Source organism: Nicotiana tomentosiformis, chromosome 4, assembly GCF_000390325.3.
Source record: "Nicotiana tomentosiformis chromosome 4, ASM39032v3, whole genome shotgun sequence".
In the NCBI taxonomy this organism is placed as follows: domain Eukaryota; kingdom Viridiplantae; phylum Streptophyta; class Magnoliopsida; order Solanales; family Solanaceae; genus Nicotiana; species Nicotiana tomentosiformis.
In genome coordinates, this window is record NC_090815.1 from 100,181,204 (window position 1) to 100,239,352 (window position 58,149).

Genomic DNA, 58,149 nt, shown 5'->3' on the forward strand with positions numbered 1-58,149 from the left:
GTCTGGATTCCCAAAATTAACTTGTGAATTTTGGTGAAGGCTAAGGTGAAAGGAAATAATCACGATTGGTATCTAGACAGTGGATGCTCAATACATATGACTAAAGAAAAGAAAAACTTTCTCTCACTGGCAGCCTTCCAAGGAGGGAGTGTGTCATTTGGAAATGGGGAAAAAGGGTTAGATAATAGGTATTGGCAAGGTTGGCAAGTCACTCTCTCATGCGATAGAATATGTGTATTATGTGGTAGGTCTTAAACACAATCTTCTTAGCATCTCTCAAATGCGCGACAAAGGAAATGAGGTAAAATTCAATTCCAAAATTTGCACTGTCACTAAGCTTAATACTAATGAAATTGTGCTAAAGGGAAAGCGACATAGCAATGTCTACAAAATATCGATTATGTCACTTCTCCAGAGTGAGCACACATGCTTGAGTGTAGTGGAAGATGATTCACTGATATGGCATAGAAGACTGGGACATGCCAGTCTCTCTCAACTCAACAAGTTGGCAGCAAATGACTTGGTCCTTGGGCTACCTAAAGTTGAGTTCACCTCTGACAAGGTATGTAATGCATGTGTTAGAGAGAAGCATGTTATGTCATCCTTTAAATCTAAAAAGTTTGTAAGTACTTCTAAACCTTTCGAACTCATTCACATAGATCTATGTGGACCAATGGGAATAAGGAGTAGGGGAGGTAAGAGGTATGTGTTTGTGATTGTTGATGACTTCTCCAGGTATACCTGAACTTTATTTTTGGGATCCAAAGATGAAACCTTTGATGTTTTATGTGTATTTGTCAGGATGATTCAACAAAAGATAGGTTGTAATGTTGTATAAGAACTGACCATGGAACTGAATTTGAAAATTCAAAATTCCTTGAGTTCTGCGGCTCATATGGCATTGACCATAATTTCTCTGCACCTAGAACTCCACAACAAAATGGAGTTGTTGAAAGAAATAATATATCCTTAGAAGACATGGGGATGACCATGTTGATTGCCAGTGGACTGCCTAAGAATTTCTGGGCTGAGGCAATCAATACTGCTTGCTATCTGCTAAATAGATGCATGATCAGACCCATTCTTGAGAAAACTCCCTATGAGTTACTTGGAAGAAGAAAACCCAACATCACTTACCTGAGAGCCTTTGGGTGCAAATGTTTTGTGCATAATAATGGGAAAGAAGCTCTAGGTAAGTTTGATGATAGAAGTGACGATGGACTTTTCTTGGGTTACTCTCCACATAGTAAGGCCTATAAGGTTTTTAGTAAAAGAACTATGTGTGTGGAAGAAAACATTTATGTTATTTTCGCTGAATCTAACAATTTGACTGAGAAAGGTCTGCAGGATAAAGATTATGACATATGATTCACTGGTGATAGAGATACAAAGGAATCTGATGAAGACAAATCTGAAAACCACAAGGAAATTGACAGTGATCATGAGGAACAAGAAGAATAACAAACTACTCTAACTGATGACCAGACAAATGAAGCCACACCTACTGAACCTGCTCCTCTGGATCACTCCTTAGGAGAATCTTCTATGGGTATATAGATCAGACCATGGAAGCATCAAAGCTCACACCCTTCTGAGAATATCATCTTTGATCCAAATACAGGGGTGCAAACCATGTCTTCTCTAAGAAATCTATGTGCACTTACATCATTCCTCTAATATATTAAATCTAAGACCATCAAAGAAGCTCTAAAAGATCCAGACTGGATCATATCCATGGGAGATGAGCTAAATCAGTTCAAGAGAAGCAAGGACTGGCACCTGGTATAGAAACCTAAGAACAAAGCTGTCATAGGTACCTGATGGGTGTTTGAAACAAATTGGATGAACAAGGAAATATCACAAGGAATAAAGTCAGACTGGTGGTTCAGGGATACAATCAAGAGGATGGCATTGACTATGATGAGACATTTGCACCTGTAACTAGAATGGAGGCAGTGATAGCCTTTGCTGCCCATATGGAATTCACTTTATACCAGATGGATATAAAGAGTGCCTTTTTGAATTGGTACCTGAAGGAGGAAGTGTTTATCAAACAACCTCCTGGATTTGAAAAAGAAGAATTTTCTAACTATCTGTTCAAACTGGATAAAGCTCTTTATGGTCTGAAACATGCTCCTAGATCTTGGTATGAAAGGCTCTCAAAATTCCTCTTAGCCAACAACTTTGTAAGAGCAAAGGTGGACAACACTGTATTTTTGAGGAGAAAAGGGAAGAATATTCTGATTGTGCAAGTGTATGTGGATGATATTATCTTCGGGGCCACTAATGAAGCAATGTACAAGGAATTTGCTGAGATGATGGGAAATGAGTTCGAAATGAGCATGATGGGTGAATTGAACTTCTTTCTGGGGCTGCAAATTAAGCAAATACCTACTAGAACTATGATACACCAGCAGAAATATATCAAAGAGTTATTGAGGAAATTCAATATGGACTCATCTAAGTCTATTGATACTCTCATTGCCATTGCAACAAAGCTTGACCTTGATGAAGAAGGGAAAAGTGAGGAACATAAGCTATATAGAGGAATGATTGGGTCACTGTTGTACCTCACATCAAGCAGGCCTGACATAGTATTTAGTGTGGGATTATGTACAAGATTTCAGGAAAATCCCAAGGAATCTCACCTGAAGGTTGTCAAAAGAATACTAAGATATCTCAAGGGGATCCCTGACCTCTGTCTATGGTATCCCAGATGGTACAACTTTGATCTAGTTGGTTATGATGATGCTGACTATGCAAGTTTTCATATTGACAGGAAAAACACTTCAGGAATAGCTCATTTTCTAGGTTCTTGTCTGGTGTCTTGGGGAACCAAGAAGCAAAACTCAGTGTCCTTATCTACAACTGAGGCTGAATATGTGGCAGTAGCATCCTGCTGTGCTCAGTTACTATGGATAAGACAACAACTAAGGGACTATGGTATATTTGTTGATTGTGTTCCCATTTTCTGTGATAACACCAATGCCATAAACATTGCTAAAAATCCATATCAGCACAAGAGAACCAAGAACATTGACATTAGACATCACTTTCTCAGAGACAATGTTGAAAAAGGGGAATATCTCAATTAACTTCTGTAAAACTGAAGATCAAGTTGCTGATATTTTTACTAAAGCTGTGAGTAGGGATTACTTTGAATGGAATAGACTAGAACTAGGTCTAATGAACTCCTCCTACTAAGTTGACTTTCGGTGATTGGTTAGAAAAAGCATAATAAGATGTAGATAATTAAGTACAATGTGTTTGATTCAGCTTTTTGCTTGTATTAAGCTCTCACTTGCTTAGAAAATGTGGTTGCTAACTGTGTTGCATGATACTAATATGAAGTGCTGAAGCTTTATTGCAAAAACAAATAAGGAGTTGATTCTTTGACTCAAGTATGTGCCATATTGTCTTAAGTCACTAGGACTTTATATTCTAACATTACTGCTATACTTAGACTTTTAATTCCATTGGCATTACTTCTAATCGTCTTCTAGTCAAAGAGTAAGGGGAATCCTTGTGCAATTAGAGATCAATTACTTCTGAAAACCTTACAGTCAAAGTAATCGTTATTAGAGTCCCGTTAGAACTCATTTTCGATCACCTTCTCTCTTCCAGTGAAATTAGGAGTAACACCTTTAAATGGCTCTTATGATCAGCTTCTCTAACCTCACTGTTTATCTCAAACCCTAGGGCTGTGCATAATTTGATAAATACCGAACTACCGTACCGAAACCGAAAATTTTGTTATTTGGTATTTGATATTTTGGTATTCGGTTTAAGTTTTAAAAAATAATTGGTATTTAGGATGATATTTGGTATTTTAAAATAAAATACCGAAATACCGATACCGTACCGAAATATATATTATATTACATAACACACATATTATTAATTATAATATACATATAAAAAAATCTAAAATTTTACTTTTCTTTATTCTATAAGTTCACCAATTAAGTCTAAGCAATTAACAAGACATTTCTAATGATCAAATTTATTCTTTTATGTAGAGTTTTCTCTCTCTAGGTTGATATTTACGGGTTTTGGATAAATTTTTTATCAACAAACGTTTTTAGTTTTATATTTTTGAGTACTTTAATTAAGAATATTACAGTCTATGACTCTATGCACTAGTTAGTATTCAAACCGAATAAACCGAAGTTACCGAACGGAATAAACCGAAACTGAAACTGAAAGAAGAAAAAATAAACCTTACCAAATTTAATTAGGTACGGTATTGGTATAGCATTTTAAGAAACCGAATACCAAAAATACCGAACCGAAATATCTAAATACTGTGCCGTACCGACCGACGAACACCCCTATCAAACCCTAAGCAAGAATCGAAAGCAATTATCAAGAACTAACCATTTCTTTCTCTTCTTCAAGTCTCTCATCTGATCACTATGACTAAAGCCTGTCAAATACCCTCTAAAGATAAATCATCAACCAAGGCTGAAGCAAAACCCAAAATCTTAAAGCCCAAATCGAAGAAAAATGACAAGCCTTCAAGAGAATCCTCACCCACATCTGCCCTTTCTCCTTCAATATCCTCTACCGTACCTACCTCATCCTCCCATGTTCTTACTACTCATGTTCCTATCATTCCCATCTCCACTGTAACCCTCATTCAAAAGAAACTAACCATGCACCTGAGCTTCCTACAAAAAATACCTCTAAGACAACAAAGGTCAAAGCAACTTCAAGAAACTCTGTCAAGAAAGTACCTGAGGATGTTACGCAGGGTGACACTGGAGTCAAGGAATCTACGATTCAGGGGGAATCAAGTATATGCACTACTAATTGGGTATCACATCCTACTTCTAAGTTAGATGTTTTGGCTTCTGCTATAGATGTTGCACCCCTAGATACTCTTCTACCTGCTAGTGAGAAGTCACCAGTGGAAAAAAAGTCATGGGAGAAGAGCATACAGGGGATCTGGGAAATGAGGTAAATACAACGGTTGTTGGAGTATGTGGTTGAGGGGGAAGGACGTAAAGAACTAGTGCAAAAGGAGGCTTCTGATGGCTTTGATTTCAGTTGTACTGAGGATGAGGAAGATGATGAAGGTGAAAAGAAGAAAGATGTGACCAGACATGAGGAACATGATGCTCAAAATATAGCTAATAAAGAAGAAAAGAGTGAGAATCAGGGAGTATATGGAGATGATAAGGAGAGTGATACAGAAGATAATACAAGTGAACATGCTAATAATTCTGCAGAAGAAGAAAATCAGAGTAAAGAAGAGGAGGTTTCTGAATGTGAGGATCAAGAAAAGGTAAGTAAGAGTGAAGGAGGTGATGACGAGAGTGAGGAAGAATAGGGGAATGTGAGTGAGGAATCTGACAGTGCCATGACAATTGGAAACACTGTCATAGCCCCTTCAGAAGAAATTGGTGAAGAGACAAGGGCTCGAGAACCTGGTCTCTGTTAACTCCTTTCACTGGAGATGAAGAAGTTAGCAGTGATGAAGATGATATGCCACTATCTGAGGTAGGAAAGAAGACCAGAAAGACCACTATGAAAGCTATAAAGGCAGTAGTCTCAACAGGAAATGAGTGGTTCCTCCTGCTAGAACTCCCCTAACAAGGAGTAAAAGAAAGGTTGTTGATGCACAAATCATGAAGGAGTCCAAAAGTGCAAAGAAGCCAAAGAATAAGGTTTCAATTGTGGAACCTGTTGTTGAGGTGGATGGAGAAGATGAATCTGACTCAACCTTGCCAGCAAAGTCTGCTTTTGTCACGACCCAAACCGATGGGCCATGACAAGTGCCCGAGTCCTACCTGTCGAACACCCATAAGCATGCATCTAAGATATAAACATGAATTAAGGGTAGGTCATGAATAATATTTGTCATTAAAATGTTGAATAACGTGAATAACATACGTGAGGAAAACATGTCCAAAAGACACATATACATATACATGCGAAATACGGTAGGGCGAGCCGACAAGGTTGATATAGACAACTATATATTCAAAACTAGAAGTCGACAAGGCCACATACTATCCAACTATACATGACTATCTACAGATCTCTAATAGAGTGTACAACTGTATAAAGGACGGGGCTGGGCCCCGTCGTACCCATATGTACATACCATAAATAGCGTACCAAAACTAGTAACAGCTCTGGATCAAGTGGAGCACACCAACTCTCGCTGATCAAGGATCATAAAAAAGGGGGACCGTCAGCCTGTCTACCTGTACCTGCGGCATGAAACTCAAGCCTTGGGAAATGGGGGCATCAATACGAATAATGTACCGAGTATGTAAGACATGAAAATCAGTACATAAAAGACATAAAAGAAACATGGAGTAAAGGAATCCGCATGTAAGTCTAAATAGCTTTGTGAATCATGAAATATTTATGAAGTCATGCATGTGCGTATAAATGTCGTATCATGCGTAGGTATATGTGTACATAATATCATCAAGCCTCTGAGGTCATCCCATCATATCATCTCGGCCTCTGTGGGCGAAATCATTAACGTATACCAACTGATCAGGTGGTGATGCATATATAATGCCGTAACCTTTTCCCATATCCCATATACATATAATATACGCGTATATAACTCCATCTGGTCATGGGTGAATATACATATATAAATAAATGAAATGCATAAGAAGTAGGTTAATAAGATTTCTCGGAATGTCATAAGATCAATATGTCTTCGGATAAACTTGATCAATTACGTATTTTCTAAGACCCATGAACAGACGATATAATAATAGGACACATGGGGAATCAATAACATAGGCACCCCTAGTACTTCTATGAATAGAGTCATTTATGAAAGTTGCGCATTTTCTCGTTTCGTTGTATCATATGGATCATGCTAAAATGAAAGAAGGGATAACCTTAACATACCTGAGCCGATTCTCTTGACAATCCCTCTAACACACTTCAATCGCGACAAAACATGTAACAGCAAGATCGAAGTAGGGAAAAATCCGTATGATATTCTTGAGAAAGGTTATACCGGGCTCCCTTAGAATTGCAAATCATGTTGCTATTACATTATGTAATCTCGTATGAATTTTGTTGTAGCTTCATCCGTTACTTGTAGATATAAACATCTCTCTTTAATGAATTAGAGAGGTTCCTTATCATAGTGGTTGTGGGCCTCACTTGGTAAGGATTACTTTACCAACATCCCCTAAATGTGCCACCTAGCCACCTAAGCCAATGAGTCATTGTTTGGTTTTAACAACTAAACTCCTTGCTGCCACGTTGGGGGTGATGTTCCCACCAAATAATTATCCACCAATTTCCAATTGATTTGTTAATTTCCCACTCAAAGTAATAATTAACCCATTATCAACATAATTAGGTAATATCTTAATTTACTTAAAATACTAATCACTTTTAACATACTTTATACACCTTACTATCATGGTCATGTGGTACCTTGTATGATACTAGCCCATAAATACCGAGCATTATAGCTTGGACCGTATTTTATCCCAAATTGACAAACTTCAACGAATTTTCATTATTTGATTTGTTTACCCTCTAATCTTCACGGCACTCACTTATCACTTGTTACAAATAACATAAATACTTATAACCTCAAAAATAATCTCATTCCCGAGCTTACGTCGATTAACTTACGACGAAACTTTAACGTACGAAATGCGAGATGTAACAACCACACCAAAGAAAAAGGGAGCCAAAGTCACCAAACTTGTTACCTCTTATGCAAGGTCAAGTAGGGGCAAGACAAGAAATAATGTGCCAGCTGCAGTTGATCGACTCACAGAGTTCAGAAACAGCTAAATGAGAAGATTCTTGCGAACATTGATGAGAAGGGAATGACTCAACTAGTTGGGAAACTTGAGCTATAGGGGTGGAAGCACATGTTTGTCAAAGCTTTTGTCACGACTCAAAATTCCCACATTCGGGGTCGTGATGACGCCTAACATTTCACTTGCTAGGCAAGCCAACGTTAGAATAATTTAAACTATTTTTAACAATTTATTTTAATTAAATAATAAAGAAACCAACAACCAGAATAATATATGAATTTAAATGTGCAAACCTAAAATAATACGATATCTAAATACCATCTCAGAATTGGAGTCACAAGTGCACGAGCTTCTAGAATAATGTAAACAAGGGTCTGAATAAAATAAAGTTGTCTGAAAGAAAGCACACAGCTAAGATAAAGTAGAAGGGGACTTCAGAGCTGCGAACGCCGTGCATCTATACCTCAAGTCTCCTCTGATAGCTGAATCCGAGCAATTCTACAGTACGCCTCTAGGACCAACTCCGAAATCTGCACAAGAAGTACAGAGTATAGTATGAGTACAACCGACCCTATGTACTATGTAAATGCCGATCCTAACCTCGACGAAGTAGTGACGAGGCTAAGGCAAGTCGCTTACGTTAACCTGTACGCAATAATAATAATAACAACATGAAAAGAAGTAAGACCGGCAAATCATATCAATAATTGAAGTCAATTCAACAGTCATAATCCTTCAATAAATTTCCGTTGCGGCGTGCAACCCGCTCCAACAATATAAACTTAACATAAAATCTGTTGCGGCGTGCAACCCGATCCAACAATATAATCTTTCAATTAAATTCCGTTGCGGCGTGCAACCCGCTCCAACAATATAAAATTTCAATAAATTCGTTGCGGCATGCAACCAACTCCAACAATATAAACTTAAAATAAATCCGTTGTGGCATGCAACCTGCTCCAACAATATAATTTAACAATTCTTAAATGTAAAAATATTTCAATAAATATCACATTAAATAAGAAATTATTAGGCAACAAGGCATACAATGATTATAATTTATTTGGGAAATAAGTAATGACAAGTAGTAATTAATTGTAAAAATCAGGGAGAAAATAAGTAATTTAATATTTAATGTGCTAAATGTTAAGTAACAATTAAGACACATAATTCAAATAAACATGTAGAAATTATAGCATGAATTCAAGACATAATATTGGGCAAGGAATATGAGAGAAATAATTAATATAATAATTAATTCACGATTTAAAATAATTTATGATTATTAGATAAATATGCAAACAATCAATTTGACGACGTATAGGCACTCGTCACCTCGCCTATACGTCATTACACATGAAATTTACTTAACAAATAATTTAAGGGTTCTATTCCCTCAAGTCAAGGTTAACCACGACACTTACCTCGCTTCACAACCAAATTCAAGATTCCAATAAACCTTTGCCTAGCAAATTGGTGTCCGAAAACTTCAAATCTAGTCATAAACAATTCAATACACTCAACACGAATTGTTGGAATTAATTCCATATGAAATTACAGATTTTCCGAATTAAAATTCGAAATTCATCTAAAAAATCAACAATGGGACCCACGTCTCGAATCTCGGAAAAACTCACGAAATCCGAACACCCATTCCCAGACGAGTCCAACCATATAAAAATTATCGAATTCCGACATCAGATTGTCTTTCAAATCCTAAATTTTTATTTTTGAAAAGTTTTACAAAAATCTCAATTTCTTCCCTCTAAATCCGAAATAAATGATGAATATTGACATGGATTTATGAAATACAATCACTTGCGGATAGAGAACACTTACCCAAGTTAAATTCGTGAAAAACCCCTTTGGAATCGGCCAAATCCGAGACTCAAAACTCAAAAATGAGTAAAAATGGCAAACTTTCGATTTTAAGCATTCTGCCTAGGCAAGTCGCATGTGTGAAATGCGACTTTGTCTCATATTTCCAAGCAAACAAAAACTGCTATCAACCTTAAGTAAATCGATCATAACTTTCCGTACAAATGTCGAAATGATGAATGGTTTACCTTTCTGGAAACTAAAATCAAAGGTCTACAACTTTCATGTTTTGAAAATCTCCAGATTCCTTATAGAATGCGATAAGCTTCCAAAGTAAGCTCTGTGCATCAGAAATTTGCACACTACTGTAGCCGAAAACTGCAATACCAGCCTTAAGTAAATCGATCATAACTTTCTATACAAATGTCCAAATGATGAATGATTTACCTTTCTGGAAACTAGAACCAAAGGGCTACAACTTTTATGTTTTAAAAATAGCCAGATTCCTTGTAGATTACGAGATATAAGATTTCAAAGTAAGCTCTGTGCATCAAAAATTCGCACACTGCTGTAGCCAAAAAACCATCAGTTAAAAATGGCCTAAATATGGTCCGAAACCACTCCGAAACTCACCCGAGCCCCTTGGGACCTCGTACGAATATTCCAACAAATCCCGAAATATAATATGGACTTACTCGGATTTCAAATCATGTCAAACAACGTCGAAATTATAATTCACACATCGATTCAGACTTATGAGTTTCAAACTTTTCAATTTATAAAACTCGTGCCGAAACATGTTAAATGAATCCGGAATGGCTTCAAATTTGGCGTACAAGTCATAAATGACATAACAGAGCTATTTTAATTTCATAATTAAATTCCTTTATTAAAGTCAACTATCGGTCAAACTTTTCAAAAATCTTCTATTTTTCAACTTTCGCCAAAATGCGCTGAATTGTCCTACGGACATGCGCCTAAGTCCGAAAATACCATACAAAACTATTGGAATCATCAAAACTCCATTCCGGAGTCGTTTGCTCAAAAGTCAAATCTGCGGTCAAACTTTAGAAATTCAAGCTTTATAAAATCAAACCTTTAAATTTTTTTCAAAAACTAACAAAAAACGTGCCTACACACCTCATAATAACTTCAACTTTAGTACACAAGTCACAAATATTATTACGAAGCTGATCGAACTTTCAGAATCCAAATAGGGACCTGATATAAAACAAAACCTAATTATGGCCAAATTTAGGAATTCTTTAGATCTTTAAATTTTTAGTTTATGTCAAATAGCAATAATTCGAGCTAGGAACTTCTGAATTCGATTCCGGACATACACCCAAGTCCCAAATCACGATACGGACCTATCAGAACCATCAGAACACTAATCCGAGTCCGTTTGCTCAAAACGTTGATCGAAGTCAACTCAAATGAGTTTTGATGCTCAATTTCACATTTAAATCAATTTTTTTCACATAAAAACTTTTTGGAAAAATTTACGGACTGTGCACGCAAGTCGAGAAATGCTAAAATGTGCTATTCAAGGTCTCAGAACACAGAAATAAATATTAAATTTAAAGATGATCTTTTGGGTCATCACAACCTCCCTCCCCCCCCCCCCCCCCAAAGTATGTGTTCCTGTTATGGTGGAGTTCTACACAAATTTCACTTTTGATGGAAAGGTAGTTAAGAGTAAAGTGGGGGGCTTCGACATGGAGTTTGATGCTGAGGAACTGGGGCTGCTTCTGAATATCCCTTCTTTGGGATTTGACAATTATTTGAAGAAGAAGTGGTGAGCCATAGACAATGATGTTGACACTGGCATTGTGGTCACCGGATGTTCTCCCAAAAGTTTGAACTAGATGCTCCCCAGAAAGTGTACAAGACTGATATGATTCCCTTTCACAAGATACTGTTTCAGTTTGTCAACTTCTGCATTCTTCAGAGGTCTGAGAGAAGTTATGAAGCCACTCTGCTAGACATGGCTGTGATGGAACTGCTTCACACTGGTCGACCTATCAATCTTCCTAGCGTGATGATTCACCACATGGCAAGGGTTGTAGATACTTCCAAACCAAATCATGCTTTGCCATATGGTTTCATGTTGACTGAGTTATTTGACAAGCTCAACATTGCCTTGCATGAGCTTAAGTTTGGAAACCACAATGATGTTTTGGATGTTGTTACCCTCAAGCAGTGTGGCTATGAGGAGATCAAGGCTAGAGGATTCACATGATCTGCCATTCTTCCTAGGAGCAGTAGGGTTGCAGAACTCAGCAAGAGGTTAGAGTTGACTGTTGAAGAGAATGCCAAGCTTCGTGAAGACAATAATGAGCCGAGAAAGGAAACAAAGCAACTCAGGGAAGAGATCAGAAGATACGGGGAGGCCCATGCTCAACAGATTGCTACTCTTGTGAAAGCTTTGACCCCCTCTACTTCTCACCCTTGAACCAGTTCCTTCCCAGTGTCCTTAGTTCTTTTGCTATTCTCGTGATGCCTTATCTTTTTGTTCCTTTTGTATTAGTCTGAGTAGTTGGCAGTATGCTTAGTTCATTTTGTTCTACTGATAAAGACAAGGCTGTGGGCTTCTTTTGGCACTACTTAATGTCTCATATTGGTCTGCTTTACTGCTTTATACTCTATTGGATCATCAACCTAGTTTATTTGCCTTTTCTTATGCTTGTCTTGTCGTCTGTTTGGCCTTGAATCTTACATTATATGTGCTTAATGTCTAACATGTGTTCGTGTTCTTTCAATGATGCCAAAAGGGGGTTGGTGGGTTGTGAACTTACATGTATGTCAAAAGTACTTGTTGTGATCATCTGGTTCTTTGATGTGGTTGCCTGGTTCTGTGTACAAAGTTTGTCATCATCAAAAAGGGAGAATTTTTTGAATATTAAAGTTTTGATGATTAACAAAGTGTGACTACCTGCTCAAAGAACCAGGTCCTCAACTGTTGTGAAGAACCATCTCCTCAGGTTAAAGGATCAACTCCTCAGGTTAAAGGATCATCTCCTCATGGTTGATGCTTGTACGTATGAACAAGATATCAACTTTATCTCAAAGTTACCCAGGTCCGAGTTTGGTGGAAGATGGCTGCTGTAAGTGATATGGGTCGTTGCTCAAGAAGATACGGATAAGTCAGTCAGAGACAAAAGTCCCAAAGCTTGTGGAATCCTTGGAACAGTAGGAATCCTATCAAAGAGGAAGCTGATTATGAATAGAACTCCTAGAAGATCTCAAGTCGTGTTAAAATAGGATTGACTTTGGACTTCTGAATTATTCCTTTACACATCAACTAAAGTGTCATAAATTATTTTTTTGTGTTGAGTACTTGCTTTGTATTCTTCCGAGTTAGCCTAGTGAATGTGTTTTAGGTAATTAAGTTGTAATCAAACGTCATAAACAATTAGTGAGTTGGAGTGAATATTTTGCTTTACAAGTTAGAGTAGCTTGTGAATCAAATAGTAGTAGGAGTACCGGAGAGTATTGAATTACAGTCTTGTAATTGATACATTTTGGCTCATTGTTCTAGTGGAGTTGGAGTTGAAAATCCTACGTGGTAGGTCGTGATTTTTGCACCTTTTGAGCCAGGTGGTTTTCCACGTAAAAATCATTGTGTTCATTGTATTGCTTATTTACTTTACACTTAAGGAACACGGAAAAGAACCAAGTTTGTTAGTAATCCATATGGGCACTCAAGCTAACACTCTCAAACATCGTCCTTAATATCACCTTTTCCCTGAGATGGTTCTAGCTATTATGGAGATTTGTTTGGGAAACTTGGAACCTCAAATAACAAAATCTGAATATGAAAAAGACATTAGAGAGAACAGGTGAATAACGCTGCCATGATAATTTAATTTCACTTGATACGTTAACTTAATTCTAACTGACAAATTTAGATCTGGGAGATCACCCAAATACTGTAACAGGATATTCCTTATCTCCCACAAGAAGGAAATATTTCCCTTCATCAATAACTAATGAACCATATCTATTAGCCCTTGTAAAGTGCTCACAAGGTTTCACATCAAATGCAATATGAGTACTTTCCCTTGCTTCCAAATTTACACTCTTGAATCCTATCAAAGTCTTTCTTGGAATCTCATCCATTGTGCTGGAATGCCTCAGAAACAACAATAGGGGGTGCTTACCAGCCATTTCTCCCTGGTTTTTCACGGCAACTTTAACTGCGATCATCGCGTTGTTGCATACTTCTGATCCAACGTCTGAAACATCAATGCTCAGAGCAGAACCATTTTCAGTTGCCTTATTGACCTTCAGGTTCTTGAAATGCAGCTTATCTTGGTTGACAGAGACGAACGCGTAAGAATAATCAGTGTAGCTGAGACCGTAGCCAAATTCGAAAACTTTTGGCCCATTGTAGAATCTGTAAGTGCGCCCTGGATATCCCGTGGATGATAGAGGCCGCATCCTCATGTCTGTCATTGATATTTTGTTGAATTCCTTAGGGTACCAAGTGACTGGTAATTTACCCCCTGAAATGTAATTTAATCTTTCATGTTTAGCATGTATTTCAGCAATACATAACAATTAAAAGGAATATTGAAGTTGAACTTCACCTGGATTGTGTTCGCCAAAAAGTATCTCGGCCAATGCAGTAGCTCCACCCTCACCAGGGTAACCAACCCACAAAATGGCTCCTATATTTTGGTTTTCCTTTGCAAAGGACACATCCACTGGACCTCCACACATCAAAACCAGTATAACAGGTTTTGGGGCAGCTTGCACAATCGCTGTAATGAGACTCTCTTGCATACCAGGTAGTCCCAATTCCGTGCGATCAAGCTTCTCTCTTTCAAGAGTCTGGTCCAATCCCATTATTAGAACAACATAGTCTGCTTTTTTCGCTATGTCAACTGCTTCATCTATTGCAGCAGAAGTACAGTTGACGAAATTGCAGCCCGGATGGTACGTTGTGTTTTTAACATACTCCTGAAGTCCTTGGAGTAATGTAACATTCTTGCAAGGATAGCCTTCGTAGTTACCTAAAAGTACTTCGGAATCATTTGCTTTAGGACCTATTACAGCAAGGGATGTTGTTTTGATCTTTGAAAGTGGAAGGAGTTTGGCAGAATTCTTTAGAAGGACAATGCCATTTCTTGCTGCTTCGAGGGCTAGTGCCCGGTGCTCTTGACTACAAACCTCTACTGAAGAAATGTCTCCATATTCCAGTTTTTTTGGGTCACCATTGAACAGTCCTAGCCTCATTCTAATGGAGAAGAGATTGTGAAGAGCTCTGTCTATGTCAGATTCTTTTACTTTCTGCTTTTCTAAAGCTGATTTTGTGTATGACTTCAAGTAGGAACCACAATTCACATCCATGCCTGAAATTTCATTTACAAGAACAAAGTCCATTTAGTTTCTATCAATGAAGTTTGGGTAAATTCGAATAAAATTCCTTGTTTTCATGCTTTTTTCAACATATTGTCGCATTATGCACCATTTAATCTACATTCTCTTTTATGTATTATTTTGTCTTACAAGTAGAAATTGATTACATCCACTAGAACAAATTTCATCACTAACAAGAAGAGCCATGCGTGTTAGTTTTCATCTTTGCTACATTCAGATTAAACAACAGAAGGTATTGTATTAAATTCGTAAATCACAATCGTAGATGCTTTAGCATGTAAATGCAATGCCAGAACAATCTCAATATCGACTAATAGTACCAAAAAGCTTAAAGAGAGAAGATCTTTTGGAATAAAGGACTAGCAGATATACACCTAATTTATAAATAGGGGCAAGAAAGCTGGCCAATTATAGAAATGCACAGATCATCAGCAAAAAGATTATTCTGTTTCAGGACAGAATGGACCAAGTTATGGGCATGCCAATGGTCCTGTATTTTTCAACACATGCGCAGTAGAGAATGTTTTCTTATAGTAGTAAACTTTCTCTCACGGTGTGCATACTGTGTCACACTTTAACACTTGAGGACAAAGCATGCAAATACATCATTGATGTGAGGCTTCAATCTTCGATTTCACAAACAAGCAAAATAATTTTTTAATGTTCATTAGAAAATGTGGTCCGGGGGACTAAATTGTTGTTTTAACAGCAAGTAATAGAAGCAGAAAATAGACCAGTTACCAGCTCTGAGAGTAGCAGCTACTGCATCTTCTGGTTCTTTAGCATAGCCTTGATGAGTATGCATAATAGCAACTGCGTCACAATCTGATACAATGTACCTTTAAATAACATACAACCAGTACTCTTATAGATATGAGTTAGATTTGAATTAGGAATGAAATAACTCAAAATTCAACATTTTCTTCTCTTTGGTAAATATTACCCTTGGAAACCCCATTGTTCACGGGCAGTTGTGGTCAGAAGATCAAAGTTGGCACAATTTGGGATCCCATTAACAAGATTGTAAGCACACATTAGACTGCTTGCTTTCCCTTGTTCGACGCAACTCTTGAAGGGTGGTTCATATGAATCTGCCAAATCCTGCTTCATGACCTGAATAGCTCCATGCATTAGCGCAGAAATAAAAGCTTTAAGGGGAGAAAATGGATAATAACACAACCCGCAGATGCATGTGCTAATTAATTGTGTATTAACATCCATAAGAGAATGTCATTAACCAATTCCCTGTGCATCAATTTATACATGAAAATTAAAGGGGGGTAAAAAGGAAGAGCTTTTAGCTGACACTATGCTTGTAAACATTCTCGTTGAATTAGTTTGGGAACACCAGCTCATCTAAAAACTTAATTGCATTGTGTGAATTGTCTCATCTAAAGCTACTTTCAGTTCTTCTATGTCTGTAACATGTACTCTCACATGCAAGCCGTGTGACAAATTCAGGGTCAATATGTCAAACCATCAAACCATGCCAAAAATGGAAATTTCCTCCATAAACAAACTTGAACATTTGAAAGCTATCAACAACATAATCCTAACAGACTGAAGCAACAGAGTTAGTTAAGACTTACGTGAGCATCGAAGGTGTAACGACTGAAGTTATACCAATTATCCAAATCCTGAGCAATGAAGTGCTTACAACAAGCTGAAGCTTGAAGATGTCCATCCTGAAGTTTCCCACCTTCAAAACTATCACCTTGAAGTCCTCTTACATAAGCAACTCCATATTTTCCCACCATCATAGGATCTTCCCCTGGTGTTTCTTGCCCTCTTCCCCACCTTGGGTCCCTAAATATGTTTATATTTGGTGCCCATAATGTCATCCCCTTTAGCTGACCTGCATTGTATACCGCTCTTGCCTCTTTTCCAATTGCCTACACAAAGCAACAAGCTCAACAAACTAATGTTTTCCTTTTTTATCAAGCAAAGCATACTACTTCTGTCCCATAATTTTTAATTTGTCCAACTTTTTAAAACCAATACTTTCAAGTAAATATAATTTTAATGTATGTTATACAGTTGTAAGATCATTAAGTCATCTGTAATTATTCTTTTAGTGACGTTAATTATAGTGTAAAAATATTTTACAAACTCGAGTCTACATAAGTTAAACTCAATCTCGGGATTAGTTATACCGTGATTTTATCCCAACCAAAAGTGAATAAACTCATCTCAAATTTAGTTCCGGGATTAACTATACCTTATCACTTGTACCAAACGAGCAGAAAAGATGATAACTAACATGTTACAAGACTTACAACCGGTTAAAGCACTAGCAGTATCAAATTTAAGGAGTTCAAATTATATACAATGAAAGTGTAAAGTATTTTGTTACTAGCAGTGGAATTTAATCGGTTATTACAAATTGTTACTCTATTTTCTAGATTACCATATCGGGCAATTAACATAGTGGTTACTTTTTGTTGTAGGTCTGTACACTATCATGCAAGAACCTGAATTCTCTAACAAATTGAAGAAATCTTTCTTGGAGCTTTCAACAAACATATATAATGACAGCCCACAAATCAAGGCCATATACTAAAGTACCTGAGCAATACGATACCAGAGATTTTCATCAAAGGTAGAAGCGGTTAAAATGATCTGAGGGAACATAGTGGCAGCCTTAATAGTGCCATTGAAAAGCGTGCCTTTACCATGCCTAGAAACGCCGTGTAAACCCTCCGACCACCATTCATAGGCGGAGATACCGAGTCGAGGTATCTCCGGTGCCGCATTAACCAGCTGTAGTATTTTCTCGTCCAACGTAAGGCGTGATACGAGGTCATGTACCCTTTGGGGGATGGGTAAGGAGTTGTTACAGAAGGGAAATGAATTGGTAACTGAGTTTGACGAGTCACATGAAAATGGAGGCTGAGTTGACTCAGTGCTGATAAAGAGCATATAACTGAGGAAGAAGAAGATAAAGGTGACAACTTCATCAGTTATTGGGTGTCCCATTTAATTTGTATGTTTAATGGTGTTTCTTCTGTACAACACTCACTTATATATTTGTGTTAATAATAAATAAAGATACCACTTTTCTTAATTTAGCCAATCATGAATTTGATCCGTGATGCTTTTATTCTACTCCTTGTTCACAACAGACTTTAATGCGGTTCTATAATTAGAATATACAAGATTTGTTAGGCACATGTTTGCATTATCTGAATTTGGTACTGGGTGCGGGCCGGACGGATCTTTAACAACATTTCTGACCTAATATGGGGCATTTTAGAAAACAAATACATATTTATTTATATTTTTATTTGAATTCTATTTTTCTAATTTTTTGAGATGTAAAGTTGCTAATAATATTTTCTCTATAAATAATTTAATCTCTCCTAAAATATTGTTGATCTTAGGTAATAGAATCATATTCAAGAAGTTGATAACTTAATATAGAAATAATTTTTTGATGTTGTAATATACTAGTTGAAACACTTGAAACCTGAGAAAAAACAAAAAAAATACGCAATATAGTTTTATTCAATAGTACTCTTCACCTCTTGCATTTTATAAATTTTTTAAAAAAACTTTTCTTTTTACAGAAAAATATGATTTATCGAAAACTTAAGTTTTTTTTGCAGAAACCAAAAAAGAGAATATAAGAATGTAATACATGTTTTCTGATAAGAAAGATAAAAAATAAGACTTGGACGGAAGATACTCCTACTAAAAAAACGAACTCTAAAAGTTTATAACATATTTTTAGTTAGAAATGTAAAAAGAAGGAATAATATAGGTACCTCACTAATAATGTCAATTGTAAAATTTAAATAATAAAAAAATTTATACTCGTAATAAGGGTTTAGCGGGAGTGATTCTCTTTGTCCAATTTTTGCTCGAATAGTACATGAATACTAAACTAAGAGTTACCTTTACTTTTTATAAAATATTACACTTTTTTACTTTAAAATACTCAATATAATTAGACCCTAATTTAGATTGTGGTGAAATGAATATCCTACTTACATTAAGTAGATGTATCGGGTTCGAGTTCTTTGGATGAAAAAAATCCTGCTAAAATGTGTCCTCCCATTTACTAGGCCTTACGCGGTACGAATCTAGATTAATCAGGGTCTCAATACAAATACCAAGCAGATGTAGAAAACAAAAGGGGCCTAAAGCTTTTGCTTTAGTTGCTTGACCCTTTGGCCGCCCTTGGGCAGATGTAAACTATTATGAATACGGATTCAGCTGAACCCACAACTTTTCACGCAGAGCATAAATTTATATGTAAAAATTTACTGAACTTGCATTAAATAATAGACATGAACCCATAACTTTAAATTCATAATTGTTCAATACGAAATTTTTTAAAAGTTGAACTTATAAAATTTAAATCTTAAATTCGGTCTCAGGACGCGGGACCAAGAGAGCTTCACGATTATAACCGACTTCAAACTTGGATAAAGAAAAAGAGTTAAATTTAAAAAAGATGTATTAATCTAGTACTTTAGCTTTTAAAATTAGTCAACATCACTCTATTAATTAAAAAGTGTTTAAACAAAAGTATTAGTACCTATTTTGGTTTCAGGCCATCACAGTGTCCACCTATGCGGATTTCCTTTTTCTGTTAATGTAGACGAATGTTCCCTTCTTAAGCAATTTAATAATCCTAGTATAGGGGAAGTTCCTTTTATCTAAAGTTGCGACTAGTTTTACATCATATACAACAAACTGTTCTAATCTTTATCTTCAAGAGGAAAGTAAGTACATCACTCCTACATTTTACTTGTTCTATTTTTTTCTGGCTTCTCTTCCTCTTAGGAAACTTTGCTATTGTTGCGAATAAAGAATTTCTTAATTCATAGTAGCGACAACTACAGCTGCAATCCATAAGTGGAAAACATTATTTACATTTCTATGTTGTGAGTGGATGATAGGAACGGTGGCTTTTGAGTTTTGTCACATCACTAGGGACGTACTCTTGTGGTGGCAACAGAACAAATATGTCGATTTCTTTTTCACCTAACCAAACGTGATAGAGCATTTGGATCAAAATCAATGAAATTCAAAAATAGATTTCTGAGTATTGAATTTGGTTTTGGAAGAAATGATTTCTAAACTACATATGAGTGATATTAATAGCTTAGACCACTTAACATGTTTAATATTAGTACATCTATTTATGATTAAAAATTTGGGTAGAACAAAGGCGAGCAGTACAACATATTTTTATTTTGGAAAAAGTTCAGAATTACGAATATGATATCCCTTTTAGCCTTCCAAATATTTAAGAAAAAATTGAATGCTTAAATTATAAATATCAAAAACTTTTGTGGAAGGACGGGGGAAAGGAATTACACGTTTCCTTGACTTTGACACCATATCTAGCATAGAAAATACCGTGATGCCTTTGCCAACAACAACCTTTGAATTCGGTTCTAAAATTGTTACTCTTTTGCAAGTGAGCATACTGTGTAAATAAGGCAGACCAGATTTCACCCATCATCCTTGTCTCACCTGCAGAAATAGTAATAAATCATTTGTTCTCGTAAAAACTATGGGTCACCAAACTATACAGATAATTTGGTTCAGTTTTCTATCAATTCCCACAGTACACAACAATAAGTAAAGAATACAACGATATTTACATAAAAAACTCCCAACTCACGGGATTAAAAATCACAACCTACACTGGTAGGATTCAACTTCACTAACTGAGCAAACTTTAGATTACAATCTATTGCAATCTAGGAATTAAACTCTTAATCCTTCGCTTACTCACAATAACTATATTATAAGCTTCTTTGTAATAGCTCTATTACAAAGCTAACCGCTTGACTAACTCTAGTCAAAACAACCACAAAGATAATGGTTTAAAAGTTGTCCTACGAATGCTTATGAAAAGCTGCATAGGAACTACAATTTAATAACACAAGACAGAGGCACAACAATACTAAAGAACACATGATATAATCAATGGTGGGATCTGGTCCTTTGTTCTATTGCTGCTTTGTTCTTCAATGTCTCAGAGAGAATAAGAGCAGTTGCACATATGAGAGAATTCAATGTTTAGGTTTTGCAAGTGTGTTTAGAAATCCCTTGCCTCATGTTGATAATATATGAGTTAGGTCATCAAAGATGATGCAAGGGAGTGTCCGATACACATCACGCTTCAATAATGTTGCTGTACTATTGCGAGTACAGTGCAACATTTTTAACATTTGTAAAGTTGACTTATACCGTGACCGGAAGAAACTGAGCCCTATATGTTCCCTATCTTGTTCTCTCATGAAGTTTGACAAATTATCAAAACAAAAAACACATAACTTTTTAATTTTCTCCCTTTTGATGATGACAAACTTAGAATTGATATTCCCTCTCAGAACCAGATCTCCACATTGTTCCCCCTACGAATTTTCATATTCCCCTTGAGAACATGTTTCCTTACTTTTGATTTTCTTCCCCCTTTTGGCATCATAAAAAAGATTAGACAAGTAAATGCAAAAATGAAGTCCAACAAAGTTGACTCTTGCCACTTGTGTGCACACATTATAGCTAAAAACAGAACGCAAGAGTGAAGAATTGCATTAAATAGACAACGATGCTCATTAATTTAAGAAAAGAAAACAAAACAAGGTAGCAGTGCCATGATTACACACATATACAATCCAAAAACTAGAGTACCACAGTCAATAGGGGAGGACAACAAAAGACAAGGCAAGATGAAGAAGGAACTGTCTATGGAGTAGGATAGGGGACATTGGATGGGGAACGGAAGAACAAGGGAGCAAGCTCCTTGATGAGGTTGTCCATGCGAGTATTAACGATTGTTGATCAGTTGCTCCTTCAGGTTCTCCACTTGGTTCTCAACTCTGCATTTTCAGCTTCCAGGCGGGCAATCTCTTCACCCTAAGCATTGCTGGAACCAGGTTCCTTGCTGGCTTGATTAAGCTTAGACTCAAGAATAGCATTTTGGGCCTTTAGACGCTTGATTTCCTCATTTGCAGCAGTTTGAGCGTCGACGAGCTGAAAAATAGTTGAGCTACTGCCTATACCTCCCTTCTTGTCCACGCACTCACACTCCTCCAGGGTGATCATGGTGAACATTTGTTTGCGGGTTCCCACTGATGCTCCCCCCAAAGGGAACTCAAATCGTTCAAGGACTTTAGTAAGAAGGAACCCATATGGCAGTCCATGATTGCCATCCTTGAAATCTGCCACTTTCTTCATATGCTTAATCAGAATACCAGGCAAATTGATGGGAGTGCAAGAGTCTAGTGCTTCCAGAAGAACCAGGTCCACTATAGAGGCCATGGATCTCCTCTTATCCTTAGGTAGCAAGACCTTGTTCACCAATTCAAATAACCATTGGTATTCGCAGAAGTTCCTTATTGTGCACTCGTTCTCCCATTTGAACAACTTGAGGCTTGATGATTATCTTCTTAAACTCTGGGGAATAGGTTCCCTCTATAGTTGAGATCCCTTCAGTAGGCACCTCAAGAATCTCCCTAAGCAGAGCCTCATCCATCACAAACTCTTTCACATTGATCTTCAAGCAAATTGTGTCACCCTCCACTGTAAATAAATCAACATAAAAACTGCGAACCTCTTCCTCATACACTTATGGACTCTTGATGTCAAAAAGATGAGTCCACTTCTAGAAGTCACAGATTTCTACCAACTGCCTCATTCCAGAGCGATCAAGAATCTCATAATCGAACACTCTTCCCCATAAAACTTTCTACTTTTTCAAACTTGCTCTTCTTTCAAGCTTAGAGAGTTCTACTCTTGCCTCTTTGAGAAACCAGGTTCCTCACTGCTACTTGACCTCTTTCTGAGAGGCTTCTTCTTCTCTACAGTTTTCTCCTTCTTCAACAACTTCACCATCTTTTTCAGATAGAACCTTCTTTTGTTTCACAGAACCTGCTTTCTTTGATGTTTTCCTAACAAGAGGAGCAGGTTCCTATACCATCTCTTCATCCTTAACCTCTACCACATTTGCCGGAGGCATATTCTCCTAATCAATGAGTCTACCTTTCACAAGCCTTTCCTTTTCTTTTTTTCCTTATTCTCCCTCGACTCACTATCAAGTGTAGTATTCTTCTGGTGCCTAGTGGTGGGTCTTTTGGGAACAAAATCTATTGTGGCTTTCTCACCACTCCTAGAAGCTAGAAGCTGGGCTACATATAGGTCATCCTCACTACAATCAGATTCTCCTTCAGACACCGACTTTATCTCAGGGTACACAACCTCCAAAGGGGTTGTATCAAGGTGAGAAAAAAAGGCAGGGTCAGCACTGCCTAGGGGCTATCTTGTAGAATTGGGAGTTTCATCCTAAGTAGGAACAGAAAGCCCCCATTGGGCAGAGGGACCAGGTCCCTCTGTAGGCTCCCATGTAGTACTCAACAGTGCTTGGTCACTTTGAGGCACCTGGTCCCCATTCCTTGTTCTTCCCCTTGAGTCTCAGTACCCACATCACCAGTCAAAGAATCCCCAACTAGACCTTCCACAATAACAATTAAAGAATCCCCAACTAGACCTTCCACAATAACAATCAAAGAATTTCCATATATCTCACCCACATTACCCAACAATACAGTACCAGTAAAAGAGGATGGAGAATTACCTGATGTTGACGAAATATTCAAATCAAACCCCTGAGCATTTGGAATTTCAGAAATACTAGACACAAGCACATAATCCACCAAACTAGGAACCAACATTTCATCCATAAGTTCTTCCTCAACATGCTAACTAGACACTTCTACTCATTCATCTCCTTCCACTATTTCTTCTGTGGTTTGGAGAAAGCGATAAGTAGAGGTAGGCCCTTCTGATTTGACCTTCTCTGTAGTAGCAGATGGTGAGGGAGAAATAACAAACGTTTTAGGATTTTGGCTTTTTCGGGTGCAATGGGGACCCGAACCAGACGGTGTAGGGGAGGATACTGTAGATGGGAGTTGGTTGGAAATTTGGGCTTTGGTGGGTGAAGGCTGGGGCTCCAATCTAGACAGTTATGCCTCAGAAGACAGAGACACAACAGAGATTTCTTTAGTGGCTTTGGGAGACTTAGATTGTGGAGAAGTCATGTTTGATTTGGAGAGTAAGAAGACACACATAAGAGGGTTTGTGATAAGAGAGGAGTTTGATGTTGATAGTGAGGAGAGAGACTGACTTTTGGGGTATTTAGAGGAAAAGAGGGACCGATTACAATTAAGTGTGAGAAAAATGGATGGGTAGTCGGGTCAGTTTGTAACGGGTGCGTCGTTTGGGTTTAAGAGGTATAGGAAGAAGCGGAGGAAATTAATAATATGACACACTAGCAGTTCAAAATGCATATAAGTGTAAGAGGAACTACTAACCTAAGTCATAGGAACCAGGTTCCCTAACAAATTTTGAAAATATGAGTATCATCCTTTCAAATAATTGCAATGTCATTAGCCACTTGTTTGTCCTATAGTTGCCATACGTGTTTACCTGCAATGGTATATAATTGAGTTAGAAGTTGCGAGAAAATAATTTTTAGAAATTTACCTTACCATCCTTTCATACCCAATCATCGAGGAACCAGGTTCTCAGTTTAGCTTAATCAATCCTAACTCCAGACTATTTCATTCAAAATGCTCTCTGCTCAGTGCTTTGGTGAAGATATCTGCTACCTGGTCCTCTATTTTGCAAAACTTCATACAGATGAGTCATTTTTCCATTGTCCCTTAAGAAATAATGTCGCACATCAATGTGCTTTGCCCTCTTATGCTGAACCGAGTTCTTTTCTATGTTGAAAGCACTTGTTTTATGACACAACAATGACCCACAGTCTAAAAACACACCAAAATCATCCAGTTGTTTCTTGATCCATAGCAGTTGGGCATAACAGGAAGCAACTTCCACATATTCAGCTTCCACAATAGAGAGGGCCACAGAGTTTTGTTGCTTTGTTCCTCATGAGATCAAGCACGACCCCAAAAAATATGTCATTCTAGATATACTCATTCTATCCACCAGATATCCAACATAATCAGAATCAACACACCCAATTAAATCAAAATTATCTCCTGACGGATAATAGAGGACCAGGTCCTGCGTTCCCTTGAGATACCTCAAAATTCTCTTGGCAGCCTTCAAATGAGATTCTTTTGGACTTGACTGAAATCTAGCATATAACCCAATGCTAAACACAATGTCAGGTCTTCTGGCTGTCAGGTACAAAAATGATCCAATGATACCCATATACATAGTTTCATTGATAGGGAAAACAGGTTCATCCATGTCTAGGCGAGTGGCAGTAGCAATAGGAGTATAAATATTTTTTGAGCTTTTCATTTCAAATCTTTTCAGCAGCTCCTGGATGTACTTCTGCTAACTTATCATAGTTCCTTTAGAGATTTGCTTTACTTGTAACCTAAGGAAGAAGTTAAGTTCCCGATCATGCTCATCTCAAATTCACTTCCCATGAGCTTTGCAAACTCCTCACACAGAAAATCATTTGTTGCACCAAAAATGATGTCAGCAACATAGACTTGCACAATCAACAGGTTCCTCTCTCGTTTCTTCAGAAACGGAGTGTTGTCAATTTTTTCTCTAGTGAAGCCATTCTCCCGAAGGAACCTAGACAATCTTTCATACCATGCACGAGGGGCCTGCTTTAATCCATAAAGCTTTGTCAAGCTTGAATACATGTTCCGGATGTTCATGACATTCAAATCCAAGTGGTTGCTTGACAAAAACTTCCTCCTTCAAATATCCATTCAGAAATGCACTTTTAACATCCATTTGGAATAATTTGAATTCCATATGAGAAGGAAAAACAATAAGAATTCTGATGGTTTTCATTCTGGCAACGGGAGCAAAGGTTTCATCGTAGTCAATACCTTCTTCTTGATTATAACCTTGGACCACTAGCCTAGCTTTATTCCTTGTTGTATTGCCAAACTCATCGAGTTTGTTTCCGAATACCCACCTAGTTCCAATCATTATTCTATCTGAGAGCCGAGGAACCAGGTGCTAAACTTTGTTCCTCTCTAATTGATGGAGCTCTTCTTGCATAGCAGCAATCGAGTCAGCATCTTTCAATACTTCTTTGATATGTTTTGGCTCAATTTGAGACAAAATGCTAAGAAAGAAAACATGTTTCTTGCCTTGGATCTAATCTGAATACCAGAGTCTAAAGGAGTAATCACATTTTGAAGAGGATGTGAGCTCCTGTGCTTCCAGTTAGACACCTGGGTTTCAGGACGTGAGGGACCGAGTTCCTCCATGTGTTACCCATCATTGGCATCAATGAAGTATGGATTCCACTTCTTTGCTCTGCATTAGGAGTGCCTAATTCAACACAACAACTCTATTGTCAACTTCAGTTGCTGTGATGGATGGACTAGGTTCCTCTAAATCAACTGGAAGTTCTGCTGCCTCTTATTCACTAATCTCCTTAACTTGACTCATTAGATTTGTCTTCCCGTTTGCCATACCAATAACCTCTCCAGGGACCTTTGAGTAGTCTCTATCTTGATCATCTTTATCATGTGAATCTTTCCCACTTGAGTGGTGAGATTCATCATAGATCACATGTACACTTTCCTCTACACATTAAGTCCTTTTGTTGTAGATTTTGTATGCTTTGCTTTGAGAAGAGTAACCAAAAAAGATTCTTTCTTCACTTTTAGCAACGAATTTACCCAACGATTTCTTACCATTATTGAGAATGAAGCATTTGCATCCAAATGCTCTTAGGTAAGTCAGCTTTGGTTTTCTCCCATTAAGCAATTCATAAGGGGTCTTGTCAAGCAGGGACCTGATCATGCAGCTTTTAATCAAATAACAAGCAGTGTTCACTGCTTCAACCCAGAAGCTCTTTGGCACACCACTGTCAATTAGCATCGTCCTAGCCATATCTTCAAGTGTCCTATTTTTTCTCTCCACAACACCATTTTGTTGAGGTATTCTGGGGTAGAAAAATTGTAACTTATATCATTTTCAGCACATAATTCATCGGATTTGGTATTGTCAAACTCGGTGCCATGATCAGATCTAATACTCACAACATTATAGCCCATCTTCACTTGAATCTACTTCACAAATGCAGCAAAAACTAGGAAGGTTTCATCCTTGGTCCTGAGAAATAATGTCCATGTGAATCTGGAGTAGTCATCAACAATAACGAAGATGTACTTCTTTCTTCCTCAGCTAGGCATCCTCATAGGTCCACACAGATCCATATGAAGAAGATCCAGTGGACTTGAGGTGCTCACTTCCTTCGAGGTGCTCACTTCCTTCTTTGGTTTGAATAAGGACCTGACTTGCTTCCCTTTCACACATGCATCACACACTTTGTGATCTTTGAACTTTGACTTTGGCAGTCCACGGACTATGTCCTTCTTGATCAGCTTGTTTAACAGAGAAAAACTTGCATGCCCTAATCTTTTGTGCCATAGCTCAATATCATCATCAATGGAACTCAGGCATGTCAGATCACCACCATTCAGAGAGCCAAAGTCAGTAACATAAATATTTTTGAACCTTTTTGCAATCAGAACCACTTCACCAGTTATAAGATTGGTGACATTACAAGATTTTGACACAAACTCCACTTTGTTTCCCTTGTCACAGATTTGAGAGACACTCAACATGCTATATTTCAAGTCATTCACATAATATACATTTTCAATTGAGTGAGAGAGTTTTTTGCCAATCTTTCCAACTCCCAGAATGTATCATTTTTTGCCATTTCCAAAGGACACACTCCCACCTTGCAGGGCCTTGAGTGAAAGAAAATCATCCATTATTTCAGTCATGTGTTTAGAGCAACCACTATTCATGTACCATTTCTGACCGCTTCCCTTCACTACTACCTGCACAAGAGAATCAGAGATTAGACTTAGGAACCCAAACAAGTTTAGGTCCTTAGCAATAAGGGAATGGACGAATCAGACTTCTTTTTGTCCATGCAGGCATCACATATTTCTTTTTTAAAGAATCAAGTTCCTTAGCAGTGGATACTTTTTCAACAAAAAAATTATTTTCTGTTGGGACGAAAACTTTGCTTTACAGAAATCTTTGTAATGACCAGTTTTACCTAAGGGTGTTTACCGGACGGGCAGGACCGGGCTAGACATGGAAAAAAATAGCTCGTCTGGTTAGTGGGGCGGGCTGGTTAGTGGGCGGGGTTCCGAGCTGGTAGTGGGCTGGGATATTTCAGATTTTGGTGGGCCCGTCCGGGTTCGGGCTTATCGGGTCCGGACCGGATCGGGTTAATTTTTTTATTCTTTTTTAGTGTATTATGTTTTCTTGTTCAATGTAATTGCTATTTAAGTGTTTGCAAACTTTTAAATAAAAAAAATATTTTAAGGAATAAAATTAAACTTTTAAATTTGAATTTGAAAATTTGAAAATTGAAATTAAGTGGCTACATACAATTATTTAATAAGACCAATATGTAAGGATCAAAGTTCAAAGGCTTTCATTTTATATTTTCATTGCATAATAATACTTCAAATTAACTTGTCTTATAAACCAACACATATGCTTAAATAAGTCTAACAAATTCAAAATAACACAAATTATCTCAAATCAACATAAATACAAATTCCTGGAGGACGCTCAAGACAACTCTTGATATGCCTCCTTAAACCAGTTGTGCCCTCCCACTTTCGACGAATATTAAAGACTCAACCACAGTTCTTGCACTCTACTTTGCGAACTTCTTCATTTTCTTCTACCACCTCAAAGTGTTCCCAAACACGTGAACGCACGCTAGAAGCATGGGGCATGATTTAACTTCAACCTAACAAAAATGGTAACCACACTTCACTTGATAATTGTAATTTTATAGTGGCTACCGTAAATAACTGATAAAACTTGAAATATTAATTAATTGAAAACTTTAGAGCAATAAACAATTCAATAATCAAGAGAAAATTGATAGAGAATTAGAGTAGTAAAAGAGAGCAAGTGGTGAGAAACAATGAAGAAGAGGGGGGCTAATTATAGTTATTAAAAGACTAAGAATGTAATTTATCAATTATTAGGGGGTGGAGGGGCTATTTTAGTAAGGGGATAGGTCGAAATGGCTAAAAGTACAAAAAATAGATGTTGCCCAATAGGCTGGAAAACGGTTAAACCCTTGAACGGGTTAGGGGGCTAGCCGGGTTCCGGTTCACCGATAGCCAAAAAAGGCCCGACCCCGTCCGGCACAACCCCCAAACCTAGCCAACCCGTCCCACCCCTTACCGAACCGGGCTGACCCGAGCTAAACCGGATTGAACCAGGTCGAACCGGGTTATTAGTGGGCTGGCCCGACCCGATTAACACCTTTAGTTTTATCACAATGAGTGCAAGGCCAGTTATCATGCACAGTAACATACTTGATGTGTGGGTTATAAGGGGCTTTAGCCTTGTGGAACCTGATTCTTTGCATGTTCCCTCCATTACCTTTATACATGGAACTGATGTCAAGTTGTCTATTTTTTTCAAATTCAGCAACAAGACTCAATTTTACATTTTTGAGTTTATATTCAAGCTTAATGTCATGACCCGCCACATTATCTAACCACTTAGGAGCCATTTGACATATATTAATGCCACGTAGAAGCGTACATAGGAGGAATGCTAACATTTGTGAGAAGATTCTAGAGAAGTATGGATACTTCCTTAGGAAGACCCTAAATCCCTACGGATTTGCTAGGAAAGTCCTTGGAATCTTTTAGGTTTGTAGAGAGTTCTAGAGAAAACCCTTATCTTGTAAATATTAAGGACTTGTGTAACAATTAATATTTATATACTATCCCCTAGGAGACTAGTATATAATGGGGGGCCATTTATTTGTAATCCATCAAGAAAAACAATCATGTTCTCTCTAATACAAAAGTTTCTTTTGGCAATTCTCATGTGTTCTAACATTCTTTAGCGATCTTTAGTGTAGTAAGGCTGACTTGGCATTGCAAGATCGTGAGCAAGTTTCCAAGTGCCTCACATGTGCTTAGTTCAAGACTAAGGACGTGACAACGTGGTATCAGAGCAAAGGTTATGACTAAGAAATGTTAGAAAGAATATAAGAGATTGCTAGAAGGAAGCTTTGTAGGGAATCATGGCCGAAATTACCAAAGGCGTGGTACTTGCAAAAGGGATAAATATGAATGTCCCTAAGTGAAAGAACTATGGCAATGCACAGGACGCACACGAGGTGGATGAATTACTTTGGAAGATGGACAAGTACTTTGAGATAGTCAAGGAGGATGACGACGTTGTTAAGGTTCACAATGCCTCAATGTACTTGATCGAGGTTGTCGTGCTGGAGTGGCGTCGGAAGTGTGCCAACATGGAAAAAAGGGCTATGCTAGATTGAGACGTGGGAGCAGTTCAAGAAGGAGTTGAAGAAGCAACTCTACCCAATAAATGTGGTATATGAGGTTAGGCGGAAGCTAAGGAAGCTCCGCCAGACAGCCACAATTCGGGAGTATGTGCGCGAGTTCACTACCTTAATGCTGCAAATCACGTCATTGTCCGAGGAAGATTTCCTCATCTACTTCATGGATGGGTTGCAAAATTGGGCAAAGCAGGATTTAAGAAGACATCAAGTAGCCAAAATGGACAAGGCCATAGGGGTAGCCGAGTCGCTCATTGACTTCAAGATGCATCCTTCCAAGTCCAAAGAAGGCAACGCCGAGAGAGGTAAAGGAGATCATGATAAGGACAACGAGAAAGGCATAAGCGATGTATACAAGGGTAATGGCAAGGAGCCATCTCATAATGGACAGGGTCCAAGAGAACCGGCAAGGGGCCGAAAAATAGTAGCGAGTACGTGCCTAAGGGAGGGTGCTACTTCTATAAAGGATCACATCGGGCAAGTGAATGCCCAGATTTGAGGAGGCTTACAGCAATGATCGGTAACTTTGCTCAGGCACACAAGGGTGACACAGGTTGACAGGAGGGACCGACTGCATTGGGGGATTGGAATCTAAGCCGAAAGTAGGGGATTCCAAAGCCTATCTTGGCGCCAAGCAAATAGAGCATGGTGGTAGCAAGAAACGTTGGGCGGACATAGTTGAAGAGGATGGCAAGTTACAAAGTGATGGCACGCTATCAGACCTAGACGATGCACCAAGCAGAGGGGACAAGTTTGCTTGCAAGGCTGGGATCACGGAGGGCAGCCAAATAGGGAGTGGAAGCATGGACCCGATGCTTGAGAATCTAATAGACTTGGTTGAGTCATGGGGAGATTCAGGCTAAAAGGAAGGAGAGGCATCCAATAGGCAGAGGATAGAGGCTATCATTGCTAGCCATCCCAAAGTACAAACGGGGAAAGAAGAAAGGTGATTGGTACCTTGTGACATGGGAAGGCGAACCGCTCCATAGAGAATCATGGCTAATGGACAAAGATCTCCGGCGACACCAAGGTGAGGTGCACGCGTACGTGTCGATGCTTTATGCCGAGGGCGGCACAAAATTGGGTGGGGGGAGAGTGTCATGACCCGCTATATCATCCTGCCACGTAGGTGCCATTTAGCATATATTAATGCCACGTGGAAGCTTACATAGGAGGAATGCTAGCATTTGTGAGAAGATTCTAGAGAAGTATGGATACTTCCTTAGGAATACCCTAGATCCTTATGGATTTGCTATAAAAGTCCTTGGAATCTTCTAGGTTTGTAGAGAGTTCTAGAGAAAACCCTTATCTTGTAAATATTAAGGAATTATGTAACAATTAATATTTACATACTAGCCCCTAGGAGACTAGTATATAAAGGGGGCCATTTATTTGTAATTCATAAAAAAAAAACAATCAAGTTCTCTCTAATACAAAAGTTTCATTTGTCAATTCTCATATGTTCTAACATTCCTTAGCGATCTTTAGTGTAGTAAGGCTTACTTGGCATTGCAAGATGATGAGCGAGTTGTGCAAGATCGTGAGCAAGTTTCCAAATGCCGCACATGTGCTTAGTTCAAGACTAAGGACGTGACATTAAGGTGTACCTCACTTGCCACTTTCTTTCCTTTAGAGGAGTTCATGTAACTTTCCATTGAATTTTTTAAAAGGATATTTTCTTTCTTTGTTTCCTCCACTGTTTCCTTCCGATCTACAACTATAACCACCAAATCATCTCTCTCTTGTTCTAACTCTATGATTTCCTCAGTTAAAATATTTTTATCATTAATGAGGTTGTGATAAGTATCAATTAAAACATTAGCTAAAGATACTAGTTTCTTTTGAGAATAAGACTTCAAATTTCTTTGAACGTCCAGAAAGTTTATCTCATTGTCATCATTATCTTCATCCTCATCAGATTTTGCCATCAGTGCAAATATGGAATCATACTCTGCAGCTTCGCTTTCAATGGCCATCATGGAGGTGTCTCCTTGTTCATCATTACCTTCAAATTCACTAGAGGAATCTCCCCAGGCCGCCAGAGCTTGCTTCACAATATTATCAGCGACATCTCTTCTCTTGAACTTCCTGTCGGGGACCGGATTCCTCTTAATCGCCTTGTCCACGATGTGTTTGTAGTGTTCCTTCTTGTGGAGAGGACACTCTTTGATGAAATGTCATGGCTTTCCGTACTTGTGACAACAATCATACTTTTTGGTATTTCTGCTAGAATTGCCTTTCTTGGGGATTCCTCATTTCTAGGAACCATTTTCTAGAATCTCCAAGTAAGATGGGCCATGTCTGTGTCATCACCACTTGAGTCACTTTTGTCTGCCTTGAGAACCAGACTCTTCTCTTTTTTGGGTTCTCTTCTTTAAAGTTCCTTTTTTTTTTTCATCTCATAGGTTTTCAGATTTCTAATGAGTGCATCAATGGTCAACTTTTGCAGATCCTTGGCTTATGTGATAACATTACCTTTTCTCTCCCAAGAACCTGGTAATACAGTGAGTATTTTTCTGACCAGTTTGTTTCTTAGGATAACTTCTCTCAGGGAGTGGAGCTCATTGATGATGTAGGTAAAACAAGTATGCATATCCTGAATAGACTCATCCTCCTTCATCTTGAAGAGTTCATACTCAGTAGTAAGCGTGTCGATTTGTGACAGCTTGACTTGAGTGGTTCCCTAATGTGCAGTTTGGAGAGCCTCCCAGATCTCCTTGGCAGATTGACAGGCTGGGATGCGGTTGTACTCGTCTGGTCCAATACCACAAATGAGGATCGTCTTTGCCCTGAAGTTTTTCTCGATGGCCTTCCGATCAACATCATTATATTCCTTCCTTGTCTTTGGAAATGTAACTATTTCCTTGCCAATGGTCTTTATGGGGACAAAGGGTCCATCACAGATAACATCCCAAAGCTCTGAAACTTTTGCCATGATAAAATCATGCATTCTTGTCTTTCACTAACCATAGTATTGTCCATTGAATCTTAGTGGTCTTTAGGTTGATTGTCCTTCTTCGAAATTTGGTGGAGTAGCTATGTTGATCCTATCTAGGTGTTAACATTTTAGAAAGAACCCATTCTGATACCAATTGAGGAAAACTAAGGGTCCACCAAACTATATAGAGAACCTGGTTCTCTATCACTTTCCACAGTACACACCAGTAAGTAAGGAACACAATGATATTTACATGAAAAACTCCCAACTCACATGATTAAAAGTCACGACCTACACTGGTAGGATTTCAACTTCACTAACTGAGCAAACTTTAGATTACAACCTATTGCAATCTAGGAATTAAACTCTTAATCCCTCACCTACTCACAATAACTATATTGCAAGCCTTTTTATAATAACTCTATTACAAAGCTAACCACTTGACTAACTCTAGTCAAAACAACCACAAAGATAATAATTTAAAAGTTGTCCTATGGATGCATCTGAAAAGCTGTATAGGAATTATAATTTAATAACACAAGACAAAGGCACAACAATACTAATGGACACACAATATACTCAATGCCGGGATCTGGTCCTTTATTATGTTGTTGCTTTGTTCTTCAATGTCTCAGAGAATAAGGGCAGCTGCACACTTGAGAGAATTAAATATTTAGGTTTTGCAAGTGTGTTTAGAAATCCCTTACCTCCTGTTGATAGAATTTGAGTGAGGTCATCAAAGATGATGCAAGAGTGTCCGGTTCACACCACGCTTCAACAATGCTGATGTACTGTTGCGAGAACAGTGCAACAGCTTTAACATCTGTAGAGTTGACTTGTACTGTGACCGGAGGAATTGATCCATATATGTTCTCTCTGCTGTTCCCTTATCTTATTTCATTGAGAATTGAATCAGGCATTTGACTAGTTGCTCTGAACGCTGAAGAACCAATTGTATCAAGTTCCCTATCTGGTTCTCTCATGAAGTTTGACAAATCATCAAAACAAAAAACACATAACTTATCATGTTCCTATTCTAATTCTTTTTATTCCATCCACGCAATTTAATTTTGTTTTTAGTGAAATTTACTAGATTACTATAACTATAAATTGGATCATGACATTTACCCATATACAAATGAATAATGTCAGAAGTAGTGTGCTGATACAAAGTGTGAAAAAGAAAAAAAATAAGAAAAAGCTAGACCTATTCAATGATACTTCCTACCCTCAAGGAGTATGGTGCGATGCTCGGTATCTATTTCATCTTTAACCAAATATCTTGGTTCGAGCACTATAAATGAACTAGCGGATTTCAAATATCAAATGATGTAAAGAAAATCAATGTATCCACCCCCGCGTCCCAATTAAAGTTCGTTATCCCTTCTGAAGAGATCCATTTCCTTGAAGTTCAATAAAATTTACCTATTCTGTTTATAAATAGATTGAATAGTTTAATCTAAAATATTGGATTGGGATCATCTGAATGATAAGTTGACAAGATCACTATACCCCATTTTTATTTTTATTTTCTTTTTTCCTCTTGTCCCTCGTTAGTGTTTCTTCTATAAAACTAATAAAAGATTAAGTTATGTTTTTTTTTTTGTATACCAAAACATTACCAAGATGCTTACTCAGTCAAAGATTTCTCTGACTCCAAACAAATGAAATGAAAAGTCACATAGAAACTGTCTTATTAGGCCAACTATATCTTTATCCACCTTACTCAAATTATCTTTTAGGAAGATGGAATAGCAGCTAATCAAAGACAATAAAATTAAGAAATTAACATTTATTCTGCTTAAGAGACTAAGATCAACTGAAGCCAATATAAAATTTCCAGATAAAAATACAAGTAGGTGAGGTGGACTAAGAAAGGAGATGAACACTACAATTCCACATTAACTTGTTATTAGGACTCCTATATGTGTTCTAAAGGGTCATATGAACACAGTAACAGGATATTTCTTATCTTCCACAACAAGATAATATTTCCCTTCATCAATTACTGATATACCATGTTCATTAGCCCTAGTGAAGTGTTCACAAGGGTTCACCACAAATTTGATTTTGGTCTTTTCTCCTGCATCTAAATGTACACTCTTGAACCCAATCAACTGCTTTATTGGAACCTCATCTCTCACCTTGGAATTCCTAAGAAACAACAATACAGGATGCTTACCAGTTATTTTTCCCTTGTTTTTCACCAAAACCTTAACTGAAATCTTAGCCTTTTTGCAAGCCTCTGATCCAATATCTGAAACTGCTACATTAAGAAGTGAACCATGTTTTCCTGCCTTGTCTGTCTTTAGGTTATTGAAGTAGACCTTGTCATGATTGACAGAGTCAATCTTGTATGAATAACTTGTGTAACTAAGGCCATAGCCAAATTCATAAACTTTTGTCCCTTTGTAAAATCTGTACGTTCGCCCTGGATATCCTGTCGTTGAGTTAGGCCTCATGTTCATGTCTGTCATTGGTACTTTTGTGAAATCCTTGGGATACCAAGTCACTGGTAACCTGCCCCCTGCATATTATATGTGATCTTGCATATTTAACAAGTTTTCCAACAAAAAATTACTTATAGTAGTAGTAAAGAGAGTAAGTACTAAGATTGTTGATGCTCAAGTTGACCTGGATTATGTTCTCCAAAAATGATCTGTGTTAGTGCAGCTGCTCCAGCCTCTCCAGGATAACCAATCCACAAGATGCCTCCGATTTTCGGGTTGTTCTTGGCAAAAGAAATATCAATAGGACCTCCACCTACCAACACAAGTATAACAGGTTCAGCAGCAGCCTTGGCTACTGCTTTAATAAGAGTCTCTTGCTGGCCAGGCAGCCCGAGTTCTGTGCGATCCCAGCTCTCCCTCTCCATACGCTGGTCTAATCCCATTATTAAAACAACATACTGTGCCTTTTTAGCAACATCAACTGCTTCATGTGTTGCAGCAGAAGTACAGTTGACAAAGTTGCAGCCCGGATGGTTGTGTATGTTTTTCACTATGTGCTGAAATCCTTGGAGTAACGAAACATTCTTGCATGGAATGCCTGCATAGTTACCTAAAAGTAATTCAGCATCATTTGCTTTTGGACCTATTACAGCAAGTGATGTGGTTTTGATCTTAGAAAGTGGAAGGAGTTTGGGAGAGTTCTTCAAAAGGACAATGCCATTTCTTGCTGCTTCAAGGGCTAGATCCTGGTGCTTTTTACTACAAACCTCTGCTGTTGAAATGTCTCCATATTCCAATTTTCTTGGGTCACCATTGAATAGTCCTAACCTCATTCTAATAGAGAAGATATTGCGAAGAGCTCTGTCTATATCGGATTCTTGTAATTTCTTCTTCTCCAAAGCTAATCTTGCGTTGGTTCTCACGCAGGAACCACAGTTTACATCCATACCTGAATTTCAGTTGACAAAAAAAAAGTCAAACAGTTCTGATGAATTAAGTTGGCCTAGCCTGGAGAGAACTTATAAATCACACCTTTTCTCTACATATTGTGAAGACATATGTCATTTGATACAAGTTGTTGCTTGTCTATATATCAGTACAAGCTTTATCACCAGTAAATAGGTTTTATATAAGCACATAAAGAGTAACTAGTGGATATTATTACTTTTAGACTACAGGATGTTCAGATCAATGAACATTCCAATTGAAGTTGCTAATTAACAATAAGGAGTGAAATAAGTTCTAATTAGATATGGTATGCATTTCAAATGCATATTCCTCCAATTCCAGTAACAGACAAGACATTCATTCTTTTTAAAGCAAAATTAAAGCAGAGAAAGGATCAGTTACCAGCTTTGAGAGAAGATGCAACTGCATCTTCAACTGTGTATCCCTGGTGATCATGCATAACCTGAACTGCGTCGCAATCTGATACAATGGAACTTTTCAGGAATAGACAGCAGTTAGTCTTGTGGTGGTGGCATCTTAGATTACTCATGAATGTAGTAGAAACAAATATCCATTTGCTTATCTAACTTTTTACCCGTTGAAACCCCATTGTCCGCGGACAGTCTTAGTCAGGAGATGATAGTTAGCGCAGTTAGAGACCCCATTTAGACGACTATAAGCACACATTAGACTGGTGGCTTTTCCTTGTTCTACGCAAGTCTTGAATGGTGGTTGAAATGAATCTGCCATATCCTGTGCTGTAACCTGAATGACACATTGTTTTAGACAACAATATGAAACTTGTCATCTGTAATCGTTCAGCATACAAACAAAATTAGCCTGAGCAGGATTTTAGCATCTACATTCCAAAAACTAGGATATATGAAAGGTATGTACAACATAATCCTGAAACAGAAGAAACAATGAATATCAGGTACCTGAGCATCGAAGGTGAAACGATAGTGGCCATTCCAATGATCCAAATCCTGAGCTGTAAAGTGCTTGCAGCAAGCTGAGGCTTGAAGATGCCCATCTTTGAGCTTCCCACCTCGAAAACTATCGCCTTGAAGTCCTCTTACATATGCCACTCCGTATTTTCCTACCATCATCGGGTCTTCCCCAGCTGTTTCTTGACCTCTACCCCATCTTGGGTCCCTTAGAATGTTTATATTTGGTGCAAAGAAACTCATTCCCTTTAGTTCACCAGTATTGTATACTGCTCTTGCCTCTCTTGAAATTGCCTAGGTGTAATGTACAACACATCAGTAAGTACTAGGTGTTAATTACAGTAAGTTTTTTCCAACATTCTACTGCATATATATTTACCACATATATAACTCCTTAATATCACCCGCTACTTAAACTCATATTTATTATCTCTTTACAAAACTTGAGATCTATTTCCAATAATTACGAGGCAATAAAAGTATCAAACACCAGTAAATAATTTCATCAAGATAGTCATTCTGCAGAAACAATTTGTTTCCTAATCACCTATTCCTCGTTTCAATTTATATGACATCTCTTTTGTAACGTCATTATAGACAACATTCAACTAATAGTAAGATCCTATATTCATTTTCTCACTAGTCACTACATTCATAACTCTTCATTTAAATATTTAGGGGTCGTTTGGTTCAAAACCAGGATTATATAATCCTGAGATTATAACCAACATTATAATCTGGATAATCCATCCCACCTTTTATATGGTATAAGTTATACCAAGATTTTAATATAAAATTAGTGCTGATTTTAGCTACTACCTCTAACCAAATACGGATAAATTTAATGGCATAAATTTTATCCCAGGTGATCCCTTGAACCAAACGACCCCTTCGATGACATTTTCTCTATCTAACTTGTGTTGCGTTTTTTCTTTAAAGGGTGTGAATGGGAAATGGAAGAGGCACCTTTTGGATTGCACCTCTCTATATCACCCTTCCTTTGTCTATAAATTTAGAGGCTTGGCCTCATTTTTAAGAGATGAAAAATCTGAAATCATCTCCCCTCTTTTCTACATTGAATTATTTTCTAAATAAACATAAGTGTCAAGTGTGATTTGCTCCGTTTGTTGAGTTCGTTGAAGTTCTGTGATTTGAAGTGCCACTATCACAGAATAGTTATTCCGTTCTATCCTAGGAGGAATTAATCTGTATACCTTGGGCAACAGTGAGGGGATTAAATTCCTTAAGGACACACTGTGAATTCAGTGAGCTCGGATTTAATTTTGTTTTTCCTATGCATTTCTGTTTCTCTTTTACTTTATATGATTTTCTGATTTTAAACACAAAATACCAACAGTCTTAAGGAATTTAATATTTATTTTCTGTTGTTCGTCTTAACATCTTTTTATTGAGATAAAAAGAAGAAAAACTCAACGCTAACGTCATGGAAATGACAAAATCAGTGTTATAGCATTTCAATCTAGTGCCATGCAATTTTAGAGAAAAATATTTTAGTATTCAAAGATGGGAACACATCGAAAGAAACTGTTATTATTCTGTATTGCTGTAATAAACAATTAAACTTTCTAAAAAAAACAAAACAGAAAGTTAGTAATACTTGTTTAACGAAATAGATTCTGGAAAATAAAAAAAATAGTATAGGAATAAATCGAGCCCACTGAATACACAGTGTGTCCTTAAGGAAATTATTCCCCTCAAGTACCCGAGGTGCTGGAATATATCCTCCCAAGATAGAACGATTTAACTCACCAGTGTATTGGTACCAAAACTCTGATGAACTGCGAACCACTCAATGGTCGTAAAACACACTGGAAAAATATTGTGCAGAAGAAGAAGAAGAAGCTCAGAAAATTTTGTAAGTAAAGATTCTGGGATTCAAACTCTATTTATAGAGTTGCTGGCATTGTTTCTAAAAAAGTTTGCAACCTTTCAAAAACGACCATGGCTGTTGGAAAAGGGGTGTTTAAAATATTGCGGAAAAAATATATTTAAAATAATCCGGGAAAGAAAACGGGCTGACCGGATCGCGGGTCATGGGTTATTCCGGATTGAATTTTTCGTTAATTATTTAATTAATTAATTAAATAATTGAAAAGAATTTTGTCCAAAAAGATTAATCAATCAATCGATCTTTGACCGAATCCGAATCCGAAGCCGAATCCGAAGCCGAAGCCGAAGCCGAGCCGAGCGAGCGACGACGACGACGGCACGAGGCTTGCCTTTTTCTTAACTCTTTAAGAGTTAGAAGAAGATCAATTAGATATATACCTATCAAAAGCCTTTTCTTCCTCCGATATGGGACAATGTCCCTTTCCCAAGGGAAACTCAAATATTTTATTTTTCCTTCATTTCTCATTCACCTTCTTTAAGCTACACAAGCTTAAAATCCCAACAATCCCCCACATGAATGGGGAATGGCTATAAAATAAAGGAATGTACGGACGCGTGTGTGTTTTACATGCAAGAATTAATTGCATCTGGATAAGTAGGTTTCCCTTTGAACTTTCCGTAGTGAACTTATATCGGATATACTCGGTCAATCGGTAGATTTTATATCTTTGAACCGTCGAGCTTTGTTGTATACCTAGACAACATAAGTCACACAATCAATCCTTAACCATCTATGGTTCTCACGGTTGTGTTCGTTTCAGCCATGAACACCGCCTGGTTTCATGAGTGCTTAGAGAATGGGCCTTTATTTTCATTCCCCTTAAAGCGGCTTACACTTCACACTCACATAGGTGATTTCTAAACGTGTAATCCTATAGACACACTATCTGGTCATATCCTGCCAGACTTAGCAAATCATTAAAAAAACCTTTAAGCTTTGTTGACTCATCAAAAAGCCTTAATGCTTTACCTTGATTTCTGAACATTGTCTTCATCACGAGAATGGGTTGAGTTATTTGACAATGTTGAACCGTCATTCATAACTTTGTTTGATCTCTTTGAACCTAGCTCGTGGGATCTCCAGTCTGCTAGGTAGAGTTACCGTCATGATGACTTGTCCTAGACCTTAACCCCATTCCCTTTGATGATCTTTCAACTGCCTCTCTAGATAGGCCTTTTGTAAGTGGATCCGACACGTTATCTCTTGACTTTATGTAGTCAATTGTGATAACACCACTAGAGAGTAGTTGTCTAATGGTATTGTGTCTCCGTCGTATATGACGAGATTTTCCATTATACATAACGCTCCCTGCCCTGCCTATTGCCGCTTGACTATCACAATGTATACAAATAGGTGCCAAAGGTTTGGGCTAAAATGGAATATCTTCCAAGAAATTCCGGAGCCATTCAGCTTCTTCACCGTCCTTATCTAAAGCTATGAATTCAGATTCCATTGTAGAACGGGCGATGCACGTTTGTTTGGATGATTTCCAAGACATTGCTCCACCCCCAATTGTGAAAAAATATCCACTCATGGATTTAACTTCCGATGATCCATTGATCCAATTTGCATCACTATATCCCTCGATCACGGAGGGATATTTGTTATAATGCAAAGCGTAATTTTGGGAATGTTTGAGATACCCCCAAACTCGTTTCATTGCCATCCATGTATATGATTGGGATTACTTGTAAACCGACTCAGTTTACTAATAGCACATGCTATATCTGGTCGTGTACAATTCATGATATACATCAAACTTTCCAATACTCTTGCATAATCCAATTGTGAGTCACTTTCACCTTCATTCTTTTGAAGTGCATAACTCACGTCAATTAGATTCTTGGCAATTTTGAAATCCAAATATTTGAACTTGTCAAGTACCTTTTCAATGTAGTGAGACTGTGATAATGCTAGACCTTGTGGAGTCTTGTGAATTCTGATTCCTAAGATCACATCAGCAACTCCTAAGTCTTTCATATCAAATTTGCTAGCCAATATGCGCTTAGTAGCATTTATATCTGCCATGTTTTTGCTCATTATCAACATGTCATCAACATATAAACAAACAATGACTTCATGACCTGGAGTGCTTTTAATGTAAACACATTTGTCGCACTCGTTGCTTTTAAACTCACTTGCCAATATTGTTTGGTCAAATTTGGCATGCCATTGTTTGGGTGCTTGTTTAAGTCCATAAAGTGACTTAACAAGTTTTCACACTTTCTTTTCTTTACCAGTTACCACAAAACCCTCAGGTTGTTCCATGTAAATCTCTTTCTCTAATTCTCCATTTAAGAAAGTTGTTTTAACATCCATTTGATGGATTTCAAGACCATACACGGCCGCTAGTGCCACTAACACCCTAATAGATGTTATCCTCGTTACTGGCGAGTAAGTGTCAAAGTAATCAAGGCCTTCCTTTTGTCTATAACCTTTGACAACAAGTCTTGCCTTATATTTGTCAATAGTTCCATCAGCTTTCACTTTCCGTTTAAAGATCCATTTCGAACCTAAAGGCTTATTTCCTGGAGGAAGATCTACCAATTCCCATGTATGATTATCCAAAATTGATTGAATCTCACTATTAACTGCCTCTTTCCAAAATGCTGAATCAGAAGATGACATAGCTGCTTTAAAAGTTTGAGGCTCATTTTCAAGCAAGAATGTCACAAAATCTGGTACAAAGGAAGTAGATGTTCTTTGACGTTTGCTACGCCTTGGATCTTCTATACTTGGAGTATTTTCCTTTGATTCTTCCCGAGGTCGTTTAGGTCTTTCACTTAACGACTCACATTCAGTTTTATACGGATAGATGTTTTCAAAGAATTCAGCATTATCTGATTCCATTACCGTATTAACGTAAATTTCGGGATTATCGGATTTATGAACCAAAAACCGACATGCTTTACTGTTTGTAGCATATCCAATGAAAACGCAATCAATAGTTTTTGGTCCGATTTTAACCCTTTTAGGTAAAGGAACTTGTACCTTTGCTAGACACCCCCACACTTTGAAATATTTCAAGTTGGGTTTTCTTCCTTTTCATTTTTCATATGGAATAGATTGCGTTTTGCTGTGGGGTACTCTGTTGAGTATTCGGTTAGCTGTAAGGATAGCTTTGCCCCACAAACTCTGCGGTAATCCGGAACTTAAAGAATTCATCATTTCCTTTAATGTCCGATTTTTTGTTTCCGCAATTCCATTGGATTGAGGTGTGTAAGGTGCAGTAGTTTGATGGATAATTCCATATTCCGAACATATTTCTGCAAATGGAAATTCATATTCTCCACCCCTATCACTTCTAATCATTTTGATCTTTTTATTCAATTGATTCTCCACTTCATTCTTGTATTGCTTAAATGCTTCAATTGCTTCATCCTTACTATTAAGCAAATAAACATAACAATATCAAGTGCAGTCGTCAATAAAAGTAATAAAATACTTTTTCTCACCTCGAGATGGTGTCGACTTCATATCACAAATGTCAGTATGAATTAAGTTTAAAGGATTTGAATTCCTTTCAATAGACTTATAAGGATGTTTTACAAACTTAGACTCAACACATATTTGACATTTTGATTTATTACACTCGAATTTAGGCAACACTTCTAAATTAATTAACTTCCGCAAGGTTTTGTAATTGACATGTCCTAAACAAATATGCTATAAATTATTTGACTCCAATAAATAAGAAGAAGCTACAATTTTATTCATACTGTCAACAACCATTATATTTAGTTTGAAGAGGCCCTCTGTGAGGTAGCCCTTTCCAACATACATTTCATTCTTGCTTACAACAACTTTATCAGAAATAAATACACATTTGAATCTGTTCTTAACAAGCAAAGAAGTAGAAACTAAATTCTTCCTAATAGTAGGAACATGAAGAACGTTGTTGAGCGTTAACACCTTGCCGGAAGTCATATTCAGGAATATCTTCCCATAACCTTCAATCTTGGCTGTTGCAGTATTTCCCATGAAAAGCTCTTCTTCGGGACCAGCAGTAGAGTAAGTCGCAAATGCTTCCTTGACAGCACAAATATGTCGAGTGGCTCCAGAGTGAATCCACCACTCCTTCGGATTTCCAACTAGGTTGCATTCCGAAAGCATTGCACACAGATCATCAATGTCATAATTCTTCTCACTATGTTGGCCTGTCCCTTCTTCTTATATTTTTTCGTGAGACGACAATCAGGGGCTTTGTGACCGGTTTTTCCACAATTGTAGCAACTGCCCTTGAATTTCTTTTTGTTCTGCTCCTTAGTCTGTCCAGAAGACCTCTTTCTCTTCTTACTTTTTGGAGCAGTCTCCTCAACGATATTAGCTCCCATGATCGTTGAATTTCCACGAGACTTCTTCTCGGCTGTTTTATTGTCTTTCTCAATCTTGAGACGAATCACAAGATCTTCCAACTTCATTTCTTTGTGCTTGTGCTTAAGATAGTTCTTGAAATCTCTCCATGAAGGAGGCAATTTTTCAATCATTGCAGCCACTTGAAATGCTTCATTCACGACCATACCTTCAGCAATAAGGTCATGAAAAATAAGTTGAAGCTCCTGAACTTGGGTTCCAACAATTTTACTGTCTATCATTTTATAGTCTAGAAACTTGGCAACCACGAACTTCTTCAAGCATGCATCTTCAGTCTTGTACTTCTTCTCAAGTGCGTCCCATAATTATTTCGAAGTATTCATCGCACTATACACATTGTACAAGTCATCCTCTAAAGCGCTTAAGATATAGCCTTTGCAAAGAAAATCTGCCTGCTTCCACGCCTCAACAATCATGAATTTCTCGTTGTCCGGCATGTCCGCAGCAGGCACTGGAGGTTCTTCACTAGTGAATTTCTGCATACCAAGTGTGGTAAGCTAGAAGAACACCCTTTGCTGCCATCCTTTGAAGTTGGATTCGGAAAATTTTCCCGGTTTCTCTGCCGGTGGAACAGCAGTCCGGCTTGACGAGGCTATCGTCGTTGCCGTAATAGTCGTAGAAGAATTTTCGTTATCAATTACCATTTCTCACTGTAAACAACAGAAGAGTTCAATTAATGGAAAAATCAGAAGTTTTTATGTTCTTCAAATCGTTTTACGAATTTCAATACTCTGATGAAGTTTTTTATATCTTCAAATCAGAATAGTAAAATTCAGAAGGAGTAGAAAACCACACAGGTTTTAATCTCCACAAATAAAATACAGAATATAAAAAAGGAATAATTTCCTTAAGATTGTTATTATTCTGTATTGCTGTAATAAACAATTAAACTTTCTAAAAAAAATAAAACAGAAAGTTAGTAATACTTGTTTAACGAAATAGATTCTGGAAAATAAAAAAAAAATAGTATAGGAATAAATCGAGCCCACTGAATACACAGTATGTCCTTAAGAAAATTATTTCCCTCAAGTACCCGAGGTGCTGGAATATATCCTCCCAGGATACAACGATTTAACTCACTAGTGTATTGGTACCAAAACTCTGATGAACTGCGAACCACTCAATGGTCGTAAAACACACTGGAAAAATATTGTGCAGAAGAAAAAGAAGAAGAAGCTCAGAAAATTTCGTAAGTAAAGATTTTGGGATTCAAACTCTATTTATAGAGTTGCTGGCAAAAGGGGTGTTTAAAATATTGCGGAAAAAATATATTTAAAATAATCCGGAAAAGAAATTAATTATTTAATTAATTAATTAAATAATTGAAAGGAATTTTATCCAAAAAGATTAATCAATCAATCGTTGACCGAAGCCGAAGCCGAGCGAGCGACGACAGCGCGAGGCTTGCCTTTTTCTTAACTCTTTAAGAGCTAGAAAAAGAGCAATTATATATATACCCATCAAAAACCTTTTCTTCCTCCGATATGGGGCAATGTCCCTTTCTCAAGAAAAACTCAAATATTTCATTTTTCCTCCATTTCTCATTCACCTTCTTTAAGCTACGCAAGCTTAAAATGCCAACAGAAACAAGTTCAGATAAGTACAAAACCTTTGGTTCTTCAAATTTTGTGGAATGCCTTTGATATATTCGAATCTGAATTTCGTAAATTTTGTGTTTCTTGACTTGTTTCTTTCTAGCATTATAAATTAGTAATTGCTGGAGTATTTCATCACATTCGATTGTGAGGCAACATTATATGCTGATGTGATTTAAGGAATTATAATGGACTCGTATGGATCGGTAAGAAAGATTGAGATTTGTTCGTGATTTTCTCCTTTGAAATTCACGTTGGTTTGGCAATTAGGAAATTGATACATTTTTGCGAACAAGGCCAAATTTCCTTGGCCAAAGATGAAAGGAATAAAAGAGGCCATGAAAGGCAGTGAATCTGACTTCGATGTTTGACAGAATAGCAACGGCTATTTAAATATGAATCATTAACAGGAAGTCTTTTGGATCGAATAAGGATCGATGCGGCTGATGTGTGAAGGGATGTGATCAACCGTTGCACATGTTGCAAATGGCTTCGTGGTTTTTTCCGGCAGGAATTGTCCAGTGAATGTGTTCAGGACTATTTAATTCGGTGTCTATGGTTGATTCCAAATCGAACTATACAAACAAGTCACGATCCAAGAAGAAAGTGGTCATCAAAATCGGGTTCTACTTTCGTCGTTTTAATTTTCTATCCTATGGGATTTATGAAATTTAATTTCTATACATGTTGGGATAGATGCTCATTACATGAAGATCTCAAAGTATATTCTATTTGCATGCCATAAAATATATTAGTTGGTATATAATTTGGTAGCATGCATGATATTATGTGACATTATTTTCAAGATTGTAAGACATGAATTAGACTTATATTAATACTTGAAAATATTCTTGAGATCATGATAATATGTAAATATGTATATATATGTGTGTTTGATCAGAGAAAGAGATCAAACTGTTTAAAGTGTTATAATGGTTTAGTTGGAAAATCATTTGGAAAGAGAATTAAAATTCTCGTGATTTTTTTACACTATTTACGGAGACTAAAATTCTTGTGATTTTTTACTCCCGTTATGGAGGCTAAAATCTTCGTGATTTTCTACTCATGCTTCGAGATTAAAATCTGCGTGATTTTCTACTCGTTCGTTAAGACTAAAGTCTTTGTGACTTTCTATTTATTTGTTAGAGATTAAAGTCTAAGTGACTTTCTACTCGTCTTGGAGATTAAAATCTTTGTGATTTTTTATTCCAATTTATTATTTAGTTTGAAGATTAAAAATTTCATCGTTTATTAGATCCAGTATCAGATATTACTCGGTTAGAAGATTAAAAATTTCACCGTTTATTAATTCTGATTGTGTCAGATTGGTTTGAAGATTAAAAATTTCACCATTTATTCTGGCTTTGTCATGACACAAACAATAGTTCTTGTGGTTGGCTCAACAACGTAATAAGGGCGTCGAATATGAATCTCTTTTTGAAGAAATATGTTTGGAATATGAAATTATTTACCAAACGACCGCCCCTTAGCCACTGCAATCTAATGGAATTGTGGAAAGAAAGAATAGAATGTTAAAGGAGACAGTGAATGGCTAGTTGATAAAGTTCTGATTTACCCAAAACTTATGGGGGGAAGCTATGCTTACAACTAACTGAATACTCATTCGCGTTCCCCATAGCAAGACACAATCCATTCCATATGAAAAATGGAAAGGAAGAAAATCCAACTTGAAATATTTTCAAGTGCGTGTGTGGGGGGGGGGGGGAGGGTATTTGGGTAAAGTACAAGTTCTTAAACCCAAAAGGGTAAAGATTGGACCGAAAATTATTGATTGTATTTTCATAGGATATACAACAAATAGTAAGGCATATCATTTTCTGGTTTATAAATCAGAAAATCCCGATATTCATATTAATACGGTAATCGAATCAGATAATGCTGAATTCCTTGAGAATATTTATCCGTATAAAAAGGGATGTGAATCGTCTAGTGAAAAATCTAAGTGACCTCAGGAAGAATTAAAGGGAAGTACACCTAATGAGGTTAATCCAAGACGTAGTAAACGTCAAAGGACAATTACTTCCATTGGATCAGATTTTCTAACATTCTTGTTGGAAAATGAGCCTCAAACATTTAAAGAAGCAATGTCTTGCTCGAAAGTACAATATTGGAAAGAGGCAGTTAATAGTAAGATAGAATCCATATTAAGTAATCATAATTGGAAAATGGTTAATCTTCCTCCAGGAAATAAACCTTTGGGTTCTTAGTGGATTTTCAGAAGGAAAATGAAAGTTGACGGTACTATTGACAAATAGTAGGCAAGATTAGTTGCCAAATGGTTTAGACAATGAGAATGTCTTAACTATTTTGACATACGCTCGTCAGTTACGAATATTGCGCTGCAATATACAGTCTTGAAATCCATCAAATGGATGTGAAGAGACCCCTTTTAAATTGTTATTTGGAGGAAGAAATTCATATGGAACAACCAATGGTTTGTAGTTCTTGAAAAAAGAAAAGAAGGTGTACAAACGTGTTAAGTCTCTTTTTAGACTAAAACAAGCACCCAAATAATGACATATGAAATTTGATCACACAATGGTATCAAATGATTTTAAAGATTAATGAATAGAAGAAAAGGCACATGAATTGTTTGGAATGTGGGGGCATTTAGCTTATGCATGACATAAGCGAATATTAGATGTAATGTTTAAATGATATAATTTTTGAACCCCGCCAATCCTTAGTAGTTATTGATATGATAGTCGGTGAATTCATTACTTGTTCAGTCTTAGTGATGACTAGTGATGAAACTACAAATTCAAAAGTTGTTTACGTGCTTTTCCAGAAATGATTTGTTCTTTCTTGAACATTTATAATATTTAGCTCTTTTATGAAAGAGTGTCACCTGGAAGGCTGTGACTTTTCATGAAAAGTGCGTTTACATGTTTTGTATAAACATAACTGTTCATGAACAAATATATTAATATATTGGTCTATAATGAGGTGAACCAACCGATGAATATGACCAAAATCCATTCCAAGTTGGATTTGTTTCATGAATGAAGGTGCTATAATTTGCATATCATATAGACGTATGAATAAATAGCATACAAATGCTTGAAAATGGCGGAATGATTGCGAAATGAGTTATATATTAAAAGGTTGTGGCCACAACTGATGCCAATCATTCCAGTTGTTGTTATAATACACTATTACTATATTAAGTGTAGTCAATAATATGATATGCAATCGAAAGTCGAGGCGTATTAGTCTACGACAGAAGAAAGTTTGCATTGAACTTTCATGAAAATGAAACGAGTTTTGAAGTATTTGAAATATATTACAAATTATATTTTGCACTACAATAAGTATCCCGTGATAATAGAGGGGTATAGTGATGCAAATTAGATCACCGGTTCAACCGATTCTAAACAGTCGGTGGAGGAGCGATGTCTTGAAAATCGTCCAAACAAATATGCATTGACCGCTCTATAGTGGAGGCTGAGTTTATAGCTTTAGACAAGGCCGGTGAAGAAGTTGAATGGCTCCTAAATTTTCTTGAAGAAATTCTATCTTAGCCCAAAATATTGGCACATATATGCATACATTGCGATGGTCAAGCGACAATAGGAAGGGCTGGGAGCATTATGAATAACGAAAAATCTTGTCAAAAAACGACGAAGATATAAAACCGTTAGGCAACTACTCTCTAGGGAAATTATCATAATTGACTATGTGAAATCAAGCGATAATGTATCGGATCTATTTATAAAAGGCCTAACTAGAGAGGTAGTTGAAAGATCATCGAGGGGAATGAGACTATGGCCAAGGACAAGTCATTGTGGCGGTAACTCTACCTAGAAAACTGGAGATCCCAAGATCTAGGTTCAAGGAGCTCAAACAAAGTCATTAATGACGGTTCAACATTGTCAAAATAAAATTTTTTATGGTCCATTCTCGTGATGAGACAATGTTCAGTACCAAGGATAAAGAATTAAGGGTTTTTAATGGTTTCTAATTTTAATACGGGGTATATCAAATAGTGTATCTACGGGATAACACGTTTAGGAATCACCTATGTAAGTATGAAGTGTTAGCCGCTTCAAGGAGAGTTCTGTAAGGACAATTCTCTATGCACTTATGAAACCAGACAGTGTGCATGGCTGAAACGAACATAACAATGAGAACCAAAGACGGTTAAGGGTTGATTGTGTGACTTATGGTTGTCTAGGTATACACCAAAGTTCGACGGTTCAAAGATATCAAATCTACCGATTGACCGAGTATATCCGACATAAGTTTACTACGGAAAGTTCAAAGGAAAACCTACTTATCCAGATGCGATTAATCCTTACTTGCGAATCACATAGTATTTTCATGCATATTTTTTCACATATGTCCATTCCCCATTCATGTGGGGGATTGTTGCGTTTTTTCTTTAAAGGGTGTGAATGGGAAATGGAAGAGGCACCTTTTGGATTGCACCTCTCCATATCACTCTTCCTTTGTCTATAAATTTAGAGGCTTGGCCTCATTTTTAAGAGATGAAAAATCTGAAATCTTCTCCCCTCTTTTCTACATTGTTGCATTATTTTCTAAATAAACATAAGTGTCTCGTGTGATTTGCTCCGTTTGTTGAGTTCGCTGAAGTTCTGTGATTTGAAGTGCCGCTATCACAGAATAGTTATTCCGTTCTATCCTGGAAGGAATTAATCCGCATACCTTGAAAAACAGTGAGGGGATTAAATTTCTTAAGGACACACTGTGAATTCAGTGGGCTCAGATTTAATTTTGTTCTTCCTATGCATTTCTGTTTCTCTTTTACTTTACATGATTTTCTGATTTTAAACACAGATTACCAACAACTTGCACATCAACAATAGTAATATTTTTTCACAACCACTAGTATTCAAAATTAAGTTCAATTAAAATTTCAATATTCAGTTAAACGTATAAAATAAACACAAGGATGAATTGTAGTATAGCTAAGTCTAAAAATAGCAAATAATTAAATACCTGCGCAATGCGATACCAGAGATGTTCATCAAAAGTAGAAGCAGTAAGAATGATCTGAGGGAACTGAGTTGCAGTTCTAATGCTGCCATTGAAGGACATCCCTTCTCCTGCATATGTTAGGCCGTGTAACGATTCCGACCACCACTCGTAAGCAGAGATATTTAGCCGAGGAATGGCAGGTGCAGTGTTACCCAGTTGTGATATTTTCTCGTCCAAATTTAGGCGTGAAATTAGATCCTCTACCCTTTGGGATATGGGTAATGATATGTTACAGAATGTAAATGTTCTGGTAACTGGGTTGGACGCGTCACATGAAAATGGAGGACGAGTCGACTCAATAGAGCTGAGAAATGAGATGATAATGGTGATCACTGCAATTTTATGAAGTCCCATGTTTTGGATTAATTTTCTAACAGAAGGGGGGAAAATTACTATTTCCTGTGTTTTTATTAGGGGAAGAAGCAGAAGAAGAAAAAGGAATGGTTAGGTTCGGCTGTTACTAGTGTGGCGCCAAGTGCAGAGCCTTTGAAATGTAACTGTTGGATTAATATTTAATTAGTAGTGTTAAAAATGTCTTGATAATAAATTCAGTGATGAGATCAGGATAATTTAGATTTAATTCACATCAAACTGGGGATTCATGTCTACCTCATATGCATGTATTTTCCCTCCTAGCATGTGTTTGATATAGTACTTTTAAGTTTTATCAATAGTTATAACATTAATACTTTAGCTTTATACTTCTACAACTATGTAGGTAATATACACTTTCAACAAAAAGATCACACTGATATACAGTAGAACCTCTCTAAATTAATACTCGGTAAATTAATAAACTCTCTAAGATAATATTTTTCTCCGGTCCCGACTTGGGCTAGTGAAAAGAAATCACTGATTTTGATAAGATAATATATTTTCGGAAGACCCTTATATAAATATATGGTCCCATTAATATTATAAATTAATAATTCTTTAAAATTACAAATATATCGAAGACAATTTAGTGAAATATGATTCTAGTATTTTTTATTTTTAAAAAACAAATTAAATCTAGTTGAAGCTCATCTCTAACTTTTCTTATTGCATCCAAAAGTTCTGTGTTGTCGTCTCGAACTACACCAAAAAAGTTCCGCAGCTCGGGGAGAAAGTTCCATAATTCAATTAAAGATAGATAGAAGGGAGAATGTCGTTGTGAAGAGTTTTAGATGCGATAAGTACTTTCTTACGCGTAACTGGTTCCAAAGGTATTGTATCGTCTTCAACTTCATCATCAACATTGTTTTCTCCAATGGTATCCACAATTTCTTCTAAGCTCTAGACCTCTGAACATGTATCATTTTTACCCGGCTAATCCAACAGGCTATTGATATCTATTTTATTACGGTAATCGAGATCATTAATCATGACCTCAAAGTAATTAGTAAAAATACAATGAATAATATTTGATTATTAAGAAACAATGAACATTACAACGATTTATTAATTACAATGAATAAACAATGAACATTACAATGAATCATTTAATAGAAAAAATTATTACAATGAATCATACATTATACTTTATATATAATGAGTTTATTTTTTATATTAATTCAATAAATATGATACATAAATTAGTAAAATACAATGATTTTGATGTAATCAAAATTAACCTTCATTGAATCACGAAAACACTCTTTAAATTAATAAATATTAATTTATTGATTAAATAATACATCTACAAAATAATAGTATTTCATGGTCCCGGCAATATTAATTTAGAGAGGTTCTACTGTATGCATTGAAACCAGGAAGGGAAAAGTACAAAAGAATTGGAAGTGAGATATTTGTTGCATATAGGAAATTTTACCGTCTATAGATAACTATTACACCCTATTTATTATAAACCAAAATAATTTTAAAATATTATTAATTACAGCTACATTTTCTATTTTATAGCAAAATAAGTATTTATTTATACTTATCATTAAGGCATGAAATACGCCAATATTCTCTCTCTCTCTCTCTCTCTCTCTCTCTCTCTCTTCCTTCTCTCTATTAACAAGATTCTCAATATACGCCAGTTATGTTCTTTCTCTCTCTCTCTCTCTTCATTCTCTCTCTATCAATAAGATTCTCAATCCTCTCTCTTCTCCATCAAATCAGCAATCGTCGGCGTCATCATCGTGGTCGTCGTTAGAATCGTTGTCGGCGTCAGAATTGTCGGCGTCATCATCCATTATTGGCTCATCCTCTTAGGCGAACAAATCTAGCCATGGCTACACCGGAGAAGATTTGAGGGCCGGATTTTTGCTCGTCTCCATTTTTAGTTTTAATACAATGTATACAGTTTTTTGCTTGGCCGGAAAATGCCATCTCTGATGAATTTTTTTCTATTTTTTGCTATTTAGTCACATACAATGATACAATACATTATATTATGTATAAATACATTATATCTTTGTATAAATATATTATTTTTTCACATGTATTTATGTATTCCGAAGGTCTGTATTTTTTGAATACAGTCAAATATCACTGTATTTTAGTAATTTTTTGTTGTTTGAATACAGTCGAATTGAATACGGTGAATTGAATACAATATATAATTGTGAGTAATGAATATATGTGAATTAAATACAATGCATACAGTTGAATTGAATAGCACGGTATACACCTTATTTCTTGATTACCTCACTGTATTTATAAATACAATCGCGTGAATATATGGAATACAACACAGTAGCAGCGGAATTTATGTAGAATCGATTTTGTTGAGTTAAATTAGGAGTGATACACGCTAATTGATCCTCTTTCCGTTATTAAATAGCTGGACTCCCCTATTTTTAGGCGAATTTCGCTACTGTATTCATGAATACAGTAGCGCAAATACAGCGAATACAGTCGCACAACTAGACTATCCTATTTTTTAGGCGAATTGTGCTACTGTATTCATGAAGTAAATTGTATACAGCCGCATTCGCATAACAACTAAATAGTAGCTATATGAAGTAAATTGTATATGGTAGCTAAAGGAAGTTAATAGCCACTAAACAATAGTGGTTTCTGAAAATTCCTCTGGCATATATACACCAGTATTGGGCCTAGGTCCCAGTCCCAGATTCCCAATATGGGTTTTTCCAGATTTGATTGGATAGCTCTATTCGCTTTAGCCCAGGGGCCAACATTAGGCCTCCTGTGGTGTAGGCCCATACTGTTATGGTTTTCTTTGCTATAATCTTATTTGTATTAGTAATTACAGTTTTAATTCTATGTTTGCAATTTTAACGTTAGACGATATATTAGTTTGATTTTCTGTGTTGAAAAAAGCACTTTATGGTCAAAATGAAGGGAAGTAAAAGGTAAAACTTACCCTTATTGTTATACTAAAGGAGCCCCTCAAATTATTGCGCATTGAGCAATGTTTCCCTCCCTTAAACTATACGGAGAAGCAAAATACTCCTTCCATTTTAATTTATATATCTTTGAGATAAGTAAAGAAGACTTTTAAATCTTGTGGTCTTAAATTAAAGATGCGTGTAATGTATCAAAATGTCTTTAAATTTTGTGGTGTTAAATATCCCAATGTGGAATTTTGGAGTTAAAATGTTATTAAATATAGAAAAAATCTTTTTTTTTTGAATAAGATTAAAAATGAAAGTAAGACACATAAATTGAAACAGAGGGAGTAGAAGATTTTTGAACTTAAATGTTTCTTTGCGAAAAGTGTGAATTATGAAGTTGACAAGAAGCAAAAAGGTAGGTTGTGATGGACATGGACATGCAATTATTCCAAACTTATAAGGCAAAACTTCTTCAAGATCAAAAGTATTTTCTTCAAAATAAATGCTTTTTTTCTTTTAAAGATGAAGTGTTTGGCCAAATTTTTAAAAGAAACAAAAATACTTTTGAGTAGAAGTAAAAGCAGTTTTGGAGACGGAAAAAAGAGTAGATTCTTTTCAGAAGCACTTTTTAAAAAAACACTTTTGAGAAAAATACACGTAGAAACACTTTTTACAGCTTGACCAAACACTACTTACTGCTTAAAAGTCTTTTTCAAATTAATTAGCTAAACACAAATTATTTTTCGCCAAAATTACTTTTGAGAAAAAACACTTCTCAAAATAAGTTATTTTAAAAATTTGATCAAACAAGCTATTATATGACCGGAGATGGAGATGGTTATGGTAGTGAATTTTACAAAGCAACATGGAATGTGATTGGCAAGGATGTATCTGAAGCAATCCTGGAATTATTTTAATAATTGAAAGTTATTGATTCAAATCAATTCCACAATGATAGCTCTAATATTTAAAGTTAAGGTCCCTAAAAATACAAGTCAGTACAGACCCATTTCTTGTTGCAATGTCATTTACAAGTACATCTCGAAGATGATTTGCAGAAGATTGAAGAAAGCCATCAGCTACATAGTAGCAGAAAATCAAACAACACTTGTTGAAGGGAGGTCACTAGTATATAATTTACTTATATGCCATGATTTGCTTGGACACTATAATAGGATAACCTCACCTAGGTGTCTGATGAAAATAAACTTAAGAAAAGCTTATGATATGGTAAGCTGGGACTTTGTGGAGGAAGCTATGATGGTAAGCACCCTCCACTTCCAACCAAGAGGGGCTTACATGTCTATTATTTATTGATTTTCATTCCTTACATACTCGGTGGAGGGTGCTTACATGTCTATTATTTACTGATTTTCATTCCTTATAAAAAATACGGGATGTGACATCTCATTTCCCAATTTTCATCAATTTATTTATGGCGTACTCTCACGTACGAAAATATGGGGTATAATAATTTTGAAAAAAAGAGAGGGATCAAGCAAAGATACCCTATGTCACCTTTATTGTCTGTACTAGTCATGGAATACCTTTCTAGGATTATAACACTAATAAACACTTTACCAGATTTCAAGTACTATCATATGCGTAAAGGGCTCAAACTAACTCATTTAATCTTTGCTGATGACCTAATGATTTTCTATAAGGGGGATGGTGCATCATTAGACAGAGTAATGGAGGCCCTCAGTCATTTTAGTAATGCCATTAGATTGAAGGCAAACAATGACAAATCCAGTATATTTTTAGTTGGTGTGGATGCGCCAACCAAGCGTATGCTTTTGACCAAAACTGGGTTCATTGAAGGTACATTCCCAATTAGATATTTAGAATTACCATTGTCGTCGAAGAAATAGAGCAAGCTGGAGTGCCACCAACTTATTGACAAAATCACCAATAGAATAAATGTCAGCTACTCTAAACATCTCTCATATGCTGGTAGATTGCAAGTGGTGAATGTTGTATTATTTTCTATTTTTAATTTCTGGGGGGCTGTTTTCATATTGTTTCAAAGCATACTTAAGGAAGTGGATCGAAAATGTCAGAATTATCTTTGAGAGAGCTTATTAGACAAAATCAAAGTGGCTCTGGTTACATGGGACAAGACGTGTGTGCCAAAAATATTTGGTGGACTTAACATCAAAAGTAGTAAATGCTGGAATGTGGCTGTTGTGGGCAAATTACTATGGCAACTTGCATCAAAGAAAGACTTGTTGTGGGTAAAATAGGTACATAGTCTCTATATGAAAGCTCAGACAGACATTTGGACACATACCCCATGGATTGTAGTTGGTACTGGAAAAAGCTCAATGTAATCAAGCATGACATGAATATATGGTACTCTAATGATAAGTACTTATTGAATCCTACTGGGATATATTTTGTAAGCAGAAGTTATATTGCCCTGCAAGAAACTTTAAGTAGACTATCGGTGGAAGATTTGATCTGGAGTAGAGTAATGCTTCCAAAATACAGAGTAATTGTATGGTTGGCTGCTCAACACAGACTTCTTACAAATGATAGAATGGAAAGATTGAATAATCCAGTGGAGGATCCTACTTGTTGTCTATGTCATGGATTGATAAAAGAATCACGTCAACATCTTTTTGCTAAATGTAATTAGCTTAAACAGGTACGAGATGCGGTGGCAACATGGACTGGAATTGCCGGGCAACAATATTACATGAGTCAAAATCTATCTTTAGAATATTTAAACAAGATAGGATTAGGGGAAGAGTTCCCAAGTCGTCATTCGTCGAAATAGCCCGAGAAGCGGCGAAGTTTGTGGTCGAAGAGTCAACAAAGGACGAAGCTGAAGAGTCAACAAAGGACGAAGCTGAAGAGACAACAAGGATCGAAGCCGAGGTCAAGTACCTTTGACAGAGTTGCAACAACTAGTTTTAAGATAGGATATTAAATAAAATATTCTGGTGAATTTTCTTTGTACTTTTACTATAAGAGTTTCTTAGGAACATGTTCCCTATAAATAGAAAAAGACACAATGATAGGGGACATGTTATATTCATTTGTAAAGAACACACTTTGACTTAAAGAATAAGATCTTACTTGCTAAGATATAAATATCACCTTTTCACTAAGATTCTTGTCTATACTTTTCCACTAGATCTGAGAATAACTCAAATATTCAATGGATTGTCTATCATTCATCATTGTCAGAAAGAACATCCACTTATTCCATCCTTTCTTGGGTGGCTCATTTATTCTATTTACTTAAATGACATTTATTGTTGTTCATTATCATTGAATGCTACATTATTGTTTTTGATTTCTAAAATATTTATTGTATTCCACTACCACTGTCCGGCCAGATCTACGTAGTATATGTTGCTTCTTTAAGAACTCCATCTAGGGATATTATTGTTAGCTATGATTAATCCTTATTCATATAAATTTAATTATTTGAACCAAGATTTATATTTTTTGGTCAAACAATTTGGCGTTGTCTTTAGGGATTACTTAGTTAAAATTTTAGTTTCCTCTAGATCTACCATTAATGCAGGTCACTAACGTAAAAAAAATCCCAAGATCTCTTTTCTTTATGTGTACAAAACCCTACATGGCAGGAAACCAAGAGGAAAAAACGAGAATAACAGGTGACTTCCTAACCAACCTCATGAATGTCATCAACGAAAGCTGTGAAACGGTAGGGGAGGACACGACGCCCAACGCATCTCTAGATGAGAGAGGTCACCGCCCCCACACTGCAACATAACAAAACCCAACGGTAAAGGGGCCTCCACGTCTATAGAGGGAGGGACACCCCCAGCTATGAAAAAAATCCTTGAGGCATGGCTAACTGACATGCTAGCAAGCGTCCTCAACAAAATCTCCCCAGGCGTGACTGCAGAAACCGCAAGGGCTTGTATGATACAATAAATAGATGAGCAGTGCAGCCAACCCCCCATCTAACGACAAGTATAACTCACAATGTCATTAATAGTGCAGGTGATAATGCCCTCGCTTCCATTCTACAAAAGATGGAAGAAATAGAGAATGAAAATAAGGCGCTTCGAGATCAGATGAAAGAATACCTAGAATGGGTTGACAAGATACCAGGCGCTCCTAAGCTGCTGCCAAAAAGGGACGCTAGCCGATTCGTAGAGCAGTCGTACAGTGATGATGCATTCCCGCATGCCATACCAAAGACCTTCAAAATGCCACCCTACCTCAGGATATACAACAACACGACCGATCATGAAGATCATATGACTCACTACGTCACCGCCGTGAAAGGCAATGATCTCGCCAAGGAACAAATGTCCTCCATTTTGCTGAAGAAGTTTGGCGAGACCCTCACAGGAGGAGCATTAATATGGTACTCACAGCTACCAGCACGCTCCATAGAAACTTTCGAA

General features: G+C 36.8%; 3 protein-coding genes across 3 annotated transcripts; all 3 read right to left on the minus strand.

Moving 5' to 3' along the window:
- Positions 1 to 13,421: 13,421 nt before the first annotated feature.
- Positions 13,422 to 17,978, minus strand: LOC104095462 (probable beta-D-xylosidase 7). Its single transcript, XM_009601611.4, has 6 exons — positions 17,529 to 17,978; positions 16,553 to 16,855; positions 15,907 to 16,076; positions 15,705 to 15,802; positions 14,171 to 14,935; positions 13,422 to 14,086 (listed from the first exon to the last, which is right to left on the minus strand). Exons 1-6 carry the CDS (start codon positions 17,937 to 17,939, stop codon positions 13,500 to 13,502), a joined length of 2,334 nt encoding a protein of 777 aa, XP_009599906.1. The 5' UTR covers positions 17,940 to 17,978; the 3' UTR covers positions 13,422 to 13,499.
- Positions 17,979 to 24,545: 6,567 nt separating this feature from the next.
- LOC104095463 (secreted RxLR effector protein 161-like) lies at positions 24,546 to 25,199 on the minus strand. The gene is made up of 2 exons (XM_070201449.1): positions 24,920 to 25,199; positions 24,546 to 24,748 (listed from the first exon to the last, which is right to left on the minus strand). Exons 1-2 carry the CDS (start codon positions 25,197 to 25,199, stop codon positions 24,546 to 24,548), a joined length of 483 nt encoding a protein of 160 aa, XP_070057550.1.
- A 9,845-nt stretch (positions 25,200 to 35,044) lies between these two features.
- On the minus strand, positions 35,045 to 50,848 carry LOC104095464 (probable beta-D-xylosidase 7). Its single transcript, XM_070200066.1, has 6 exons — positions 50,436 to 50,848; positions 37,566 to 37,868; positions 37,223 to 37,392; positions 37,030 to 37,121; positions 35,864 to 36,628; positions 35,045 to 35,756 (listed from the first exon to the last, which is right to left on the minus strand). Exons 1-6 carry the CDS (start codon positions 50,826 to 50,828, stop codon positions 35,170 to 35,172), a joined length of 2,310 nt encoding a protein of 769 aa, XP_070056167.1. The 5' UTR covers positions 50,829 to 50,848; the 3' UTR covers positions 35,045 to 35,169.
- Positions 50,849 to 58,149: the final 7,301 nt, after the last annotated feature.

Excerpts from the sequence above, each read along its gene's own strand:
- LOC104095464 (XM_070200066.1), bottom strand. The coding sequence starts at position 50,828 with ATGGGACTTCATAAAATTGCAGTGATCACCATTATCATCTCATTTCTC. Across the intron at positions 37,393-37,565 it reads GTTTCACCTTCGATGCTCAG|GTTACAGCACAGGATATGGC; the intron begins GTACCTGATATT and ends TGTGTCATTCAG. Across the intron at positions 35,757-35,863 it reads TTTTGGAGAACATAATCCAG|GGGGCAGGTTACCAGTGACT; the intron begins GTCAACTTGAGC and ends TATAATATGCAG.
- LOC104095463 (XM_070201449.1), bottom strand. The coding sequence starts at position 25,199 with ATGGATGAACCTGTTTTCCCTATCAATGAAACTATGTATATGGGTATC. Across the intron at positions 24,749-24,919 it reads ATATCTGGTGGATAGAATGA|ACTGTGGGTCATTGTTGTGT; the intron begins GTATATCTAGAA and ends GTGTGTTTTTAG.
- LOC104095462 (XM_009601611.4), bottom strand. The coding sequence starts at position 17,939 with ATGGGACACCCAATAACTGATGAAGTTGTCACCTTTATCTTCTTCTTC. Across the intron at positions 15,803-15,906 it reads GAACAATGGGGTTTCCAAGG|GTACATTGTATCAGATTGTG; the intron begins GTAATATTTACC and ends TGTTATTTAAAG. Across the intron at positions 14,087-14,170 it reads TTTTGGCGAACACAATCCAG|GGGGTAAATTACCAGTCACT; the intron begins GTGAAGTTCAAC and ends ATTACATTTCAG.